The sequence below is a fragment of the Rhipicephalus sanguineus genome, chromosome 6 (genome assembly GCF_013339695.2).
Source record: "Rhipicephalus sanguineus isolate Rsan-2018 chromosome 6, BIME_Rsan_1.4, whole genome shotgun sequence".
Classification (NCBI taxonomy): Eukaryota; Metazoa; Arthropoda; class Arachnida; order Ixodida; family Ixodidae; genus Rhipicephalus; species Rhipicephalus sanguineus.
The window spans coordinates 170,453,371-170,525,459 of record NC_051181.1 but is presented as its reverse complement, the minus strand read 5'-3'; the positions used below and the strand labels follow the sequence as shown (position 1 = coordinate 170,525,459).

The following is a 72,089-nucleotide window of genomic DNA, read 5'->3' as shown; positions in this document are numbered from 1 at the left end:
TTAAATGACGGCATAGCATACTTTTATACTGACAAAAGTAGTATTCAAGAAGACTAAGCAGTTTCCCCGCGTCTGGAGCAGTCGTGAATATGGAGAAAACTAAGATTTTGTTAATGGGGAATAAAACCCTCTAGATCTGCTGGTATTAGTTGGAACAGTGCACCGCTCGGGCACCTTGTGCCTTTGCATCGAATACGGAAACTGCGCCACACTGCTCGTCAGCACTCACGCTTGTCAAGCGCGCCTCGCAATCATGGATGGGGTGAGGAGAACTTTCTGTGTTCGCCTGTGTGCAGGTATGCAATGTCTTCCTTGTTACAAAGGTTATTTATGTGTGTCAGGTACTAAACTGCTTGTGAGATAAAGATCAGACTATGCATAGATGCCACTTCCATGTTGGGGTATCAATGAGAACCAATGCGCAGGGATAATTTGTTTCTCCCTTTGGTATCTGCTGGGATAATGCATTTGTTTGTACACTAACTTCTGCCTTGGTTTGTAGTAGGCGCATTGCTTATTAATGTACCGTGCTTGTAATCAGCCAAGTCATTTTAAAAATACTGCCTTATTGTTAAATCAAGGCTCTGACTTACTAATGTTTGAAGTTTGAAAAACAGCACGTAAACGAAAACGTGCTCTATTTTTGGAAAAAGAAGCAATTCCATTCCCATTCCATGCAAAAGGTGCTTACTTCCATTCCCATTTGTCCAAGCGTTGTCCCCATTCCACTCACATTCCATTCCGGGGTCGCGAAAATGTGGAATGATTCCGGAGTCATTCCAGTTCTGGAGTGGCAGCTCCTCAACACTGTACGAGAGAGCTTCTGCTTATACTTGACTCTTAAATGAGATACCCTACGGTTTGTGTGGAGCACTTGTTCGGAATGTGCTTGGTAGCACACACTGCAGGTGTACTATTGAATACAGCTTTTTTTAGGAGGGAATCGAACAGCGCTGTAGATGAAATAGAGAGAAGGCAACAGAACATGTATTGTGTGCATCATTTTCTCCCAAGCTTGTCTTTATGGTGCTGTTCAATTTCTTTCTCATAAAGAAATGCATGGCTTAATCCAGCCCATGCAGATGCAGCCTACTAATTAAGACACCTGCTAAATGTGACCCAGCAAGCACAGCCCTAACTTGACGCAGGATATTTTGGCACTATTGTGTATCAGAAGATTGCTTAGCATAGACACATGCTAAAAAAAAATGAGCGGAGGATTTAGTCATAACAAAAGAAAATAATTATATTCAGGAGGGCGTAGATGCAATATTTTTTCTCACCTTGGTCTCTGGTATTTATCTGTTTCTCTGTTGACACAATCACATAACTCTGTTTAACATAGAAAAGAACCCTGTGAGCAATTTGTCACCTAATCCCTCCCCCCTACTGGGCTTGTTTGAATGAATCTTTACCATAAAGAAGAGTGTTTTTCTTTGCTGTGTTTCACGCAACATGGCTAGAGCAGTACAGGGACTATGCATGTGCCCCATGGCATCAACAAAGCCAGGGCCGTAACTAAGGGGGGGGGGGGATGAGGGGGTTCTGACAGCCCCGAAATTTTTTCATTCTTTAACTTTTCGGGTGATAGTCAAATATTTGCATGCCTTCACAGCGACCACATGTTGCCAAAGTTGGCCGTTCTACACACAAACACCCCCCAAAGAAAATCCCTGGGTACGGCCCTGAACAAAGCCACAGAGGAAGCAAGGGTATGAATATCATTTTATTTTAAAGCACACAAGACTGTCACATCCTATTTCGAAGCTCAAGGGTATGAGATAGAGGAAACCAACTTTTTTCGTACACACTGTGAATGAAATACAAAATTTATTGTTTTTACAAGCTCGTCCAGCAAGAAGGCAAGAATTAAGGTGTGTCAGTAATTTGGCAGCATGGTAAACATGATGGAATACAGCATGATGGAATAAGACATATAAGACAGTAGCCCTGTTAGAAGCCCCTTTGTGGGTGGTCTCCAGGCACACATGCTTAATTCCAGACAAGGCATCCAGCATCTAATGCTTTAAATGTTTGGGTGTAGAAAATGAAAAATAGGCAAATGAGTCCATTAATGTTAACGAAAAGTGTGATGTGGCAAAAGCAATGTGGTAATGGGTCGAGCACAACTTGTGGTCTTGATCTTGGTTTTTTTGAGCTGTAGAGGATGGGCACGTTTGGAAATGGCTCGACCTGATTGCACAGGTAATAGTAGCAATACTTCGAGAAATATTTTCAACAGGTGGCTCATTGAGCCCAGTGCTTTTTAAGGGCAGTGGGAACTCTTCATGGAGAGGACAACAATAAATTTATCTGTTAGAAGATACAGCATCTGCCATACATTAAATGACAATGCACCTTCTGCTGCTACCTGCAGTGATGTGAAGCACAATAAAATTCAAGCGCATCTTTGACTTGCAGGTCAATGCTTGTGTCTAGTGAGCCCAGAATTCAGTCGCTATAAGACACTGACTTCATATATCAACTCCTATATTGAAAAACAAAAAGTGATAAGTGGAAATGGACAGAGCATGTAGCAGTGAGGTTTTTCAGATACTCACCACAAGCCTGATGTGTGTGTTGTAAGCAGCCATGCAAGCAATGGCACCTGTGTTGTTCTAAAACCTAATGGGATATGAAGGGGGTGGGTCTTTTTTCAAATTTCTGTTGGTGTGGCAAGCTACCACTGAATAAACTGTCTTCTGCCTGTTGTCTTCTTCATATATAACGGAGGCAGTGAGGATGGTATAGTGACCAATGGCAGTTGTGTATGAGTAGAAGTTCAGTCACTATGTTGGGCACAGAGCCAAGTGCAAAAGCCAGCCAACTATGCATTGGACATATACCTCAGCTCTGTCCATCAAACAATAATCTGGAAGCCTATATTAAGTGCTTTGATGTGTTTGCTTGCATGAGCAGTTTCATTGATGAGCAAGAGTCTGGTATTTTTATCACAGTGCTTGGAAACAATGTCTCCACTATGATGCACAATGTGCTTTACCCATGTGATGGTTCTGTTTTGGTTTGGCCAGCTAAGGACGCCGAAGAGCTGAAGCGAAGGAGGAGAAAGATGATGAAGTTGTGCAGGGGCCTGCTGCCGAGTTCGATTGGGCCCTTGACTTTGGACCATGTGTGCTGGGCAGCCGCTTCATGCGGGTGCTACTGAGCCCACAACTACAATGCAATGGTCCCACACTGCTACCGACACCCTCCTACGCAGCTACCCGCATGCCACACGTGTGGCAACAAGTGCACAGTCAATTATACCCTTGCCTTTTGGTAAATTTAGACTGTGTATTCGCATGGATACACGAAGATAGATGGCAACAACAAAGGGCAAGTTCGATTTCACTCGCTCGCTTCATGGGTATGCTGAACTATGCTAACTGTACTGTGAGAGCAGACTTTTGGGAAAGTGAGACACAAGGGGCCATTTTTGTACGTTCTGTACCTGACATTATCACAACTAGCCATACTGGTATGTGAAGTCACCAGAATCAATACTGTAGCTCACCATTGTCTGAACGTGCACTACGTGAAAATGGACTTTAATGTCAAAATAGAAGATTGCCACATGTGCTTGTTTTATTATTTCCGTGTGACTGGGCTTCACTCACGAAAATGGTTACACGTGTTACCACTTGGTGCAGGCCACGCCAGAACGCGTGAGCACCTTCACAAGTATATTAGACAGTTCCAAGATGACATCATGCATAAAAGACAGAAGCAGAGTTTTGCATGGGTAGTGCATACAAAAGACGTATTGGAATTTGCTTAAAAATGAGTTGGTTTCAAGAAATGCTCCGAGAATGTGCCCGATCAACAACTGTGCTTGCCGCTATCATTGTACTGTGAGTGTACTTATTTTTCTCCACACAAGCTTAAAGAGTTTCATTTTTACCAGATTGAGTTTTGTTCACTTCACTGTCACACCCACGCAATAATACATTATGAGCATTGACCGAGCTTTACACGTGCTTACAGCCGTGTCTGTATACAGGAGATAACAAAGTGCAGTGCAAGGCACTGACGAGGTCAATAATTACGCAATGCATGTGACAACTGCTTGGCCAAAACAGCATCACCGCTGGGCCAAGGATCAGTTTTGTAGCATGGAGGACCAATCAACATGCTCAGTGCTACGTCAGGATCCCGGTGGGAAATATTATGCCACTTCGACCAAAAAGAACTGGTCAGGCAACGGAGGTGCGGGAATTATTTTCTGAAATAGAGCACATGCGCAGCTCTGTGATGGTTGTTAAATGTGATTGTCACAGCCTTCTGTATGAATGAGCAAGCAAGTTTAGGAGGTGTACAAAAAGAAGACTGGGCCTGTTTACCAGCGCAGCTCTATTAAGCAAGTCACGTCAAGTCCTCAGTTCCCACATTAAAACAGACTTCGCATGAAAAACGTGACAGTGGTGAACATATTCACAAGACCTGCCATGCTACAAAAGACAGACTTGAACAAAAGTACCCTAGCTGTCCAATGTATTCTTGAACAAGGAAATGCAGCAATTATGAAAATCTTTTGAAAGGTGTCAGACAAGCCTGCTGAAGTAAAAAAAAAGCAAGCAGTGCAACTGCTCAAGAGCCTTAATTCAGGAAAGCTGGTCAATGGGGTAAAGAAAGAGGCAGGCCACTCTCTAGAGGTCTTATTTTCCACTAAGACCCACAAGCCTAACATCCCTTTCTAAACCATCGTTTCTGAAACACTTGGCTTCAGGTGATGTCTTGGTACTTGCAGAAGAACTTGAAATCCCTTGTTGTTGCCGACTACTTCCTTGTGTCCAGTTCCAACATGGTTGTGGAATACCTTAGGCACAATTATTCGGGAAGGTTAAGGGCGTTTAGTCTTGACATTGATTGTTGCAGAATGCAAAGGACTGTATAAGCAATCAGGATGCCAAACATGCATTCACTACTCGCTCAGGTGTGTCTGTTGGTGGTCTCCTTGAGGTGCTACCTGGATTTGATGTTCATCATATGGAAAGGGAAAGTTTTTGCACAGCAATCTGGTGTGTGCATTGGTTCTTGCGTGGCACCCATTCTAAGCAGCGAGTATGACTGCTTTAGCGACGGTAGATAGGGCCACTCAGAGCAACCTTTTTGGCCTAGCAGACAAGATTATTCATTTTGTTGACGACTACTTGTTCTTCACTGACAGGTGAGATTTCAATTGAAAAATGGTTGACGTAATGAAGGTGTTCAGGGAACAAGGGCAGGGACTCATGTCCACTTCAGAAACCCTCAAGAACGATAGATTGCAGTATCAAGACATTAGTGTCTCTACCACGACCTACTGTACTCCTGACCTGCCCAGATCTTCCCTCTCCAGCGCCCACGTTCTAGTTTATGCCTCCTGCCGCTAGGGAAGTAACCTACGAGCGTTGTGGCGCTAGTCAGCACCTGTTCGCTGACATCAGCTTTAACGCTCGTGGTGATGTTTCGCCAGCATAGAGCGCTCGTATCGTGTAATTAGTATGCATAAATGCACAATACTTTTAAAATAAAAATACGGAAAGTGAATTAGAACGTTCTTTGCATTTAAAAGGACACAGCCGTCCTACACTATGCAAGTCTACGGCTTCTCACGTTAGTCAACCAGTGCGCAGTAAATACTTAACCGCACTGAATAGCTTACTTGACCCTTGGTCTAATTTTGCAGAAACAGTCACATAATGCCGGCAGTTCGTCACATAATACGGGCGCTTTTACTCCAGCGCCGTCTAAACGGTTGCAGAGTAGCAGACGAACAGATTATAGGAAGCAGCCACCTAGGGCTAGCGTTTGAACGAGAGCGGGGACGCGCGCTCCCATAGGAACCTCACTATCTGGGCAGGTCAGGAGTACAGTAGGTCGTGGTCTCTATGACTCGACTGCTCTAGTCATAGACCACCCAAAAGTAAAACAAAGCCAGTGATTAGAAAAAAACAAGCTTATTTATCTGACACATCAAGAAAAAGGAAAGTCCACGCAGCTCGAAAGGTTCACTGGTGACTGACATTTCTTGTAGTTCGCTGAGCTCTCCTCCTTGCATAACAAACACTCTCCCACAAAAACAGCTATTGACAGTGGTGCATGTGTCCCCCATTTTATAGCCCAGTTCGGAGGGGATTACAGTAACAGTTTTAGTCAGGCGCGCTTTGAATGCTCAAAGGCCAAGAGGCACGGGGGCTGTATGCTCGATGCGTGGAACTTTCAAGAACTCAAAGAGCCAAAAAAAGAAAAAAGAAACACCTGTCCACAACATCCACCCTGATTTGGTTTTTTGCCCTGATGAGATACGCTGGCAGTATAAGCCAAGATTGCAAAAGGGTTTGCACAGCTATCAGTCTGGCCACTCTACACTTGTAGAAAACGGCATTGCTAATTCATTTATCCAGACTGCCATTTCAAAATTTTGCCTGCACCCATAGGCGTGCGCAGGGGGGGGGGGGGGCAGGGAGGCGGCCGGCCCCCTGGTCACCTAAGAGGGGGGGATGCAAAGTCTGCCCCATACATTGACTTAATAGGGAGGGGGGGGAGGGCACTGTGATGAACCTTCGCACCCCCTGAAGGGGAACCCTGCGCACACCTATGCCTGCACCTGATGATAAGAGACGGGTTACCCTGGTGCAGTAATAGTGGCTACAAGTGATAGTGGCAAGTTGGTGCCGCCAGAAAGAAGTGAAGAAAGTAGGCCACTTTGAGTGATGCCCTATGTTCATGGTGTGTCCCATCACTACGAGTGGTGACTGCTATAATGTGAATGTGATTTTTTCCACCAAGAATAAGCTAAAGGGGATTTGTGCAAGACTTCAGTATTGACAAAAAAGAAAAGCAAGAGGGGAATGCACCGTGAAACACGGCCTTTGATTTGTGCCGTGCGTTAAGGGGGTAGTATAACTGATTCGCTTTTCATGTGAAAAAGTTTACGTAGGCCAGACTGGCCACTGTATGAAAATTCGTCTGGCAAACACTGCACCTCTTTGAAACGTGCTCCGACATCAAATTTGACCTTGCAGTGCAGTTACTGTGGATGCAAGCCGCTGTTTGAACTAGCCTCTGTTTTATTCGATCACAGGGTACAAGTAACTCAACAAATAACTGAGGCTTGCATTATCCAGAGGCAAGGCTCCGTCTGTCTGTAGACCTCTTTGATAAATAATTGTCATTCCTTAACATACCTGCCTAATGTTGCACTTTGTAATTGCAATGCGTGCATGGTTTCATTTTGATGGTTTTCTTTATGACAGAGTTATTGTTGTGTATTTTTCGATACTGCATCTTTGGGTATCATTGCAGGCGACGCATGCGGGGTTCCTTACTTGGTAGGGTCAGTTTCTTCCTTGATAGAGTAAAGGGTTTTTTAGAACTGTCATTTATAAGCGCGATGCGTGAGATCTTCGTGATTAGAGTTAGTATATATTCATGTATCTTCCCAAATAAACATGGGTTGAAGTTCAGCGCTTGTTCTGTCTACGTCTTCTTTGCCTCCGTTGTTTATGCGCTACTCATTCCGAAGTCATGCATCTTTACAAACCTGCCAAACTTGCCGCACTTTCGATCGGATGGAATTTCGTGACCGCAATGGACTCCCTTCCGCATAAGGCAATCGCGATTAAGGAACTCGCGCTCAATCGCGATCGAAATGTATTCCTCAATCGAGACGGAAAAGCAGCTTCGCTGAGCCGACACAATCGCGCAGTTTGCCGAACGCTTTGTATGGTCATGCAAGTGAAAAACGTACTTTCCTTGAAACGCGCACAGTATAACTGGTACAATCAGTACAACGAACGGATGGCCACAAATCGACCACCGCACACGCACCACACAAAGGCACCACACAAAAGCCATACCGAGCACAAATTACGTAAGTGTGCAGTCGATAACACACGCATTCAAAGACCAACGATCCCATTATTCACTCCTCAACAAGCACACGAGTGTATGGGTGTTCCCTGAGCACACGGGCAACGATAAATAGCCGCACACGAACATCGACGTAAGTGTGCAGTCGATAACACACACACAAAAAATAAAAAATAAAACATGCCTATTGTAGGTTGCCTGAATCGTCGTCGTAAAGTTTAGGCAAAAAGCCACAATCTTTCACAGATCCAAGCCAAGTTGCGTGAAAATAGCGTTTGCTTATTCTGACCCGCGTCAGAATAACGAAGCGCTATTTTCACGAGGGTCGGAATAGTCACTGCCATTCTTTTATCCGAAAGAAAACCAAAACATAGCAATAAACAAAGCCACAAGTGCGTTCGAAGCCCACAAGCACGAAGACTAGGCAAATCCGTGTACTACCCATCATTACAGTGTTCTAGAAGTTTATAGTGCGCTCACTGAGCGGCGGAGCGTGACGCACTTCATGTCGCCGCCGACAGGCGGCGCGACTCACAGCGTCACCTGAAACTTTCCGGCGGGCTGCAGGGCGCGGATAGCGCGCGTTGTTGTTTTGCGCGCAAGAAAAGTCAATCTTACGGTGCGCAACTCACGGAAGTTCTTTTGATGCAAGTTTTCTGTGTGTTGTGAAATAAGTTACTGTTGTTGTGACTGATTTACGGAGGGCGAGCGATGTTTTAAGCGGCTATTGCATAAATGAATGCTCCTCCACACAGCCGCTGCAACAAGGGTGTGCAGTTGGGGGCGTTCGTTTTTCTTTTCTTTTTTTCTGTCGTGCTGATCGATACGATTTTCAATGCACTTTCGCCACTGTAGCTATCATAGCGACTTCACTCCCGCCTTTCGAGCCCCACTATGCCGAATATAAACAACGCCTCATTTAAAAAAATTTTTCGTGTATATATGATCTAGCTGGTCTGTGTAACTAACCCACCTAATGCTCTTTTTTTTTCGCGAATCAATAATGGGCGGAATCACACGGCTTCGTAATAAATGCATCCGCACCGTACGCTTAAAAAATTTTTATTTACAGACGTAGATCGTACAAGGTTACCAAAACTGCAGTTGGACTCGTATACCCAATAAAAAAAAAATATTTATACATAGTTAATATGAGTACATAACAAGTACCATGTATCACGTGCGTACACATTTTTATTGCACCTTGGAATTGCACCAGCACAGATAAAACAGGACACGAAGAAATACTCGACAGTGTCACGCACTGACATACTGATTTTATGTACACAAAACCCTGCCTATGTATGCGCAAATGTTTGCCGTATCACAATATGAATTATCAATGCCGAAAATGTCACTCGTGGTCAAACAATAAACAGATGCAACAAACGTGTATGAACATCTGCTAGTCGACTACGAAAATGAAAAATAAAGGACAGCAAGAAACGCCGGCGATGTTTGCAGTCGACAGCCGACGATAACGTCGATCTACCACTGGGGCATCCCAAAGAGAGCCCAATCCCTTTGGACCTCCCCCGCTTCCTAATGAGAGCTATTTCAGCCCCCCTCTACATCTCCTTTTTCTGTACGTCACTATCCAGCCCGTTTCATCCGTCAGTATAGTTATGTGCTTAGGACTTCGATAGCGAAACAAGCAGCGACGTACCAGCGTTCTTTATTATTTTTTTAAAAGTACCCCTAACCCCCCCCCCCCCCTTTTTTTTTTACTAAAGCACGAGTATGGTTTTGTTGTCACCACCCTTGCGCGTTTTCTTGCTTTTATTGCTGTCACACTTGACTCTGCGGTCACTCCTATAGCTTCGTTGGGTCCAGCTGTTTTTTGTTGTCAAACGCAGCCCCAGAAATTCCTCTGCACGTACGCTGCATGCTCTATGTGCACGACCGCCTGAGGCTGTAAAAAAGGGCGTCCCTCCCGTCCAGATGCAGCGGCGGGCCGTCTTTGAGACAGTTGCGATTTGCGGATAGACACAGATGCCGATCCTTCAGAAAAACAAGCATATATAAGTGCAGTAAAGCGGCACGCGGGGTGCCGACAAAGGTCCTTGAAACGAATGAACGGCGTGAACATGCGCTGCAGGGCACACACAAATGGAAAACCAGTAGCTTCAACTACTTGGGTCAGTTTAAAAAAAAAAGAATAAAATGCTCGACTTTCTCCCCTCCTCATTTTTTTTTTTGTGATCTCTTTTTGTATCATTGTGGTGGCCCTCTCCCCGCCACCAACCCCGCGTTTGCTGATACTAGTTGATACCCCCGCAACTACAGCGTAACCAGCCTAACCCCCACCGACCAAGGGGACGCGCTCCACACCCCGCAAGAGTTTTCAGGAGAAACTGGCGGCAGCGCCCCTGGCGGGCGCTCAAGCTGTCGACGCGGAGAGGGCCGCGGCGGCGCGGCGCAGGGATACGGCAGTGAGCCCACTGCCCCATTCTAGTACACTGTACCATCATTCCCATGGTGGCTGAACGATCGCAGCGCCAGAGTTCCATATGAGAGTTCCCTCTAGGTCATTTTAGGAAACTCTATGGCTACAAGGAGAGGTGCATGGAGGAATGGAGAGGTGTCAGCATCGGCGCGCCGGAAAGGGAGCGAGAATTCATCCAGATGCGGCGGCGCTGCTGTCGGCTCAGAGATGCATGCGCTCGCGCCCGCGCACGCGTAGCAGCCGCTTTTCGTTGCAACTATTTCACGTTACCATGCGGATTATAACAAAAGCTAGCTGGCACATTTCTGGCGGCTCGCTGCAAAGCGTGTATTGGCACTGAAAACTAATGTTTGCAATTTACTTCCTTGTATATCAGATCACGTTTGCCACTCGCACCTCGAAGCGCTCGAAGATAGGGAATCAAATGAATGACTTGCCGTGAGCTTGACACAAAAACAACGTCCGTGCAGTTTTCACTTTGATACCACGGAGTTTTCCGTGACGTCTCAATGCAGGTAAAGGTAAAGCAACCATACTTGAGTGCGTTATTTTAGTAGGGGTGTGCGAATAGTGAAATTTCATCTCGAATCGAATTCGAATCGAATAGTACGTATATTTACATGTAAGTGGTACCGCCATTTGCTGCAAGACAAAGGAAAATTCAGGGACGCTACGGGTTGGTGGCAGCTTCATTACGCGCTTGTTCGGAAGAGTATTTTTATTCTGCTTTTCTGGGCGCGCAGGCATGTTGATAGAAGAACCGTCACTCCAGTTAGCAGGGGCCCTCTCAACGGCTAAAAAAAAGGGGGTACGGTAGCTAGTTTTTTTCCCTACGGTCGCGGAATACGGCTTCAATTGTGCTCCATCTGTGGTCGCGCAATACTGCTTTATCTCGATGCACACTCGGGGCTCAACAATCTTCGGGCGCTCGTTCACAGCAATGTTTCAACTACGCGCCGAAGCGCTGGGAGTTCTTGAACGAGTGGTGCGGTGCGGCAGTGACGACTGCACAGCGGGAACAAATTTTCATATAAGAATCCAATCACCGAGGGTTTCGCGGGCCGAAGTCGTCGCCTGCGGCATACGCGACCGAACTAGGCAAGGAAAGTGCATGCCTTCGTTTGAGAGGCGAAGTTGTGAAGAGCTTGACAGTTTTCTCATGTTTCTTTTTTTTTTTTACGTGTGCAAATACATGATCGCCTTTGAAATAAACATGCGCTCGCTTTTGTACCAGGATATCGGTGAAAGTTTTAACGAAAGGCCTACTGTACCGATGTTAGCGTTAGTTTTATCCACTCCACCCTAGCCAAGTTGCACCTTTGTCGCGTTTTAGATATTCGTCCTGTCGAATTATTCGAGACTTTGAATACCAGCTATTCGAAAGTCGAATCGAATTATTCGGTTAGGTATTATTCGATTGGAATTCGAAACTCGAATATTCGCACACCCCTAACTTTTATGACTTGCGCATCGAAAACGAAGGTCTATTTGTACAAGCAAGACATTTATTTTGACACACTCTTACAATGCATCCAGGTGCAAAGCAGTGTCTTTGCTGTTTACACACCACTGTCGTCACTGTGGCATGGTCAGATCGGTACGTACCGATACCGAACAAGTTCAAATTGGCACACCGTAGACCAGGGGCGTAGCCAGAAACTTTTTCGGGGGGGTTCAACCATACATATGTTCGTGCGTGCGTTTTATGTGTGCGTGTATATATACACATGCAAAATTGAAAAACTTCGGGGGAGGGGTTGAACCCCCCCTTGGCTACGCCCCTGCCGCAGACGTTGCGAGAACACGTGCAAGCGAGGAAACGTGCGGCTTCGGCGGTTGGCGGGTGTTCTCGACAGATCTCAGTACTGACGTGCGCGCCGCCCCGCGGCGGCATGAAATACCAGCACGCCTCCTTTCACGGCGCGGCCGAGACGATGCTGACACCTCTCCTTGTAGCCACCATAACAAGGTGGCGCTGGGCCTCGTCTACCTGTGGACTGGAAAAAATGGTTATGACAAGAATGTGGAAATTTTGGCATGCATGGAAAATGACATCCTCAACATTAATCTGCCAATACTGCTTGTCGGCGACTTCAACGCGCATACTGAGGAGCTCGATAGGGCCACAGACAGAACTGGAAAACTCCTTTTAGACTGGGTAGAGAAAATGGAGCTCGTCATTGTAAACACCACCAAAAAATGCAAGGGCACAATAACCTGGGCTGCAAGGACCAATTCATCATGCATCGACTATTGCCTAATCTCGCCAGGCCTCCTCCCGCAGCTAACCGACATGCACGTGGACGAGAATGGAGAGGAAAGCATAGGCAGTGACCATCACAGTATCAAATTGCGATTCGGAGCACAGGCCTATACCCCACCCGGCTCCCTGGTGCCCAGACTGGCTGTCGGTCACTCACGGATGCCGAAATAGAGGAAGTGGCAGGGTGGATGGAAGAGGAGGCATCCAGAAAGACATGGAAACTTTTGATGATTTCCAGACCTGGATAAAAGACATAGGGAAAGACCCCAATGGACAATGAATATCCTGACGACGTCCGAAGAAGAGCCTAACGTCCGCGTCCCAGAACGGCGGTTCACGGGGCGTGCAGCGGACGTCGCGTTTTGGATGTCCAAAAAAGGTCTTCCGACAGACGTCCAAGAATATATAGCACGTGGACGTTTTCAATAATCCAGGCGTGGATATCAAGAGGACGTCGACAGGAGATGGCCGTGCGGACATTTCAAAGCTGTTTGGATGCAAACCGCTACACGCTAGTTCATCTGACAGTGCGTGAAACTGATTTTGCAACATATGGAAACCGCCGCTAATTTTTATCTTTCGGAAAATATGTGATTGAGGAAATAATGCATGGATAATTGCGCGAGCATGTATGCATTGCATTCGTGGCATTTCTCGCGATTATTTACGTGCTTAGGAGAAAGGTGAATGGGTGACGCACATACGGAAACGTGACTGCAGTTTCTTCCCACGAAACACAAAACCTCTAAAAAACGTCTTAGTTTACGAGAAGACCAAAAATATATGCATTTTTTAAATATAGCATTAATTCGCCCCTCAAATGTGCTTGCATACTCTTTATTAGCATTTTCAACAGCTACGGCATACCCAGAGTCTATTTCGCCAAAGAAGTTCATAACGCCTAGTTCGAGACATTTTTCAGACATTTTGTCTGAAAGTACGAGTGCACAACGACTATCTCAATGATTCTTCGAATGTTTTCTCGAGAAGGGCCAATATACAAAAACGGCATGTCAAAAGAGCGGTTACCGTCGGTTTTACTCAAATAAATGACGCAGACAACCATACCCGCACGCTCGCACAGCAGCGACTGACAACGGTAGTAAAACCGGCAAAACGCAGGCACGCACGCAGCGCACCCGGCGCACCATGCGGCGCACCGTGCAATCAGCTTCGGCGGCACCAAGGAGGTTAAAAAGAATTGCTGGAGTGGCGATTATTTCGCAAATGTGAAGCCGTGCCCACCAAAAGATGGCGGCTGCGCCCGCCATCTTAGTAGGGGCATGATAAATCATCGGCGTTTGGCGAAGGAAAGCGAGCGTTTTCCTCGAACGCCACACGAGTTTAATATGGCAACTTTTACGGGTCAGATACTGCTCCAAGTGTGTCTTTGTATTACTAGTTTTGGTGAATAATCCTCAAAATCAGGGCAAATTTTATTGGAGATCAATCGCCAATACTCCCCTCGACGGGTTACTTTTGTCGGCAACAACGTTCTTTTATTTTATAATTACGTAGTATTTACTCTGACAGATCAAAGCCATTTCATCTCTAAGTAGGCACCACCAGAAAAGAGCATGTTTTCGAGCTCTTTGGTGGGCAAAAGCTGGCTTCACTTGTGCTGGCAAGGCGTTGCAAGAGCTTCCACTCCAGAATTTTTTTTAAACCTCCTTGGGCGGCACTCATGTTCCATGCTCATGTTGAAACGTGTCCTTCGCGATCGTGCTGTGCACCGGCGACTGCGGAGGCGCTGTTGGCGTCGTCGCGTCGTTTTGCGTTGGCAGCAGCTCGACTGTCATCGTTTCGCATTTTGTGTAGCGTGCCAGCTTTTCTGTACGGTTCACTGGCTGTTATCTGGCATGAAGTAACTGTGCTCATGCCATTTGCCGCATATTTTCCATCAGTGATTCGTGAAACAAGCTCTACTGTGTGTTTTCGCCGACGGTCCGTTACAACAATGGCCTGATCTGCTCGCCACCTTCGTTGCAGCTAGCAAGCAGCTATTCGGATAACCTACTTCTTTCGGTAAAGTGAAATTAAGTGTGCCTGACTTTTCGTCATTACTGCTAGAACTTTTGACAGTTCTTTGCTGGTGGTTGAATCTTGGTCGAACGCGAAACTATATACGGAGGACGCGCCATTGCGAATCGTAAGCCAGACTTACTCGCCCTATTCCAGGTCGGTCATCTTGTTCTTCTGCGGGTTACAGCTCGTGTGTGGGTGGGTGTATGCGTGCGAGCGAGTGTTTGCTTGCTTGCTTGCTTGCTTACAACCATGCCGGCCTGTCGCTGACAAATAGTGCAAGGATTCTACAACAGGTGCCTCGCTTTGTGAGTAGTTATGATTGTCGTTAATAAATACATGACAGCATTTGTGCACATCTGTAATTGGAAATCTGTCTTTAGAATGACTTGATGCTCAATTATTTGTTGTAAATTATACCTAGCTTACTTGCTTCTTCTTGTATGCAGCTTTTCTTCACCGCTGTTTGTACAAGACATGAGGCCCGAGACCACGCCAGCTTGTGTGAAAGCCAGCGCAGTTTCTTTGACGGGACCTGGAGTGCATTCATGCAGAACTTGAATTTATGTTGCTGCTGCGTCAATCAGCTTCACCTTGTGCGGTCACCTTCTTTCGTATTTTGTGCCACATTCGGTGCGCTTTATTCATTAATAAAGCCGCTTTTACAAGATCATTGGATAATTTATTGTTTCTGATAAGCATGATTATTTGTGCGCCATACACTAAACGTCATTTATGAAGTACGTGTTCATCCTCTGCATGTTCAGATTTATTTGTTCAGTAGTAAACCGATGTGAATTCTACATGGAAATTGGATATAAGTGGTGTGTAGAAGAAAAGTAAGGACACAAAGAAGCGCTTGTTTGTGTCCTTACTTTTATTGTCTGCGTCTCGATTTTTGAGCTGTGCAATGAGCCCATTGGTGCCCCGCTGGATATAGTGAGGCTTTTGGTCATTATCACGTCCAGAGCTGTACTTTCTGTGGATTTTTGGGCACCTTCAGGATATGATATCCTGAAGGTGCCAGAAATACACAGAAAGTCCAGCTCTGCACGTGATAATGACCAAAAGCCTCACTGTGTCCAGCATATGGGTCATTCCACGGACGTTTTCTGGACGTCGGGTAAGATTTTTACTGAATTTGCATACGTCCAAGCACGTACGAATATCCGGTTTTGACGCCCGGTGGGATTAACTCGGGATGTTCAATGCCTTTGCGCCATATAGTCCTGCGGACGTCCCGTTGAACGTCCCACGGTATTTGTCGTGCATCCGCCGGATGTACGTAATGTCCAGTAAAGTGGTCCGATAGACGTCCCAAAGTTATTGGTTGCCCATTGGGACAGGCCCTCGAGAGGCCCACCGAGACAGAAGAGGAAGGCTTGGTGGGACAACGACGTGGCAACGGCTCTAGCTACACGTAAGCAGCTCTGCCGACAGCATAGATTTGCGTTCCGGCTTGGTGCTGATGAGACGGAGGTCTAGGACCTGTGGGCTCGTTATTCAATTGAGGGCCAAGAAATGAATGTCTACCTTGGTCCAAGACCGCATGAGGACCATAAACCGCATACTAAAGGAAATAAAAGAGGCTGGTCGAGATGCAGGGAAGAAATTCTGGCGGCACATACAGGGTCAGAAGTCGACAGCCCAACCATGGACAGACAGCCTTCAGGATCCCGGAATGGGGCTGGAGTACAGAGGTGAGGCATGCCTCCACTTCATCGCAGAACATATGGCAGGAAAGCTCAGGTCGCAAGCTGGGCACAGTGTTGGCTTGGATGAGAGGCCTCAATCTCCTGACCTGGCACAGTGCGATGGTATCACTGAGCGAGAGCTTGACCGAGCCCTCAAGCGACTGTCTGGTGCATCAGCGGCTGGGCTGGATGGAATTCCACCTTTGCTACTGAAACGAATTGGGAAGAAGACTCGAGAGCACTTGCGAGACGCCCTCAACTATGTCCTCCAGTCTGGCAACATACCGAGGGAATGGAGGTACGCCCGCATAAGGCTCATCCTTAAGAAAGGGGCTGACACGTCTCTCCCTGACAGCTATCGACCCATCACAATAACTTCGGCCATGTACAGACTGTTTGCCCATATCGTTCGAGCAAGGCTACAACGGTGGGCCGAGGCTGAGGTCCTAGGGGAACTACAAAACCGTTTCCGGCCTGGCAGATGCCTGGAGAACAATCTTTTCGTTGTCACACAGGCAATGGAAGTCGCTCTAAAGGAATCCCGTACGGTCTTTCTGGCTTTTCTGGACATCTCACAGGCATACGATGCCGTAGAGCAGACTAATTTGTGGTCGACACTGTCACAACTAGGTGCGGCAGAGGAACTGGTGGCACTGCTTAAGGCACTCTACACCGACACTCAGGCAGTTGTACAGTGGCGTCAGAAGAATTCGCAACCCATCAAAGTGACCAGGGGCCTGCGACACGGCTGCCCCATGTCACCGCTGCTTTTCATGCTCTATGTTGCAAGTTCAGAGCAGCGTCTGACAGAAAGTTGGCTTGGCTTTGACCTGAGCTACATGGAGGAGGGTATCACTAACATACGACGCATCCCGGCACTGTTGTACGCCGACGATATTGTCTTCCTGGCGAACAGCCCTGATGAGCTGCAGGATCTCCTGAACATATATGCGGCGAAGAGGGCACAAAACTCGGCTTCACTTTCAGTGTCAGAAAGTCAGCGGTGATGACCTATGGACCATCGGCCCCCCTTAAGACCCCAGAACTCTCCATCCAAGGAAAACCCCTGGCTTGGACCAATGAGTACAAGTATCTAGGGATATCAATCACATCTGCTCCTAACTACCTGCAGAGCTATGAGATAGACCTAGCAGCCAAGGCGAAGACCCGACGATCCTTTCTCGGCTCTAGGGCACTGTGGTCGTTCAACCGTTTCGAGGTGTGCAGAGCGCTATTCAGAAAGGAGTGGCAGTGCCAGGCCTCACGTTCGGAAATGCGGTGCTGTGCCTGTCGTCCGGCACAAGACAGGCTCTGGAGACCCGACAGAGGGAGGTCGGCCGCATGGCTCTCGGCACACAGAGATGCATGCCAAATGAAGCCGTACAGGGCGATGTTGGCTGGTCCTCCTTTGAAGCGCGAGAGGCCGTGGCAAAAATCTCCTACGAGCGGAGATTAAGCGGGATGTCCGATGACCGGTGGGTCCGGCAGATGTACAAGTACATCTACCTACGGTCCTATAACACCAAGTGGGCAACTCGAACAAAATTAAATCCTTACCGAACGGTTTGGCGTCGAAACCACCCAGCTCACGACCACCCCACAAGCTGGTCAAAGGCACAAAGTGAGGGAGCGCGTCAGAGCCGCTGAACTGGAAAGATGGAGGACTTCGGCTCAGACAAAGTCGGCGCTGTCAGTATGCCGAACAAACAAACAAGCCATTGAACCAGAACGGTTCTTCGACAATTCCAGGGGAAGCAGTCTCCTCTCGGAGGCCCGTGGGGGTGTCCTTCGAACTCGCTCCCTGCAGGCCAAATACACACCGAGCACGTCGACGACCTGCCACCGCTGCAGCGCGGCCGAGGAAACCATTAAGCACGTTGTGCCCGAATGCACTGGCCTGCAGCCCGGGCCTCCGCTCGAGCAGACGAACCCCAGTTGCCCCAATGCCTTGGCGACGGCGCTGGGATTCCACGAACAGGGTGCGCCCCCTAACTGGAAAGAGGTGGAATTAACGAAGCGACGGCTGGAGCACTGGTGGCGCACCAGAAACCCGCCAGTTCCCCCCGAAAGTGCAGACAAATAGAACTTTTTCCTTTTAAAGGTAAGATCCGGGCTGTATATGCTCGTTGATCGCCCGTTACAAAGGGCAAGGCCACAGTTATCATCATCATCAGGGAGACTATTTCGGCAGCGCATTAAAAAAGTCACGTGGACGAAGCCAGTAGTGTAGTCGACGTCGAGGCGCAGAGAATGTCCCGGGATCACGGGAGGTGGGAACCGCGACGAAGGTTGTCGTAGGAGCCGCAGATGGCGATGGGGACGGGTTGTCATTGGAAGCCATGGCGGGAAGCTGGATGATGCGGCCACTGCGGAGCTGCGTGGTGAGGACGGGGAACGTTCCACCTCCACCAAATATGTTACGCGAGTGACGAGTCGCTTGCACGCGGTAGGCTGTCCAGAAGATATATTTTCAAGAGCAGCTGCAGCGCTGACCAGTCCGGCTCCGAGCTCGAGCTTGTTTGTTTGTTTTCCCTTCTGTTCTATGGCACGTACCCACTCTGGGGAATGGGCCAAGAATATGCAGTTGAAGCTTAAAATCTTATTCGAAGAATGTAAAATTGTGAAAAAAAATTAAGAGTAGAAATGGTAATAATAAATAAGACATCAAATTAAAACTTCAAAAATTATGCTATTGAGCTCGTATTCCAGACAGCCGTATATTAACCTGATAAGAACAGTTTGGTGAGATTAGATATATTGAACCGCATTTTAATAAAGAGCGTTTTTGAAGGCAAGATTAAAATGGTACACGCTTAGTGGTTTGCATGAAATTACACATGGCATTGAAGCCACCCCTATGGCAGTATCCCAACCCTGAGGCCCCGAAGCTTAGTACAATTTTTTCAGTTAAGTTTAAGCCTATTTTTAACAGCGGAGTAATGAGCAGTCGTGATCTAATAATTGAGTATCTGCGGCATGACAAAAAGAAATGTGCAATATTTTCTAATTCTCCGCAGAATTGACATAGGGGCGATATCGTCAGACCAGCTCTGTGTAAGTATAGATTTAATGGGAGCAGCAAGCGACCTTCGTCCTCTTCGTCGGGCGCACACGCGCGTCGACAGTATGCACTCCGGCAGCCTACATGTAGCAATAGAATATGTCAAAAGCAAAGCAATGAAAAAAAATATTTCATAAAGAACAGCTAGGCAGAGTTCATATAAGTCCGTATACAACAGAAAAAGTTATTCAAAATGGTGCTTCATATATCTACTTGACACCGCACGCATGCGATGGGAGCCATATGTATGCATATGCGACATATACCAGTTGAGGATGGTCTAGATCCATCACCACGATGTGTTCGGTAGGCACCGGGAACTCCACTGATCTGTTGAGAAAATAAGCAATCTGCATCGCTGCGCCTCCTAGTACACACATGCTGTGCTCCAAAGGGCCGGCTACGGCGTGACGCTCGTTCGCGTGGTGGCATCGATCGCCACAAGCATTTGCTTAAAACAAGCAATAATATTGATTATTCGGTGACTATCACGGAATATTGAAGCTAAACGTTTTTCTAAGGTACCTTTTGGGAAAAGCTGGCTTTTCTGGAACTACAAAACAAGGCCCAAACAGCAGCTCATATGAATACCCCCTCCTTGCGAACTGCTTGCCCCTTATTCAAAAATTGGCCCTTCCCAAAGAAAGCAGCAAGTATACACCTTTATTCGTGCGTCCATTAAATCAAGCCACCTGCATTTCGTAGGGCTTTTACAAAGGGGGTGGTCATCCTTGACAGTTGGCCAGGGACATTTCGTTATCTTGCCCCTGTACGGACAGCGGGGAGTCGTTTTCGATATATGGTATCTTCGTCTTTTCACCTAATACAGAAAGCATCTCCGCAATCCGGAAAGTCCGTGTACCTGCTGACCCTAGCTAGGCTGGGATAGGACCCAGTCTGCAGCATACGAAAGGTGGAAGACTGAGGCCTGGAGAGCTCGGTGTGCGGCGGAGGATATACCCTCCTGCCGAGCTTATAGTGCTTCGTGACATCGTTGAACGTGTGGAGCGAGTCCTTGTGGAGCCCCGCGTCCGCACCCGTGAGCAGCGTTTCCCCGGCGCGGTGGGTGAGTTCGCGCGCACGGGCGTGGGCCAGCTCGTTGGCGTTGGGAACGACGGGGGAGACCTGAGGCCCCATGTGGGCCGGGAACCAAGTGATGACGTGGGGGACGACGCTTCTGCCGCAGAGCAGGGAGGCCGCCTCCCTCGAGACCGAACCCGACGCGAAGGTCCTGGCCGCCGCCTGGGAATCCGTGTAGACCTGCGGCCTGCTCCCGTCCCGGAGGGCGAGAGCTACCGCCACCTGTTCTGCCAGTGCCGGGGACGAGCCCCACAACGATGCGGCGGTTGCCCCTGTAATCTACCACGACCGCCACGAACCGGTCGGACGAACCGTACTGAGCGGCGTCGACGAACGCGACCGATCGCGGATCGCCGGCGACGGATTTGAGAAGCGCGGCCGCCCTGGCCCTTCGCCTGCCTGCATTGTGTTGTGGGTGCACGTTGCGCGGGATCGGCGAGACCATGATGGCCTCCCGCGTTTGCGCGTTGAGCGCGCACCGCCTCTCCCTGGTGGCAGTGGGATTGCAGCCGAGCGCCTCCAGGACCCGCCTCCCCGCAGGCGAGGAAGAGAGCCTGGAGACCTGGGCCGTCTGCTGTGCCTCGACAACCTCGTCGAGGGTGTTGTGGACTCCCAGCTGCATAAGCTTCTCCGTGCTGGCTCCCATGGGGATGCCGAGCACCTTCTTGATGCTCATACGCATCAGCGCCTCGAGCTTTGACCTCTCGCATCCGTGCCAGCGATGCGCGGCGGCCACGTACGTGATATGACTCATTAGGAAGGCGTGGTGCAACCTGAGGAGGTTTTCTTCCTCCAGCCCTCCGCGGCTGTTGGAGACCCTGGTGATGAGCCTGACCATGTTGTCCGTTTTGGTGGCGATACGAGCGATCGTTTGTCCGTTACAACCGTTTGCCTCGATCAGCATACCGAGTACGCGGATGACCTCAACTCTTGGGATGACCTGTCCGATGGCTGTGTGAATGGAGATGTCGACCTTCCCCAGAGGAACCTGCCCCCTGGTGATGCGCCCCCCCCCCCCTCGTCGGGCGATACAAAACAAGTTCGGACTTGGACGGGGAGAGCCGGAGCCCCGTGCCCTTCAAGAATTCCTCCGTGCAGCTCAGGGCTGCCTGTAGGGATTCCTCGACTCTACCTTCTCTGCCGCCGTCGCACCACACCGTGATGTCATCGGCGTAAAGAGCGTGATTAACTCTGTCCACTTTAGAGAGGCGGGCAGAGAGGCCGCGCATGGCGACGTTGAAGAGAAGAGGTGAGATTACCGACCCCTGAGGTGTGCCCCTCGCCCCCAGCTCGAAGGGATGAGACGTTACCTCGCCCACCTTGAGGGTGGCGCGCCAGCCCCGAAGGAACGAAGTGACGAACCCGTGAAACTTGCACCCAAGTCCCATATCCGAAATGGAATCCAGGACGTGCTTATGCAAAACGTTATCGAAGGCCTTTTCGAGATCCAGCGCCAGGATACCCCTGACGTCTCTGGTGTCCCTATCAATGATCTGGTGCTTAAGGAGCTTCATGACATCCTGAGTGGACATGGATGGGCGAAATCCCATGATCTTGTAGGGGAAGGGTTCGTTCCTCGATATACCTGGATATCCGGTTGTGAATGATGTGTTCTGTGACTTTTCCCACGCACGAAGTGAGCGAGATCGGTCGCAGGTTGTTTAGGCCGGCGGTTCGACCTGGCTTTGAAATAAGAATTACTGACGCTAGCTTCCAATCGTCCGGGACGTCACCCGTATCCCACACGCGATTGATCTCTTCTGTCAAGGCGACGATAGCCTTTTCGTCCAGATTGCGAAGTAGCCTGTTCGAAATGCCGTCCGGCCCCGCGGCCGATCGGCCATTAAGGTTGAAAAGCGCTTCACCGACCTCGTTTTTAGAGAAGGGAGCGTCGAGGTCCTCCCTCTGGAGGCCCCGGTAGTGGGGGTAGTCCGCGTCGCCCGAGGGTCCCATCGGTAGGTATATGTCGGCCAATGACTGGAGAATGTCCGCCATGGGGGCCTCCTGTTTGGCTTCGTGTGAAACCCTATCCATGGCTAGTCTCTGATTTGACTTGGAGGCCGACTCCTCAAGGAGCTGCTTCAAGAGGTTCCACTTGCCTCCCGTGCGCATTTGCCCGTCGACCGAGTTGCAAAGCTCGTCCCACTGCTGCTTAGCAAGCGCGCGACAGTGTTCCTCAGTCAGGGGCGTAGCCAAGGGGGGGGGGGGGGTTGGGGGTTCAAACCCCCCCGAAATTTTTCAGTTTTGCTTGCGTATATATACACGCACACATACAAACGCACGCACGAACATACATAAAGTATGGTTGAACCCCCCCTCCCCCCCCCCCCCGAAAAAAATTTCTGGCTACGCCCCTGTCCTCAATGGTGCGATTGAGTTTGGCTATCCTCTTACGGAGTCTACTATTGAGCTTGAGGAGGGTGTCGACTTGGGCTTGTTGGTTTGTCATGTGTGTGTTGGCTTGTTGGTTTGTCTACGTCTTTCCGCGCAACAGTTTACGATTATGACTACTATTGAGCCGCTGCCCCTTCCGCCTGGCTAGGAGAGCGGCCTTTGCCTGGAGGAGGTGAGCGAGACGACTGTCCATCCTGTCCACCTTGTGGTCCGTGCGTACTGTCTTGGTGGCGGACTCGACGCCCCTTTTCAATTGCGACAACCAGTCTTTAAAGTCTGAAAGTTTATTGCACGCGTGAAAAAAAGCATGTATACAAAAATGGGAGTGCGTCGCGCGTGTCATAAATTGGCACAACAAGTCAAACAACCAAGGCGCGCGTGCTTACAGTAGATTATTAAACCTGAATTCCTTGTCTTGTAACAACTGAGAAGGTTGACTGACACAAAGTGTGGCGTTATTTGTGACATGATATGCCTCCGAAATTTCTCGCGTTGTCCAATTAGGTTAATGGTACAAAGTTACTGTGCTTTCGAAGATGGGATTACATTTTCATGACCGACATAGCGATGCGAGATGAGACGGCTCCATTCAATGAATTTCGATGCTCGCTGAGGCGCGTATTAATACATCGACCAGTCTGGCCGACGTACATGTGGACACAAGAAAGAGAAATTTGCAGTTAACTCCTACACAATCTACAAAACAATTGGCAGGCTTCTGACCGCATTTTTCTTTGCCCATCGCAGACCCCTGCGACCTTAATGCGACTAAGCTTATTTGGGGCGGCAAACACAACCTTCCCCCCCCCCCCCCCCATCGCTTCCCTACGTTCTTCAGGCTATGCGACTTCTTGTACATATGTGGAATAACTGCAATATTTCTAGTTTCTTCATTATTTACGGATGGAGGACGTCCGTGTTAATCTTTCTTTGCCATGCAAACAGATTTTCGCAAACCGATACTGCGATACGCAGGATATCCCGCCTCTTTGACCACTGTGCAGCTGGAAACTACTGATCATCTTATGTGCGCAAGTTTTTTCCCAATGCTGTGTGTATATAATGATGACATCACAATCCCTCGTTGTGGAGATAGGTTTAGCACAAAGCTTACCCTACGAGGCGACCGTGAAGGGACGCGACGTTCTCCACTGCCGCAGCGAACAAAGACGCTACGGCCGGGTTCGTCGACTCCGGCACGGCGCAGAAAAGGCACTCGAGGCAGGATGTCAACAAACAACACGGGTTTATTAACCCAAGATGCAGCACAGTACGACAGTCACGGGCTTGCAGGCCGTATACGGGGAACTCCGCAAGACCGATCGAGTACGCTTGCCAGCGGCGCTACGACTATCACACAAAGGGCAGCAGTCGAGCACACGAACGAGAAGCCGCCTGCTAAAGCAGCGCGTCAACCTCTCGTGCTAGCCTGAGAGCATCTCACGCGGGCAAGCCCGCGCCAGACAGAAGCGAGCTCAAGGGGGAAGGGGGTTGTCACTGGCGGCCAATGAGAACAGGCGTTGCGCAGTGACGTAAGCTAGCTTGGTGGCGTGAGCATGTGAGCATGTCGAGGCATGCCCGGACGCGTGCTCGCGCGCCGGGAAGCCGACGCATGGCTCGCACCATACAAAGAGGCCTGGCGCTGCCGCCGTGGTCGCCATACTGCCAATTAACGGCGGTCCCCGGCGCTCGAGCCGCGCGAGCCCAACACACGCGCTAGCTGGGGAACGAGGCGCCAAAGGGGTGGGCGCGCTCGATTCCCACATTCCCCCCTCCTAAAGACCGAGGCCAGCCTGTGAAAGAGGCTGTCCGAGGCCAAGTGGCAAGGTCAGCTCAGCCGCAAGGGGGCTGGCCAACGGGGGCAAAGTCCAACAGGGGGGTGTCGTCTTCCCGGAGGTACAAGTCCATAAGTCGGCCATGGTCACACGAAACGTCCCACCAAAAGTTCCACCACCGGGGAGAGCCCACTGCAGGGAGAAGGTCCGCAGCCCAGGAGGAACGGGGAAGACGGCACGAGGGCGGGCAGCTAGCCCGCTTGAAGTTCACCGGGCTGGAGAGGTTGGCAGCCGGGAACGTACGAGGCCTGGCTGCAAGTTGCGTGCGGCAGCCAACCGCCGGAAGTCGCTGGGACGGGGGCCACCCAGGAACGGCAAGCCGGAACAGCAGGCAGCCAGGAACGGAGGCCGGAGCGACCACGCTCGGACCTGGGCCAAAGCTTGAGTGGGCGGACCAGCCGCTGAAGCTGCCAGGTGGGTTAGGCAGGGTGGAGGTGGCTGCAGGGCAGAAGGCAGGAAGCAGGCCACAGCTGGGACGACCAGGGAACAGCAGGCCAGCTAGTCAGGAACAGGCTGGTGGCACGGTAGAGCCAGGCGCAGGGAGACGACTGGGCGACGCAGGAGTGGACAGGAGTGCCCCCGGCATAGCCGGCTTGCCCAAAAGGGTGCCTGCCTGACAGCGCTGCCCAACAAAAGGGGGCGCTTGCCAGGGTATGGCTTGGACAACACGTGAGAGGGTATTTTCGGCCAAGAGGGCCTTCTACCACTTCCAGACGTATGCCGCCGCACCTTAGCGGTTATCTCCATTCACTGTCAAGGTATGGAATAAAGTCCAGCTACCTGTTAGTGGGAGAAAGGTTGCTTAAGTGCGTTTCCACAGGTTCTACCGGTGGCGTGACTTTGGGCCAGCCTTACGGTTTTCCTGCGGTTGTGTGACCGCCTCCCCCCCCTCCCAAGTCGCTGCAGCGGGCAACGAAAGGGTTTGAGGGCGGCTGCATGAGCCCGGGGGTCTTGCCCGCACGAGACTGCACGCATTGTCACACGAGGAGTGAAGAGCGTCACGTTTATGCCTGGCCAGGTAGCAGAGCGGCACAACTTTTGAAAGTCTTACAGCCACTCGCATGTGCGGCCAACCGCGAGTCGTGGAAATAGCCGAGGGTGACTTTCCTTAGACTGTGGGGTACCCCCACCTTAAAAGACTCCTGGGGAGCTTCCTCTGGTGGGATGTGGAGCGCAGGAGAACTCCGCCGGCGACAAACAGATGCGAATCCAACGTGCCCGCAGCAATACCAGACTGCGTAAACGGCACACGGCGCCGACAGCAATACCAGACTGTCAATACGCGCCCGCTCCTTGGGAGCACGGCTCTTGGAGCCCGAAACGGATCGCACTGCTGTGCCTTTGGTATCTCTTCTGTGCTTAACAGGATACCGGCTGAAGTGACGTGCTCACCCGAGGCGATCGACTCAAAAGTCAATTCGCCGTCGGGGTTCGCTCCTTTCGACCCATTGGAGCCAGAGGCCCCGGAGTCTACTCGATGCGATTGCTCTCGGGAGTGGCGAACACAAGTGTCACACCGAAACGGGGGCACGCGGCAAGGCGTGAGCCACGACGTTTGAACTCCCTTTCCGGTAGCGCACAACGAGGTTGTACCGCTGCAAAGTCAACGCCCAGCGCGCGAGGCGGCCCGAGGGCTCGCGCAAGCGCTTAAGCCAGACTAGCATAGGCGGAGAGTTTTCATTTTACCGGAGGGGGCGGGGGCCCGACTTGCACTTCCACATTTCTCTCTCTCTCCCTATATATATATATATATATATATATATATATATATATATATATATATATATATATATATATATATATATATATATATATATATGTATATGTATATATATATATATATATATGTATATATATATATATATATATATATATATATATATATATATATATATATATATATATATATAGAGAGAGAGAGAGAGAGAGAGAGAGAGAGAGAGGAGTCCAACTTCCAAATTAAAGAATTTATTCTAACTTTAGTCTCTTAGGTGCCCGCGATGTCATAATGAAGATCTGTATGTGGAAGACCCTAGATTTATTTTTCAATTTACACAAAGACATCGATCCACCTCGTAACTCTTGGCTCGAAGCGAAAGAGGTCGCGTAGGCGACCTTTTACGTTGACTCGTTGTCTGCGTCGAGTAAAATCGATTCACATGCGCCACACAGGAGACAGTAGGCTAACGCTATCACGGGAAGCTTTAATTATATGCCAGTGAGTTCAATTCAAGATGGCCGAAAGTAATTCTGAGATGGTAGCAAATACCACTTGCTACCACTACACCTTGTGCAAAGCTGTGGTTATGAATCTGGGCGAGTAATGGAGTTGCTCATTGGTGGCCGAACTTTTAGTAAAACCCTTTACTGATAAATCAAAACTGCGTACAATCTTGGGTACCAATATGTAGGCAACCAAGAAATTACCCGTTTTTTTATTGGCGAGTAAGCTTGTGCGAAAGCATTCACTGACTGACTGTGTCGGGATTGCTTTGTATTCTCAGTATCATTTTTGTGTTCGGACCGGCTTGGTGATGGCGATATCAGCGGCAGCTGATAAAGAATGCGGCTTGTTATGAGCGCAGCGTTCAATTTAAGCATGGACATAGGATTGTTGCCCCAACGTACCCCTGGCATGGGACAAAGAGCGTTGATCCTTTGCACTGATGCAGTGACTATACCATCAACCGCACGTTGCCATAGTAGCTTGTTGTCGAGAGGCAGTGCACAGAAAGGGTCTCCGCTTGGCGATGAGAGCTCCTCAGGCGGTTTCAAACAAGAAGGTCACCAATGAAGCCGAGTCTCTTTTACGCTCCGCTTTTTGGCGTCTCAGGCCTTATTGACGCAGCTGTCAAGACTGGGAGAGCCCTACGCAGGCACGGCGCTTCTCCGGCGGCTAAGAGCAAGAACTGGCTCACATTTCAACGCGGCGCTGAACACATTTCGATATTTAGGCTTGAAATTGCCTAAACGGCGCCTTATGGACCCGCCATGGTCTTTTGTGGATGTTTCCTGTAACTTCAGCGTACCCAAGCTACCAGCGAAACGCACTATTCCAGCTGCGGAAGCAAAGTTTCTTGTGCTGGACCACTTGAGTACCATGTACCACGGCCACCTACAAGTGTACACAGACGGATCAGTGTGCACACAAACGGATAGCTGCGCAGCGGCTTTCTGCATACCCTGCCTTGGCGTGTCATGTTCAGGCCGCCTGGATCGCGTGGTTTCGTCCACAACGGTAGAAAGCGCTGCAATCACCGCGGCTTTGCGAAAATTGCGACCCTTTTCTGCACGAGATGTTGTAGTGCTGACGGACTCCAAGTCGGCGCTACAAAGACTGCATCGTGGTCTACCTCAAGAAAAATTCACCAGGCAATCTCTGGCGCTCATTAAACACCTTATCGGCAAGAGCTTTAATATAAAGTTTCAGTGGATCCCATCCCACGTTGGCATTGAAGGCAATGAAAAGGCTGATGCCCTTGCATGCGAAGCGCGGACATCTGTTTCAAAAGTAAGAACTCCTAAAACTTACCAGAACAAAGATGCGATACGCAATCATTTCAAGGCGATCTACAAGTTTCCACACCAAGCGTATGTAATCCATGGACTTTCTCGTGAACAAGCGAAGCTGTTGTACCGCATAAGAACCAGCTCTGCATACACCCCGGCTTGGTCATTCAAGGCTGGGCGATACGCTTCCCCGTTTTGTGCCTTCTGCGGTGACATCGGGGGCATTGAACATTTATTTGGCTTTGCCCACAGTTTGATGTGGAAAGAGCAGCGATGGTGCGCACCTTGCAAAAAGGTTGTCATAGGCACCGGACATTTGAAGACGTCATTTTTCCTGAAGGGCCTGCGGCAACGAGGAGGAGCGTGCAACGAATTTTGTTGGTTCTCCTGCGAGACACTGGGCTCTTCAACACTTGGTGACATACCCCTACAATTCAGGAGATGCTCAGGCGGAAGAACTGCCGGCCATGCAGGCCAGGTTAACCCCGCCTGCCGCAACATCACCACCTCCGCCACCACCACCCCCTATCATTTTTGTGTCCTGAAAACCATTCACTACGAGGTTCAAGACAATTATAGCGCAGCTCTTAGGCGTCCGTTCCTGCGTTGAGCGGCATCGCCGTTGGCGTCGGCGGCGTAACCGATAGCGCGAACCAGGACGAAAGAGAGCGAACGCGGAGTCTGTCGATATCACGAGATACTGGCCTCTAACCCCGCCTTCTTCCTCTGTCGCGCGCGCTGGTCCCTCGGTCGGAGCTCGTGCGCATGCAGGGCTGGCACGTGCACTGCGGCTGGCTTCGCTTGTCGTAACGGGGCTGTGGGCGTTTCACTTAATTGGTTCGCGACAGCTGCAATGCACAGAGTATATAGTGTGCGTAGCACTCAAGCGCTGACAGTTTCTGTGGCAATATGTAACGAATGTTACATTGCTACAACTGCGGATAGTCAAAACTTCAAACAAAGCTGGCGTTGCCCGAACACGAGGCTGCGCTCAGCGAATTAGGCAGTATCGTAACCGCCGGTGAATTTTTTAATTTGTCATAGCTTAAGTCGTCGCTTCTGTTGTTCATCAGCACAACATATTCTGGACGTAAAAATCCGTTTGAGGGGCACTTTTCTATTGAATGTTTGACTTGTCACTGGCCCATGTGCCGAACTTTAAATGGCTGAAATGAAAAAGAAGCGGGCATAAACAGCATCCTGTGAAATAGCTGCCAGACAGGACGACCCGGGGACCTAAGCCAAGCTCCTAAAAAATACCCTCGGCCGGCGCCAGGGGGGGCTCTGCCCCCCCATGAGGCAGTCCGGGGGGGGCCCAAGCCCCCCCCCCCCCCCGTACTCTCCGCCTATGCAGACTAGCGCCATGGGGTTCGTTTCCTCCACCAATGGCACTCCATCGACACTGCAGACAAGCTTCCGGCGAGCGAAATCTCGAGTGGCGTCCCGAACTTAAAAGGCAGCGGTAGCCACTACGAGGGTTGCAAGTGGTTGTAGGGCGCCGAAAGGGACGACCCCGTAGCCACCGCTTGGGAAGTCATTCACGATACCCGTGCGCGCGAGAAAGACGCGACCGAGAATCACGGGCAGCGAAAGACCAGGGAGATGCACAAAGCGCTGTCGGCGCGCGCGATTCTCCCAACGCACAACCAACCGCGAAGCACCGCACGAAACAACGGTGCTCCTCGCGAGATGGAAGGCAATGTTTTACCCGGAGCCGCGCCGCAGTTGTGTGCAGCAGCTCCGAGGCAGGCGCCGCCGTTGGAGGGTCGCGCGCCTGTTCTCCGCCATGCACGCCAGACCCAAAGGGGCCAATAAACGGCACGGAGAAGAGTAGGGTTTCCGCACCGACGCAACCGACGGAAGCATGATGCCTCATGCGACGGGCAAACGAATTGACAACGGAGCACGGTGGCTCACATTTGCCGAAAGCGTCGCCAAGGCGCGCATGAGGAAAATGATCGTCGGAAAACGCGGCGACGGTGCCGCCTATGCGAGCTGGCTCGCGGACGACATGGTCAACCCTTTACGCTCGTGACAACGATGGGCCAGCGAGCGTGTGAATGCCAGCACCATGTGTCCCAGGTAGGGACGCTCTGGTGCGGCGGGTTAATCACTCGGCTGTGCTGCTAACAAAGAAAGGCCAGCGAGCGGAGACGACGCATTGGAGGGGCCCGAAAGCACGTACTCCGCGTGTGTCTCGAGCAGCTGAGAAAACCCGAAACTGGCGAGGCTAGGACTGTAGTCCACATTCGAGCGGTCATCACCAAAGGAGGCCCCAAAGACGGGATCTCTCCCGGTGGCCGAAAGCCGAGGGCCGCTAAGGCGAGCTTACCTCGTGCTGCCGGCGTCGTCCGCATCAAACGAGATCAAGTCCGTCGCCACGGGATCGAGCAGGAACGAGCGCCTCGAGAGGGACTGCTCCGCTGCCATGCCGAAACCAAGTTGGGCGCCAGTTATGTGGAGATAGGTTTAGCACAAAGCTTACCCTACGAGGCGACCGTGAAGGGACGCGACGTTCTCCACTGCCACAGCGAACAAAGACGCTACGGCCGGGTTCGTCGACTCCGGCACGGCGCAGAAAAAGGCACTCGAGGCAGGATGTCAACAAACAACACGGGTTTATTAACCCAAGATGCAGCACAGTACGACAGTAACGGGCTTGCAGGCCGTAAGCGGAACTCCGCAAGACCGATCGAGTACGCTTGCCAGCGGCGCTACGACTATCACACAAAGGGCAGCAGTCGAGCACACGAACGAGAAGCCGCCTGCTAAAGCAGCGCGTCAACCTCTCGTGCTAGCCTGAGAGCATCTCACGCGGGCAAGCCCGCGCCAGACAGAAGTGAGCTCAAGGGGGAAGGGGGTTGTCACTGGCGGCCAATGAGAACAGGCGTTGCGCAGTGACGTAAGCTAGCTTGGTGGCGTGAGCATGTGAGCATGTCGAGGCATGCCCGGACGCGTGCTCACGCGCCGGGAAGCCGACGCATGGCTCGCACCAGACAAAGAGGCCTCCTGGCGCTGCCGCCGTGGTCGCCATACTGCCAATTAACGGCGGTCCCCGGCGCTCGAGCCGCGCGAGCCCAACACACGCGCCAGCTGGGGAACGAGGCGCCAAGTCCCAATAACATCCCACACGCATGCAGTTTTGGAACATCCCAAAAAGGTCTTTTTTTGTATCACTTGGGATGTTTTTCCACCTTGTGTGGGACGTCTTTTGGATGTCCCGAACTCCCAAAAGGGATGTCATTTGGATGTCCCTAGGATGCCTTTGCGTTGTCTGGGGAATTAAGCTGCATGTTTGCACTGAGCGTTTATATTGGCCTTGCATGCGACACGCCGTGATTGCTTAGCAGGCTGAAGTGTTGCGCTGCTAAGATCGTGGTCATGGGTTCGATTCACGCATACGGCAGCTGCATTTCGATGGGAGCGAAATGCAGTAACACCGGCGTACTTAGATTTACGTACACGTTAAAGAATCCCAGGTGGCCGCCGCTTTGGAAACGAGCTGAAAAAAGAACCAAGGCGGCAATTAAATTTTCGATGGCTTCGCGAATTCAGATGCGCTTATCATCGGGCACAAATGTCGGCATAATCATCAACATGCGCGATCCCAGTGGGTATATTGTGTAGTATCAGGGGCGTAGCCAGAAACTTTTTTTCGGGGCGGGGGGGGGGGGGGGGTCCAACCATACTTTATGTATGTTCGTGCGTGCGTTTGTATGTGTGCGTGTACATATACACAAGCAAAATTGAAAATTTTCGGGGAGAGTTTGAACCCCCCCACCCCCACCCCCCCTCCTTGGCTACGCCCCTGTATAGTATGATGCTGACCAAGCGAACTGTCGAAACAACCAAAGCGACATTCAAATAAGCGAACACGATGCGTGATCAGGCGTTGATAATATTCAAAATGAAACACGCCTCCGCAAGAAACATGCATGGTCGAAGTGGGCATGATTTTTTTTGCACGTTTCATTATGCTGTCAATGGGAGCTCTAAATAAAGCCAAGGTGACATTAAACTTGCGATACGAGGTTGTTATCATTCGATGCAAACCTCGGCAAAAAGTGAAACTCCCACGAAACTGAACACTGCGCATTGCGATGCAGCCAGTGACTCAACAGGGCAGATGTAAATTTACACTCTTCACACTGAGCTCATAATAAATTTAAAGCCGCGCGACAAACTTGGCATCCAAGCAATCGAAAACGCGAAAGCGTGGTGGATGTTTGCTGACAGCTCCGAGTAGAAACGACTGCCGCAACGAATGTGTGTTTTACCGGTAACATAATCACAGAACTCGCGCAGTCACCTCCCTATTCATGTCAAAGAAATGTGCCCGTTCAGCATCGGCACGCGCGTAGCGCTCGCACAAACAGCATCGTTTTTGACGACCTGCTCGGTCCCGAAAAGGTGGTCGATCAACCGTCCTCCTCTGGCGAGATTCCAACCGTGAAAACGTTTTTTCCATCTCTGGGATCTTTCTAAACCTTCAGAGCAAGCGACACGTGAAGCTGCACGTGCACGGCGAGCAGAAAACAGCGCGTGCAGGGTGCGGGAGCGTGCTGAGGCAGCGCAGTCAAAAGCCAGGCGCGGGGAGAGAAGCGACCGGTTTTTGCAAGAAAGGCGGCGAAACGCGTGCGACGCAGCGCCCCCTGGCCGAGCTTGGGAGGCCTATAGTTGTTCTCTGTATGTACCTTGACCGCTGTTGGGTGCTGAACAAGAACAGTAGACCCCGGCCGCCCCGGCATTGGGCCATTGGCCAGCTAAAGTACTTTCTCTTATGCTTTCCTTTAGTGAATAAGGCCGTTGTGTAATGCGTGAATAAAGGTTTTTGTTTCTTTTCGCAGTCGCGTTTTCCTAAACGCACAGTTCCTTATCTCTGCATGCCTCGGTGAAATCGCCATCATTACTTCTGCTTCGTTTCCTTGATGTAATGGTTTGTAGCTGCCAGAGTAACCTTGATAAGCTTAGTTTAGCATGTCCTTTGTGGTACTGTGCATTTGTTAGCTTTGTTTGTCGTGGTATGTCGCAGCTGTAGTTCTGGTTTTATTTGTTTAGTTGTGTGCGTTTGCTTGTTGTCTCTTTCTCAGCATGCCAAAGCTGAGTTGGAGTAAGCGCCATGCTCGCAACAGAGCTCGTCTTGAAGTCGCGGCAATTTTCGGCCGACCGTCAAGCTCAAGTGTAATAGCAGAGCATTCGGCCGATATTTCACTCGAAACAGCTTCAGCTCCGGACTCCACTCGTGGATATACGCCTGTCAGCAGCTCGAATTTACCCAGCAGGACCGAGCCCGCTTCTGAAAGCCGAGGCGTTATAGAAACTAGTGACGATGAACATGAGCTACGGGACAGTGTGTGGTGCTCCACCAATCCACTACGTGACGATCAGCTGCCAGACTCTCTGGAAGAGACAGAGTGCAATTCTCATAGTGCAAGCTCTACTGTTATTGACCATTTCCCCTCAGAGTTGGTCAGATGGGCTGTTGAGAATAACATTACCCAGCGAGCCCTCACGTCACTGTTGACTGTTCTGAAAGCCCACAGCTGTTTTGCAGCGCTTCCAAAGGACGCTAGAACCTTGCTCCAAACACCACGTGCAACTGTTGCTGCTGCTGGTGTAACTTCACTTCCCCCTGGGCAGTACTGCCATTTTGGACTAGCAAAAGGTTTAAGCGGCTTACTTAGTAATCTACCCAGCGCTCAAAAAGTCAGCCTATCGTTCAACATCGATGGGTTGCCTCTGTCAAAGAGCTCACGTGAACAACTTGGCCAATTCAGTGTTTGGCATATATTGATTGTATTGGACATAAACATGCCATGAGTCCATTCATTGTGGGCGCATTTGTTGGCCCATCAAAGCCTGGTTGTGCCAACGCTTTCTTGAAGCCTTTTGTTGATGAGCTCAAGCACCTGCTTTCAAATGGGATTTCAGTTGAAGAGAAATATCTTCAAATTGAGGTAAGGAATTTCATATGTGATGCCCCAGCTCGAGCGTTTGTATTTAAAACTAAAGGACACAGTGGTTATTCAGGCTGCCCAAAGTGGGCCGTGGAAGGCAGCTATAACGAAAAGTTCTTTTTTCCTGCTGCAACAGCTACATTGCGAACGGATCAGTCATTCCGAAGTCAAACAGACTTTGAGCACCACCAAGGTGTATCATTGTTAATGGAACTGCCTATTGACTCGATCAGTAGTGTGCTCTTAGATCCCATGCATTTAGTATACCTGGGAGTTGTCAGAAAGTTGGTGAACGCATGGCTGTCAGGGCCTTTAACAGTTAGACTAGGTCCAACAGATCGTAAAGAAATTGGTGCAAGAAACGTTGCATTGGAAAAGCGTGTGCCTTGTGAGTTTGCCAGGAAACAAAGGACGTTCGAGGACAAAGATCGCTGGAAAGCGACCGAATTTAGGGTTCTTCTTCACTACAGTGGACCCGTGATCCTAAAAAGTGTGCTTTCAGAGGCACTCTACTCAAACTTTATGACACTTCATGTAGCAGTTACTATTTTGAGTACACGATCACTTTGTCAGGGTCAGGCATCTTATGCAGAAACTCTCCTCAAGCACTTCGTGAAGGGATTTGCACGGCTCTATGGGGAAGAGGAGGTGTCTTATAATGTACACTGCTTGTTGCACCTTGCGAATGATGCACGTTTGTATGGCACCTTGGATGCATTTTCTTCCTTCCCATTTGAAAGCACCATGCAGTCTATCAAAAGACTTTTGCGCAAACCTGGCTGTCCTCTCAGCCAGCTTTATAACCGCTTGGAAGAAAATCATATGCACAAGCATCAGACAAATGTTTGCGTTGGTAAACCAAGCCAGTTCACTCTCTTGGGAGAAAGTACAGAAGGGAATCTCCCAAGTGGTGGTCAATATCCTAAATATGATGTGGTGAAGTTTGAGTCCTTCATATTAAGCCTCAAATCATCTGACAATTGCTGCCAGATTGAGGACGATGTCGTCGTTGTGGAAGCCTTTGCTCACAGAGTGTCGGACAGGCAATTGTGTGTATTTGGCAGGTTGTTCTGCCAGTCTGAACCATTGTACAGCTACCCAGTGGACTCTACAAGACTGGGGATTGCTGTTGTCAGCAAACTTTCTTCTGTCAAGTGTTGGCCAGTTCAGAATGTAAAAAGGAAACTTGTCAGACTGCCGTACAATGATAAATTTGTAGTTCTGCCGCTGTTGCATACAGCCTAGTTTTTTTCTTCAAATTTTTGTTTGATCTGAATTGTTTCCATTGCTCTGAAAGAGTGCTGTGCCTTCCATGTGAAAGCATTTTTGTATCACGTGCTTTTCTTGATTTGATGTTTGTGCACAATCTGCGTAGCTATTTGTTCACTATCTAGCTTCCTAAATGCGTCCAGAGTTTTTTCGTTGTACTGATATTTGTTATTTCTTACGAGTTTGTACTCGAGAATTATGGTTGCATGGCTACAGGGATGTTCTGTTCAGGTCTTGAGGGTTACACCAGACGAGTGTGTCTGTTTTTTGGTTCGTTCTCACTACTATAAAGGGAAGTGGACCCTGTGGCTACCTATATGTATTTAATATCAAACAGTGCACAAGACAAAAGTACGGAGCACCTATTGAGCATTGCTACAGGATCATTCCATTTAGTTGACTTATTTTTTTAGCTATGGAGTCTTGCAGGTGGCTTGTATTTGATTGTAGTAGGTACAAGCAGCACTGTGTTTTGCTTTGCTTTATATGACCTCCGCACCAGCCTTGCGCTTGAAACCACAGCAATTTTCAGATGAAGTACCACATCGTGGAATTTTTGGATGAGAAGACTTGTGAGCTCGTGCCTGCAACGTGGGTTGTTGGCAAACTCTGTTTTTGGCCTCCTGGTCCTGGGTCCCAGACAGCAATAAGAAACTACCATCAGCCAAGGAAAAATTGGAAGAAAATATCCGGCTGTAATCAAGAGAACCTTCAGTAAGCTAAACTAAATGTCTCTTATTTGAATGTAAAAAATGAAAAAAGAATACATAATTTGCCGTTAATTAATCTGCAGACAACTACGAAGACGGCCGCAGAAATGTCCCACTGGCAGAGTACTCGTCCGATTTCAACCTAGAGCAAGGACTCAAGAAGAGGAAAATCCAAAAGCCAGCTCGTTACGTTGACGAAGAACTATGTGATGCACCAAGGCCACCATCTGATTTTCCAGGGACTGCAAAAAGCCAAGGTGACCTTGTTTACAGTATTTCGCTGCTTTGAGGAATGTTATTTTTTCTCATACGTGGACGGAATAATAATCATGAATTATGTTTAAGGGCATGCGAAATTTCCGCATTGTTCAGTTTTTTTCTACTTGTTGCATATCCAGAATAATCAATTTTAATGATCATTTCATTCATCGTGCAAATTAGAGAGCTGTATCATTGTCATCAATAAACAGAGTTTCCATGTGGCATTGTTGTGGTATCCTCATTAAGCCAGTGGGGGCCTTGGCTCAGAAATATCTTGAGGTCAGATAACTTTGTTTGATAACAAAACCTGACTGTTTTTCTTTACAGAGGGTCACGAAGACGACATTCAAGCAGGTGCAGCCTCACACTTATATCTTAAGTAGCATGTAGTGGCCTTGTTTTAGACAGTTAAGTAAGTTCTTTCTCTTCTCTTGCACAGGAGGTGATATCTCGGAGGACTCCTCAGGTATGTGTCGCGGCTTTTTTTAGATGCGAAGTATCTTAAGGCGGAGCTCAATCCGGTGGTGGTGGTGGTGGTGGTGGTGGTGTGCGGCGTGACCACCCTTACTGCGCATGCGCATACCTTCTCCACACACCTCCTCTCCACTCACCCTCTCCACTTTCCCTCTCCTCTCCCCCTCTCCACTTTCCCCCCTTTCCCTCTCCCCTTTCCCTCTCCCCTTCCCCTCTCCACTTCCCCTCTCCCCTCCCCCTCTCCCATACCCCTCTCCACTCTTCCTCTGAAACGCGGGCTAGACATGCCGAAATTCTCTCCTGCGCAACACCGCGATGAGCTCGAGCGCATGCGCGTCTCCTCCCCTTCTCTCTCCTCTCCTACGCTGCTTCTCTCTCGCCCGCCTGTCGACCGCGTTCCCCGCTCGCCCTGTGAGAATTAACGGCCAGGCTAGATGGAAGATACGACGCGCGTAGCGTCCCTCTTCGTGTTCCACGACGCGAGGTCGGTAGCATGCCCAACGAACGCCAACGGAACGCGATCGTGCAAGTGCTGCGGCTTCGCATCGCCTCATGGTCCCCTTTAGCGGGAGATGGTGTAATTTTTTTGTCTTTGGAGCTGGATAGCACATTGAAGTATAAAAAAATTAATGTTCAGAGTGTGTTGCAATGCTTGTCATAGATGGCAAAACATGTAACCTAGCAAAGACAGCATCAGAGGCAAATAGAATGCAGGCTACATTGCGGTCTAAACCAGGTTTCTGTATGGTCTGCCAACAAGCACACACTTTTTCGCATGCTTAGTGTAAGCTATGTTCAGCTTTTTGCAGATTTGAGCATGACGGAAGTTAGAAAATGACATCTTTGTTTTCTTTCATCTTCTCTTGTGGATGCAAGGTGCTATCACATCATGCATACACCATGTGGCATACACCATACGCATTACACGGTTCTAAAGATAGGGGCTTGCTGCTGTCTTCTAAGCTGTCACTGTAGACCTGATGCTGACCAGAAATGGAACGATACCTTGTTAGCACTATACTAAGGAATGCATACTTGTGCAAAGAATAATAATAATAATAATATCTGGGGTTTAACGTCTCAAAACCACGATATGATTATGAGAGACGCCGTAGTGGAGGGCTCCGGAAATTTCGACCACCTGGGGTTCTTTAACGTGCACCTAAATCTAAGCACACGGGCCTCAAACATTTTCGCCTCCACCGAAAATGCAGCCGCCGCGGCCGGGATTCGATCCCGCGACCTTTGGGTCAGCAGTCGAGCGCCATATTGTGCAAAGAATAAATGGACTCAAAAGAAAGGGAGTAGGAAGCAAGGCAATGGTACCCATTTTCTTCCTTTCTTCATTCCTATGTTCTCGTTTCAAAACAGTGCAACTCATGGTCTTCAAGTAACTCTCCCACTGAAGTACAGCACCGAGTCGGGCAAGTTGGTTAAGATTCATTTTGAGGACTAATAGTGCTCCAAAAAAACAGGACAAAGACGAGGAAGTCCTGTTTGCGCAAATCCTGTTTTTCTAGTCTTTGTCCTGTTTTTTCAGCGCAGTTTTAGTCCTCAAATTGACTCTCCCAACAACAAATATTACTATGCTAGCAGCAGCATGTACACCCAATGTACTTGCAAAACTGTGAAATATGTAACTGTTCATGTTATTATAGCACTGGTGCATGAAGAACAGCAATCTTGTGTCTGCACTTAGGTGAACCCTTGAGATAAGTTTTGTTGATTGTGTGGTAACTTGCCTACGTGTATTGCAAAACGTTCACACTAGTTTACGAACCTGCACCTAACAGGTGACTAAAACGAAAACCCAATGAGCTGTTATACGAACCATGGAGTATGTTGATGTGTAACAGTTCATAAATTGATATCTAGTACATGTGCTGATGATGAGTGTTCCAGAGAGCTTTATGGCAGCATGACTTTTGTTGGCACTTGTCTAATAATAATATCTGGGGTTTAACGTCTCACAACCATGCTATGATTATGAGGGACGTTATAGCGGAGGGTTCGGGAAATTGCAACCACCTGGGATTCTTGTAACGTGCACCTAAAACTAAGTACACGGGGGCACTTGTCTAATGTCATGTAGAATTGAGGCACCTATATAGTATGGAGCTCCTGCAGATATTGATGTATGGCAAATCTGCAGAATGCATAAACTCAATATATATCTTGTGCAGCATATTGCTGTTGGAAAATGGGTACAATTGTAGTTTTGGAATAGTAGCAACAAATCTATTAAATTGATTGAGAGCTCAGCTTGTTAGACACGTTCAGATACTGGTAAAAACTTCAAAATTTTACGGTGCTATGAGCACTTCTCAAAAGCATGGCGCTGTTAAACACGAGTTGATAGTTTGATTTCCTGGTAATTACATTCTGGTGAAGCCAGAATGTGACAATCTTTTTTGTTGCTTGTGCATTAGCTTCATGCTCAGCAATCAGCGCCTAGAATCAAAACAATGCCTGCAGTTGCAGCATTACTCAAGGTCTGTGTGCTTTTCTGTGATATAAACCCCCGTAACCAATAATAATTTTTTTCTCACACCAGCGAACGAGGATTCAAGTTCTGAGGTTAACACACAAGAGGCTGCTTGTGGACATGCGACTGCAAAGGAACAAGGTGCTTATTTACCATATCGATTCTCACTTGAGTAGACTTCTAGTTATTAACAGTGGAGCTGGATAAATCGAGCGTAAGGTGTAATTCGTTGACTGAAAAACTTCACCTAGCGATGATGTTACTGCACGGCACAATAGAAGCTGAAAGAGTATGCACCACTAAAAAAAATTCTTGGGTTCAACTAGGAATTGAACCCAGGCTATCTGCGTGGCAAGCAGGTGTTCTACCACGAAGGCAAGCAAGTGCTTGATGTTGCTTTGGGAAAAGCCCCTGTGCATGATGGGTATGCACCACGGAAAAAAAAATTGTGGGTAGAAGGAATTAAGTCCAGGTCGTTTGCATGGCAGCCAGGTGTTTTACCAAAAAGCTATGCCAGTTCTTCACACTGCTTCAGAAAAAATAACTTATACATGAGTGACGTAGTGCGAGGAGTCCCGTAATAGCACTTATAATGTGGCTGAATATAGTATAGCAAGTGAGTGGGAGGAAAAGGAAATGAAGGGAGAGGGGAAAGAGAAGTGAGAATGAGAAAGAGGGTAAGGTCACCAGCTTCACTCCTTGAGTCGCTCCACAAGTGCATAGCGGCCCAAATTTTGTTAACTACACCAAGTGTCTTAAAGTTGATATAGTTGGTAAATATCCTGTAAAGTTATATTTGCTTGCCACTTTAAATTGAACATGTGTAAAATGTTGGCTTTAGAACATTTCGCTTTCATTTTCTACTATTGGATTTCCACAAACTGCAGTATGACGTTTGCTGCAGGCTGGCACTGCATGTTTGTAACTTGAGTACCACTTTTCCCCCAGTGTCTCGTTCTCGTGCAAGTGGGCCTAGGTCACACTCTGGGAAGCTTCTACCTGAAGAAGGTAGGTGATGTGCACAACAGAACATTGTGGGGTGCGCAATTTCGTTTCAATGAAAAATTTTCAAATAGCTTGTTCTTGTGATATTTTAATTTGAAGTGAACTCAGAAAGGTGATTACTTCAAAATATCACTGTCCTGCCACTAGGCCATGTGAAGAGTATAAAGGCATCTTTGCTTACAATAGCACACAATAATTGTTTTTGTAAATTACGTTCATGGGTCTTTTTAAGCGTGGTAAAAAAAAGTCCAATCGACTTATGCAATGAACCAGTTTGAATTATATAGTAATTGTTAAGGATAGACATGCCAAAACCATGATGGGATTATAAGGGACGTCGTAGTGGAGGGTTCCGGAAATTTTGACCTCCTGGGGCTTTTTCATGTGCACCTAAGTCTAAGTACACAGGCCTCAAGCATTTTCGCCGCCGTGGTTAAGATTTGATCTAGCGACCCTAACTCCAGTAAAGTAAAGCGCCGTAACTCCACTAGACCACTGTGGCGGGTCCAGTTTGATTTGAGTGGTTTTAGAATATGTTTCATATTTGTTGAAACCAAAGATTTCATATTTGCTGGAATTTGCGAAAAAGCTTGATTTATTAAGAGTACACTGCACTGTTCATTACACTGAAGGTATGTGCAAAAAAATGTGACATCACTTTTCGATGTGACATGGTCCACAGGTCAGCAGATGCGTCGGTAAGTTTTGGGTGTGATTATGTGGGTGACAAAAAATTAAATTTTGTTGACAGAGTTCAGGAATGCCATCATCATGCGAATAAATATGGTATTTGCAGTGCATAACTTAGAATTTCTTTATGTGCAGAATTTCAGCATGAGGTGCTGACACGACTGTCAGTACTCCGGATTGTTCAGCAGCAGCACGGCGAGTTGTTAGCAGCAATGACAACACGGCACACTACGAAAGACACTGACAAGGGTCCTGCAGTAATAGTGGGCCGGTTTGACAACCATGATGAACTCGGGAAATTCGACCAAACTCTGACTGGATCAATCAGGGAGGCTGTGGTAATCTATTGCTCTGCTTCCGGAGTACCTGTATTCTAGCCTAACCTTCTGTATGCTCTTGCATGTAAAATACTTCAGTGGTTACCAGCACTGTCTTGTTCCACAGGAAACTTAAAAATCATTATAAGGCAGGCACTGCTTTGAAATTAAAAGGCTTTATATAAAGGCTTTGCACCGATGAGTATGTTATTTCAAAGGCTGCCACAATGGCGCAGTGGTTATGGTTCTTGGCTAGCCCGTAGACATTGGTACAGTCTGTAGCTGTGGAGGTCACATTTCGATGGCAGCGAAATGCCAGGTGCCCGTGTGAATTTACCAAGATGCGCACTTTAAAGGAGCACTAACACAAAAGTTTTGAATGTTTTCTTTTTCTATTGCAATAAGTAGTTAACGGCCCACTTATCACGGCTACAAAGCTCGTTAGCTCGAGCACGTGACAGTTGTGTATTTGGAGACTGCTTTATAGTGCCCAGTTGCAGTTTCGGTTTCAAAGAGCAAGCGGTTTCTGCGTAAATATAGCTGGCTACATGAGCAGCTTTGCTGTGACGCATATGCGTAATGTGATGAAGCATACTGAAAATCAGAAGGGTCCACTGCCAATCGGATGTTGACTATTTGTTTTCTGGAAGTTCAATTACTGCGATTAGTAAAATTCTGGTGCGAATCGAATAGCAATCGCGATTCGAAAATTATTCGAAAGTTCGAATATTCACACACCTCTACCAGTTTCTCTTGTGCACATGAACTTTAAGACACAGCTTCTGAAACTGTTTCCTACATTTGATATATTTAGTAACCTTTACTTGCAGGTTCAACAACTGGCAAGCATTGGAGGGCCCAACCCCGAATCATCTGCACGGAGGGTGTTGAGAACTGTGCTTTCTGACAAACTGGCAGCAACATTCTCATAGAACGGGCGAAAAGGAAAGAACGCCTTCGAAGGTCTTAATCTTTCTAAATGCATTGTAGGTAAGATGTGTGATCGTCTATAACAACTATACTCGTTAGTGTGCAGGACTTTTTAATAGCTGCCTTTGCAAAATTTTCATTTCAGTCTCCTGAAAAATACATTTTCCAATGCAGAGAGGACAAGATTCTTAGGCTAGATGTTTTGCACGTGCTTTATAATTACAGATGCAGTAACATCACTTCATAAGTGTAACAACTTTGTTGTTGAGAGTGCCATTAAGGACTGGCTTCATCACGCGCCTGCAAGATGGGGATCGGAAAAGGTAAATAAGAGTATTTTTCCTATTTCGTTGTTGAGTGTCAACATGTTACAGAGTTTTCCAATTATCTTTATGGAGTATTTGCAGCAGCTCAGCTGCAACCATCAGCACATGAAAGGTTCAGTTAGATAAATAGAAAATAATAACTAGAGCTGTGGTACTGAAGTATTGCTTTTTATTACAGAGATATCCACTCTCGCTCTAAATGCTTTGGAAATTGGTGAAAATTCATAAGCGACTGTTTCATGGTGATGCTCTTACATTCATACACCAGCTTCCATGACATCACGAAACTTGAGATGTTTGCTTGTGCCTAAACAGTTTTTATCACTGAAGATATACGACATTGTATGGAAAATAAAACTCAAGATCACATTTAGGAAGCGCATAAAGTCTCACCACAACACAGTGCCACGAATATCAGTAATGTTTTGATATACGGGACGGCACATTGACGTACTAAGAGATGTTTTGGTGTTAAACCTAATCAAATGAACTTGGAATAATGAAATTAAGTATAAAAAGTAGTTTGTCGGCTAAACTGATTGCAGTAGAACCTTGATTATACGTCCCTCAGGTATGTGGTGACCTCCATTTTATTATGAATCGATTTGGAACTCAGCAAAACTGCCATAGAAATGATGTTTTAACCTTGATTGTGCAGTGCAACTTTACGCTTACGCCGGTTTGTACTATAGTTCTTTCTGTAAATACAGCATGCAGACAATATTCACGTGCTCAAAATGAAAAGTACCCTTAAAGGGGCTCTGAAAGACTTTTGCAAGTAGCGATGTAATGGCTTCATTCAAGCAGCTTATTGCCTCACGAATCGACCGGCGCAAAAATTTGACGCACGCTGTGATTGTTTTCTCTCTTCTCTCGCCCTGACGAATGCGATGGAAGCTAAGCAGGGGGGGAAGGAGATGCCTCGTCAACATGAGCACTTTTTTTTTTTCAAACGCGCGGCTTTTCACTGCACACGTGGTGGCCTTTTGCGGCGCCCACAGTTACAAAAAAAGTGCACCATGCTCAAATCAGCCAAAGGTAGAACTGTGGACAAACACGCTATGATTTGTGGACTAACACATCATTTGTCGAGAGAAGAGGGAGCAATTTTTAGGTGGCTTTGAGAATTTATTGTATAGTCCAGGCCACGTGCTGCACTAAAATATTTGGCTTTCATGTTCTCGGGAGCCTCGACTACCGATTGGCAGCGCTTTCTGACCATGCTCAAAAAGTGTTGCAGGGCCCTATAAGGTAGTGATACCGGCTAGGTGAAACTGATGAGCTCCTATATTGACAATTAGAAAAGGGGAGAAGTACAGTTTGCCTTCATAGAATCGGGAAGTTCTATTGCAGTTCATTGCAATCAGTGATCCAGTTTTCATGGCCTTAATTCGCTCCTGAATACTCCTTGATGGCATGCTTATTCAAAGGCTGTTACCTAAACAATCTACATGGACCTCATCGTGGTTGTGTGCAAGCTAGTATTTGGAGGTCTGGATATATATATATATATAATGCATCATTTGTAGCCGTCTTTAGCGCATATATACCTTTCCTTTCACGTGTTAGCCTTTGTAATAAAAGCAACACGTCATTGTTTGCACCTGATTGGGAACAAATACATCACACACGAGTCTTAGTCGTGCCCAATGTGAATGTTCTCAAGCTTGCAAGCAATGTTCTCCGTCACCATTTAATGATGATGATACCGTACTTGACACCCTTGGTAGGAGGCCGTTTGTAGCAGGTTTCAGTTTCATACTTGACTCTTCACTGCAGCTAATGCCCTGACGCATTTTATCGGGGAGAAAATAGATGTTAAGACTATACGTTGTTGGGCTAGTTGGTTCATAATCTTCAAAATTGGCTAGCGCGAAAATCGACAGGGACTAGGAAGGAACACTGAAGTACAGGACAGGCGCTACTCGCAACTAAGCTTTATTCAGAAACGTCTTCCTACATATATACACAGCCGAGTGGCGTGCGCAGGCGCAATGCACATGACAGTCGACAATGCTAAACAGGATCGGGATAACAAAACATATTCGCATTATAACCAAGTGTCTAAGAACAGTCTTTCCTTACTGCGCAGGACAACAGAAGTGTCACTGATACATTCACGGTCTTTCTTTTTAATGTGATAAGCCTCCATTAGTTCCCTCGCCAGCGCATTCCCACTTCTGCCCAGAATTCGAATGCTAGACAGCACTGGCTCACAGGCACAGGTCCTACAATGCGTAGGCAGATGAAAAGTCAAATTATTCTTAACAGAGCGCTCGTGTTCCCGTGCTCGATCGTTGACGCAACGACCAGTTTGTCCGATATAAACCTTGCCACAAGTGAGTGGGATTTCGTACACGACGCCTACGGCGCATGTGACGTAGGGCCGGACGTGCTTTTTTCCGCACGTCGGTTTTTTAAGTGGTCCCGAAATGCGAGGGCATAGCCCAGCCAGTTTATGCGGCGCTGAAAAAACTATAGGTACATTGTACCTATTTGCCACATTTTTTAAATTGTGTGCCACTTTGTGCACATACGGCACCACTTCCGGCCTTTTTTCTGCACGAGCAGAACCAGGCCTCTTCTTCCCCTTCAGTTTCTGAAGGAGGGTTTCGGACACAGCAGTCAAGTTCGAGCAGGGGAACCCAGCCGCCTGTAGGCGCTCAATCTGGCTATTAAAACTATCCTGAGCCAAGTGAACGCAGGACTTTGCCAGCACCGATTCAAGGCATTGTGAGGCAATAGCTCGTTTTACAACCTTACTATGAGCAGAATTAAAGGGTAAAAGCTGCTTTTGGGCTCGCGGAGAGTACTTCCAGCAAATATGCTGCCCCCTTAAAAGCATGTTAAGATCTAAAAATTGCAAGGTGTCATTGTTAGGAAGTTCATGGGTGAAGGTTAAACCCTTTCCATGTCGTCTAAACAGGTTTAAACAGGTTTAACGGGTGGGCGCGCTCGATTCCCACATTGAGGACGTCCGTGTTAATCTTTCTTTGCCATGCGAAGAGATTTTCGCAAACCGATACTGCGATACGCAGGATATCCCGCCTCTTTGACCACTTTGCAGCTGGAAACTACTGCTCATTTTATGTGCGCAAGTTTTTTCCCAATGCTGTGTGTATACAGGGTGTCCCAGCTATCTTTAGCCAAGGGTTAAAAAATACAATATTAGAGGCAGGCGAGTGAAATGACTTGCAAATTGCTGACAGCCACCTTGCGCACTACAGACAATTTTTTGTTTTGTAATTAACTAATTTGTTAATTAGGACGATTTAACTAAATTGCTAAATATTGACTTTAGGCAAGAATTGCTGCTTGCAAAGTTCGAGAGCGTCCTCGAAAACCCCAACTGCATTATTTGCGATAAAGAAAGTCTCACGTATACCATTTTTTCCAAGCTGCAAAGAAAGCCCGCGAAATACAAAAAGAACCACGTGACTAGCGCGCTCGCGCGCCGCGAGGATGCTGCCCTCAGCCATGGTTTGGGCGAACGAAATCAGCTGCGGCCGCGACTCAGCGTCTCCATTGCAGCGGTAGGCCGATAAGTTAAAGGTGGTTTCTTGGCCCGCGCTCGCTACAACTTGCACCGTCACGCGCGCAGCTGGCTGGCAACGGGCCAAGAAACCACCGCCCACTTATAGGCCTACCGCTGCAACGGAGCCAGCGAGTCTCGGCCGCAGGTGATTTCGTTCGCTCAAACCTCGGCTGAGGGCAGCATTCTCGCGGCGCGCGAGCGCGCTAGTCACGTGGTTCTTTTTGTATTTCGCGGGCTTTCTTTGCAGCTTGGAAAAAATGGTATACGTGAGACTTTCTTTATCGCAAATAATGCAGTTGGGGTTTTCGAGGACGCTCTCGAACTTTGCAAGCAGCAATTCTTGCCTAAAGTCAATATTTAGCAATTTAGTTAAATCGTCCTAATTAACAAATTAGTTAATTACAAAACAAAAAATTGTCTGTAGCGCGCAACGTGGCTGTCAGCAATTTGCAACTGATTTTACTCGCCTGCCTCTAATATTGTATTTTTTAACCCTTGGCTAAAGATAGCTGGGACACCCGGTATAATGATGACATCACAATTCCTCGTTTAACAATATTCGAATGCGCCGACGCGAAATTAAACACATATTTCGCTGAACGCGGGCTGTACTGCCCGCAAACATGCTCCGCAGTGAAACTTTAAAGCATGTATCAAGAAACAGCGAATTATGAGAGCAAGGCATCTCGCAAGTGAATTCTAGTCCCATCCCTTTTTCTTTAAACACGTTTAGAATGTACTCACTTCTTTGTACAGCGAGTGACTTGTCAATTAAAATCAAATAATCACCTGGATACCTGAACACTGTAACACCTCTGCAAGCACTCGTAGACGCGGGAAATGGACAAATGAAAAGTTTTATTTTTGAGTTTCGCGCCGAAGCCGCGTCGATGTTACGTCACTGATTATAACCTTGTTTTTTCCTTCATTTTCTAGTCACACTGATTCACTTCAAGTCTGACAATGAAGACCACCCATATTTTATTCTCTGGCTTCTTCTACAATATAACTCATTTGTACCAATTAATAAGCAATTATGTGGGTCTTAGCAGACCCCTTCAATATCTCTGACGTCACCGAAAGTTGGCACGGGAACTTGAAGCCGCATTAATTGCAGTCTTGGGCAGTAACTAGTTATTAGAAACGCGTTACCGGTAGCTAGTTACTTTTTTCAGTGACTTGTAACTGTAACTAGTTACTTTTAACTTAGAGGAACTTGTAACTGTAACACTGTTACTTTTTACACATTAACTGTAACGGGAAATAGCGTTACAGTTACTTTCCCATTTCCTCTCCACCTTTCGCCTTTCCACAACACCGCTCCCCTCGCAGTTTGGGAGGGAAAGTCGCTAAGACTAAGTTCACGTCCATTTTTTTTTTTTTTTGAAATATAGATCCTTTTGGTCACTTGAGCTGCTAACTCTGCTCTCGGTGAACCGGTCAATCATTAGGACGCCAAGTTTCAAGTCTCCTTCGTTCGAGGCTCCGAGCTAATCGTGTTTGAGAGGCGGCTAGAAAGCAGCAGAGCGCAAAAGGTTGAGAGCCAGAAATACCGTGAATACAATCTTTTTACAAAACCTTTCTGGAACTGATTGTAAGAGGTTAACTCCGACTCGCAGTTTTCTGTCGCCCCCTAACTTCGTTCGCGAGCAAGCGTCATCGCATTGTTTAGGTCAAAGCTATGTCCACTTGTCCAGCAGCGTTCAACAAGCTCCGTCTTAGAACGCGTTGCGTGAGTTGCTTTAGCAATAGACAGTTTTAGTTTAGCGTTAGCGTGATAGCGGGGGTTAAGGGAATAGCGTTACCGTGCCGCAAACGTTGGTTGCGGAAAGCGTGTTTTAGTTTAGCGGGATAGCGTTTACGTGCCCAAGCCGGGACGGTGGCGCCACCTAGCGAAGGGTGAATGCGTTAAAAAAAGTGAAAAGAACAAAACCGAGAATGCTTGCCTGTATCCCCGCACACAGCAATATTACTCCTTTTTTTAGTGAAAATAAAAGTAAATAAATATGAACTAAGCACCAAAAGCGAAAATTTTCATGTTACAGACTTGTTTACACCGATCTTCTAGATAGGCCTAGGGACGTTCGAAATGGGAAGCGATCTCAAAAACTACGCTAAGTTATCCGTAATACCGTGTCGTCGAAGCTACCTGAAGGCAAGCGAAGCAATTTCGCACAGTCGTTTGCTACGAAAGAAGTGGATCCGTCCACATCAACGCTAAATTCAGTTCGAAGCGGGCGTCGAAAACCGCCGCCATGTTTTACGTACACTACGTTAACCACGCAAACACGCTAACGCTAAATCTGAAAAATAGCGTGCGTACGGTAAACGCTACGGGTCACGTACGGTACTGCGCATGCGCATTTCGGTCCCGTTATTCCGGTAAGCCCGCTATTCCGTTAAGCCCGCTAAACTATAACTGTCTAATATCCCGTTTGTCGATCCTTTCCTACCCGTCCGCCGCGGTGGTATAGCCCAGTGCTGGGCAGTATCGAAGATACATGTATCTTAGATACTATCTTAGATACTCTGGGTATCTTGTATCTGTATCGCGATACGTCTCGCAAAACGAGTATCTGTATTTCCGATACATTCAGCAATGTATCGTGTATCTTAAGATACAAGATACTACTATAAAAGCACCACCATGCGAAACAATAAACGTCGACCGGAATTTCGGTTCTCAAGCTGATATTGCTGCCACTAACACTAAGCCACCTCAATAAAACTAACGACAGTTACATTCTTGTATATTTCCGCCAGAGCGCTCCAGCGAGCACAGGTGATGAGGTTTAGGCGTCCCTATTAATGGAGAAGAGTCACGTGATGGCGCTCGAGCCATCTCGACAAAAACAAGCCTGCGAACGTCTACGCGCAGCCTACCCTTTTTTTCCTAGATGTTTTCTTTCTTTTTAGTTGTGGTGATGTCATGACACTTGTTCATAGCCACTGCACTCCGCTGCGTACTCCAATGCGTGCGGCGTCTTTCGCACAAATTCTGATGCCGCTATACTGTCGCTATCGAGTTTGTCTTGCGTGGTGTTTCTTTGCAAAGTCTCAAAAATGCAAGAATGGGGCTGCTTTGCGTCTCGCAGCTTTCACACATCAGCGATTTGAAAGATCTCGTGGATGTAAGCTTGACTTGCGTAAGTACGATGAGATTGACTTACATGCAAAGGATATTCTAACAACCGTCCCTCTATCGGTGCCGACGTTAGATGCAATAGAACAAGCATTTACGTAAGAGGGAATGTTTTGACGTACTGCGTCTTTGTTCTCCTTGTTAAATTGTTAGAGGAGTTCTTTTAATAATAATTTGATTGTTAGCACAAGTGCTTTCTTTGCTTTCCTCCGTTTGCATCCCACCTAGTCCTCTGCATAGTTTTAACAGCGAAGCTGTTTTGCAAATCCTTCCTTCTCCGACGAACCAAAAGACTATCACCATCATAAACGGGTATGTGCCACAGAAATTGAGTACATTCCCCTACTCACCACTGGTCCCCTAAAAATGAAGAAGGCAACAGTTGCCCAACAAATGGCTGCGAAGCGACGAGTACGTACAACGAGAGAATACTATAGGTAACGGGAAAGGCAACGGCGGCTTCGAGAAGACCCCGAAGCGATGGAAGGCCTACGCCAACGACGATGGAAGCTTGCGCCCGATGCCGTCTGCTAGTCTACTCGAAAGACGAAGACTGGTCCTAGCCATAAGCTGATCGGTCTCATGCGCCGTAACAGCAACGTTCATCCCCGCTACAGCCAAGTTCGAGCAACAGTTCAAGCCAAGTTAAAGCAAAAGTTCAGCAACGTTACAGCCAAGTTCAAGACAAGTTCAACCTCGCTAAAGCTATAGTTCAAGTCAAGTTCAAGCCTCGCTACTGCCAGTTCTGCCTATAGGTACAGAATAAATAAGCATGAGACCGATCAGCTTCGCTGTGTATCGAGCTTTGCACCGCTTAGTGCAAGCTTTGAGCCATCTTTTTCTCCCGTCTGTTTATTGTAATATGTCTTTTGTAACCTGCTGCTAAAATACGTTCTCTGCTTTATTCTTATTTTTTAACTGTCTGCGAACGTAGTTTTATTTCATATTTCGCGGGCTTTCTTTAAAAGCCCGAAAATATTCACCACGCAGCATGTACGCTGTCAAAAAAAAAAAAAAATAAATGGATCGGTCGTTTTTAAATGCGCTCTACGATGTGTCGAAGCGCAGTTGGCCCTAAAGTGGATATTAAAGATGTCGCATAATTGACTTTATTTAATTAACCAGTTAAGCTTATGACAAAGCATGGCATAACGAGCACCACATGACGGTACACCAAATACCTTTGGTTTCATTCAGCGGCAGTTAACCACTTGTTTTTTTTTCATATTTCGTTCAACTTACGTGAAACGCCCTGTATACTTATTCACTTTGATTGTTTAATATGGAACCACCTTGCTATTTGACTTAAATATATTGATTTTCCTTTGTTTAGGTCACCTTAAAGTATTCTTATTGTTACAGATCTGGAGGTAAGCAGAGCGAGAAGTGGCAATAGTGTGAATAGCAGTGATAACCTGTGGCGCTTTGTGCCTCTAGAACACGTCTGAGACGTTTCCTGGCGGCTCAGGTTCTCTCGAAGAAGAAATGGTAAAATATTGCACGTTAGTGAATATATTCCCAGCGAACGCTTTACGCCAGCAGATAAGTAAAATATGAAAAATCACAGCAGTTTTATGTCCTCAATCAATTGTGCGATTATATAGTTCATCGTCTTCACACGATGCGTCACAAACAATATCGCTACCAGCGTTGTTGCTGCTCTACACCTGTTGGTGGATGCGGTATTACGAAAGCAAAAATACGCTTGCGGACATAGGCGGAGAGTTTTCATTTTACCGGAGGGGGCGGGGGCCCGACTTGCTCTTCCACAATTCTCTCTCACTCTCCATATATATATATATATATATATATATATATATATAGAGAGAGAGAGAGAGAGAGAGAGAGAGAGAGAGGAGTCCAACTTCCGAATTAAAGAATTTAGTGTAACTTTAGTCTCTTAGGTGCCCGCGATATCATAATGAAGATCTGTAAGTGGAAGACCCTAGATTTATTTTTCAATTTACACAAAGACATCGATCCACCTCGTAACTTGGCTCGAAGCGAAAAAGGTCGCGTAGGCGACCTTTTTCGTTGACTCGTTGATTGCGTCGCGTAAAATCGATTCAAGCAATGCGTGGGGTTAGGCTTTACTTTGTTAAAACATGCGCCACACAGGAGACAGTAGGCTAACGCTATCACGGCAAGCTTTAATTATATGCCAGTGAGTTCAATTTAAGATGGTCGAAAGTAATTCTGAGATGGTAGCAAATACCATTTGCTACCACTACACCTTGTGCGAAGCTGCGCTTATGAATCTGGACGAGTAATGGAGTTGCTCATTGGTGGTCGAACTTTTAGTAAAACCCTTTACTGATAAATCAAAACTGCGTACAATCTTTTCTCGGCACTTTTATAAGCAGGCATGTCGAAGGGTACCAATATGTAGGCAACCAAGAAATTACCCGTTTTTTTATTGGGGATTAAGTTTGTGCGAAAGCGTTCACTGACTGACTGTGTCGGGATTGCTTTGTATTCTCAGTATCATTTTTGTGTTCTCAAGACCATTCACTACGGGGTTCAAGACAATTAGAGCGCAGCTCTTAGGCGTCCGTTCCTGCGTTGAGCGGCATCGCCATTGGCGTCGGCGGCGTAACCGATAGCGCGAACGAGGACGAAAGAGAGCGAACGCGGAGTCTGTCGATATCACGAGATACTGGCCTCTAACCTCACTTTCTTCCTCTGTCGCTCGTGCGCATGCAGGGCTGGCACGTGCACTGCGGCTGGCTTCACTCGTCGTAACCGGGCTGTGGGCGTTTCACTTGGTTCGCGACAGCTGCAATGCACAGAGTATATAGTGTGCGTAGCACTCGAGCGCTGGCAGTTTCTGTGGCAATATGTAACGAATGTTACATTGCTACAACTGCGGATAGTCAAAACTTCAAACATAGTTGGCGTTGCCCGAACACGAGGCTGCGCTCAGCGAATTAGGCAGTATCGTAATCGCCGGTGAATTTTAGGGGCGAAGCTCCTTATGCCGTGGGTCTGTCAATCCTCCGTTTGTAGCGTTGTAGTATAGCCACCTCTAGCTCGTGAGAAGCGCGCGTTCTGGTATGCAGTAGAAGAAGAAGACGACGTTGACGAGTGAGACTCTCGTGCGTGTTCGCTTGTGTGGCATTCTTTCTTCTTTGCTGCGCGCGTTCTGGTATGCAGTAGAAGAAGAAGACGACGTTTCAGAAGTAACGCGCCATGAGGCTCCCTCTTGGCACGCTTTCTCTTTATCTCGGAGTCGCCAGATGGAAGACAAGGCTGCGGAACGGAGGGCACGGAAGGCGGCGGCAGCGCGCGCTCGCAGACAGAATCCTGAGGTGAGAGCCCGCGAGGCCGAAGCTGCACGTCGACGCCGCGAAGCAGATTCCGCCGTTCGAGCCCGCGAAGCCGAAGCTGCTCGACAAGCTGCACGGCTGTGGCGAGAAGACCCCGCCGTTCGAGCCCGCGAGGCCGAAGCTGCTCGGCAAGCTGCAGGGCTGCGGCGAGAAGACCCCGCCGTTCGAGCCTGCGAGGCCGAAGCTGCTCGACAAGCTGCATGGCTGCGGCGCGAATCGGATCTTCAAAATGTGAAGGACCGTGAAGCGGCGAGAAAGCGCGCGTACCGGCAGGCAGAGCCCGAGGCTATGCGAGCACGTGAAGTGGCTGCAAAACGCATCAGGCGGGCTCTGCCCGAAGGCGCCGACGCGCGCTTCCAGCGAGACTTCCTTGATAACAGTTTCAGCCATAGTTGCGGTGTGTGCAACAGATTGTGGTTCTCAAACAATCTAATCACAATATCTTCCATCAAGAAGGACCACGCTCGCGCCAATGCCATCGCCGTGCTGCAGCGCGTGTTCGCTTCGCCCCACTCATCACCATTCACCACGTGGATATGCTGTGATTTTTTTTAATTTGTCATAGCTTAAGTCGTCGCTTCAGTTGTTCATCAGCACAACATATTCTGCACGCAAAAATCCGTTTGTGAGATAAAGAGACGTCTTGCCGACGCCGCGCTTACCCGCAACCGGGAGTTCCGCAGTGCGTCATGGTCGACGCATCGAACGTAGCTGTGGGTGCCGCACTTCAACAACTCATCAAAGGAGTATGGCGACCAATCGCTTTCTTTTCCCGGAAACTGACATCCACCGAACAGCGGTATAGCACCTTCGGGCGCGAACTGCTGGCCGTCTACGCGACAATCCGGCGCTTCCGGCATTACTTAGAAGGTACCGAATTCTTTGTCTTGACGGACCACAAGCCTCTCATGTATGCCTTGCGGTCACTGAATGCTGAGGGGGGCGCCCATACAGCCCGTGAACTGCGGCAGATGTCATACATATCTGAATTTACCACGGACATCCGCCACATCAAAGGAGTCGACAACGCTGTCGCCGATGCCCTTTCGCGCAACCCGATCAGCGCCATAACCTGTCCCACAGGAATAGATCTCAACAAAATGGCGGCTGCTCAACGGGATGACGACGAATTGCGCCGCCTACAACAAACGTCGACGTCACTAAACCTGCAGTGGTTACCCTTGCCAGGTACAGAAGGGCTTTGCTGCGACACGTCTACAAGCAAGCCACGACCATTTGTGCCCGCGCACTTCCGTCGCGAGGTATTCGCATCGCTACACGAGATGTCACACCCGGGAATCGGGACTACGCAGAAGCTCCTCACGGCACGTTTCGTATGGCCCGGCATCAACCGCGATTCCCGACAATGGACTCGTGAGTGTCTCGCATGCCAGCGCTCCAAGGTACAGCGTCACACCGTGACACCGTTGGAGACGTTTCCCGGGCCAGATGCTCGATTCGACCACATACACGTGGACATCGTCGGGCCGTTGCCACCCTGTCAGGGCCAAATGTACTTGCTAACTTGCGTTGACCGTTTCACGCGTTGGGCAGAGGCTATTCCGATGCCAGACATCACAGCCGAAACTGTTGCCCGCGCTTTCGTCAGTCACTGGCTCTGTCGCTTTGGCGTGCCATCATCGATTACAACCGACAGAGGAAACCAGTTCGAGTCCGCATTATTCGCCAGTGTGACAAAGCTCATCGGTACTTCGCGCATCAGAACGAATGGGAGAGGGCATCTTGAGATGCGTACAAACATTAATTACGGCAGTAATTATAGAAATTAAGAAAATTAACTTTTTAACCAGTGGAAATAAGTGGTCGAGTCAAATGGGTGAACGGAAGCCCTTCCTGAGAATAGCCCAGAGCCGCTTTGAAATTTCTGAAAGGCGGCTACTGGTAATCACCGCGGAGCGATGAAATCTGGCTAATTTCGCTGGCGATACCGAAACCTACGCACCAAAAAGCGCGTCTGCCATTCACTGCGGAAACGCCCTCCGGGACGACACTGTTTCCCTCGCACGGGGGGGGGGGGGGTGGATAAGCGAGCGCCGTTATCCGTTGATCTAGATACTTCGTTTCGTGGCAACGCTTATCCCCCTGTCCCCGTGCGAGGGAAACAGTGTCGTCACTGAGGGCGTTCCCGCAGTGAATGGCAGACGCGCTTTTTGGTGCGTAGGTTTCGGTATCGCCAGCGAAATTAGCCAGATTTCATCGCTCCGCAGTGATTACCAGTGGCCGCCTTTCAAAAATTTCAAAGCGGCTATGGGCTATTCTCAGGAAGGGGTTCCATTCGCCCATTTGACTCGACCACTTATTTCCGCTGGTTAAAAAGTTATTTTTCTTAATTTCTATAATTACTGCCGTAATTAATGTTTGTACGCACCTCAAAATGCCCTCTCCCACAGTAAAGGTAACGCCACAGGTAGCACGCAGATACCACCTTTCTGTGATTTTTAAAGAATACTGGACACATTTCTTGAGACACCCTGTATAAATCAATCTAACGGTGTCGAGCAGTGCACCTGGTCCCGTGTGGTGCGTCAGCAAGGGACTTGATAATTAAGCTCTCATATGTGTAGAAACGTACGGTACGCTCACGTTGCGCAGCCTCTACAGTCAGCCACACACATCCTCAACGGCACGTGAAGCGTCTACTATTAGCAATGTAATTTTATTACTTTTTTCGTTTTGCATGCGAGGCACCGACGACAGCAGATTACCGCGGGGCACTATAGCTATGCATTTGTCTAACGCGTCTTGAAATATAAAGATACAGCGTCCATAGAATCATTGAAATATAAAGCTACAGCGTCCAGTTTTAAGCACGTGTTGCTCCCATTGATAATTATCATTCTGTGAAATAACGGAACTAGTAAACATTTTATTAACATTGATCCAAGAGAACAGCAGTGCGCGTTGCGCGTTACCCGCCGCAAATGCTCCAATATGCGATTCCTTTATACGTATGAGTCAGCAGATTAGACAAATCCGCGGAATGTTTCTCATGCATTTCCATGCATCATATTCGCTTGCTTATGTTTTTGTTTAGTATTTTCAAGACGTATAAAATGATCACAATGCGGACTGGCATTATTCCGTATCTTGAGGCAGTGCATCGTTAGGATATCCTAATTGTGCAGTATTTTAACTTCTTTACAATAAATTTTTTAGGCTCATCAATTCAAATCTGGTCACGCAGTTCACAACGATTCATTCTTTTATCCGAAAGAAAACCAAAACACAACAATAAACAAAGCCACAAGTGCGTTCGAAGCCCGCAAGCACGAAGATTAGGTAAATCCGTGTACTACCCATCATTCCCATGGTGGCTGAACGATCGTAGCGCCGGAGTCCCCTCTAGTTAATTTTAGGAAACTCTATGCCAAAAAGGGCCACTTTGTCGTGCGCGTCTCGACGCTAGCTTTAAAATTGAACGAAAATTAGGAGCGTTACATGATAGAAAACATGCTCAAGCTCCTCCGAGATTTGCTAGCCACCAACGGTAAATGGTGTATATAAATAGCTCGCCGTTAATTCGCCGGCGTGGTTGTGTTGTGTACCAAAGCTAGGTAATAAAGAAAAAAAAAATGGGGCATGGTTCAGTTGTCTCATGCAGCAGGCTGGGGAGCAAGGGGTCGATGGTTCGAATCCCCGGTCGGGTGCTTCGCATTTTTTCTTCTGCTTTATTTTTCTTTGTGCTTTCTTTATATATATACATATATATACATATCCGGGGCATGACGGCGACAGCGGCGGTAAAAATCAGCCGAGAGTGTAAATATAATATCTATCGCAATAATAGTGAAGTTATATTTCTTCTACATCGGGCTGTTTATTAGGGTGTTTTATCAGCGCCGGTGCACCGTGCGGAAATGCCGTACACGCGTCGTGGTCAGCACTGGCAAACTGGCACTGTTAAAGCACTCTCTGATGCGTTTGCTCGGTTTCCGAGTACGCTCTGTAAGGTTATTCGGTCGCCACCTTATAATGGCATAGGCAGTTGTGACTTAGCTGACCTGGAAGGAACTTCTCTATAGGACGCCGAACTAAGGAAGCGTCGCCTGGGCTGCTCGCTTCCTGAGTGCGGCCAGCCCAGGCGCAGAGATCTTCCATCTCGGTAAATAGGAATCTTAGAAGAACTTCTTGCTGGGCGATTTGGGGCATGTCTTATTGTAGGATATGTTGCGCAAAGAAGGAACAAGCACAGGGAAAAAAACTATGTATGCAGAAAGAGCGCTCTTTCTGCCTACATAATTTTTTCCTGTGTTTGTCCGTTCTTTGCGCAACATATCCTACATTAAGGCTGTCAATAGGAGCTGTCACCGCACCACTTGTCCGGCTGTACATTGCCTAGCCTTGCATTGCATTGGCTTGTCTGGCTGTATCAAAATATTACGCGGTGATCACTTGATGAGTGTACTTCACTACCTCCTCAAAGCGCGGATCAGTGCACTCTACCGATGGCCATACACAGGCTAACTCTCACCACATTAAGCATGATGAAGCACTTGCTCTTTCGCAAGGCCTTATCCTCGTTGTCGGGAATACGTCACACATGTCGTTTTAGTAAACTCTATACCACGTCCACATCTCTGCGATTCCATTTCAGTGCTACATACCGTTGCTAGCTGCGAAAGAATCCTCGGAAGCAGCTCACATACGAGGCGTGTTCAAAAAGTATCCACCCTTTGCTCAGCAGAAATACATTCATTGATAAACCCTGATTGCCGTCAAGGTCAGCTCCCCCGCCATTGTTGGAATCACTTCTGCAACGTATCCTTAGATATGGTGATCAGCCGGGCCTTGCTCGTGATGTCCTGACTCAAATGGGGTAACTTTCAGCGCCATTTTTAGCTTGGGAAACAGCCACACGGAGCCAGGGGAGTAGTAAGTAGCCTGGCAATGCTCACCAAACTTCTGTTACATTGTTAACAGTGTTGGTACGAATTTTGGGGACGCAAGCCCACATCCTCGAACAAAATTGGATATACATGTCCGATCTCGTTCGCAAGTTCTCGGCCTGTGCTGCGACTGCCCTGTTTAACCGATGTCCGCGCTTGCTGAATGGTATTCCTCATTCAGGTTCTGCCTCCATCTCCGCCGAAGGAAGCATTCGCACGTCATTGGTTTACGTACGAAAGGTTCGATACTTTTTCAACACACCTTATTCGGTCACCCCAGAGTTTACGGCCGCGTGTACAAACAACAGATGCCAGCAACCGCAGAGACAAACGATCGAGGGGCGGCCACCATCGATCGCCTCCTATCATTCACAGGGAGCGCCAAACAGATGGTGCGGCCACGTAGATCGAATCGGTTTATTTCCACCAAAGGAACGAACCTTCCATGAAGACTGATTTATAGGCTGTATTTCCAAATCGAGTGAGGACAATCCAGCTGAAAGATGCCAGCAACACTGGCTGGCCAAAGCAGTGAAAGAGAGGTGACGTGCCTGTGGGAACTTGGACAGAAGACGCCAGAGTGATCAGCGCCGATCGCACATTGTGGTCGCAGGAGCTTGCTTCACCCTGATGCCTCTCGTTCAGCGGTGGCGATGCATTCTTTGGCAGCCAGTGATTACCTTGCGCGAGTTTTTTTCTTGCTTTTGGATTCCCGGCCGATGCCTCTTCGTGTCTCTTACGAGCAGGCCACGAAGGGATCGAGAAGTGCCTGCTGGCTGTCCATATGGGCTCTTGAAGATAACGTGCCATATTGTGAAAAAGAGAAGAAAAGCCACATATCGAATGTGAGCCACCGGGGGCGCATGCTCCCTATGGCTCGCGAAAAAAAAAAATCCGGCGTCCAACGGCGTGAGCACGAACGGTGCCGATAACCATGTAGAAAGCGTAAAGCGGGGCACAATAAGTGATGGCATAAGGTAAATCAAATGTGAACCATGGCGAATAAATTGTAATCAAACGTAAGGCGCTTTCTTAGCGCGCGTCGTCGCTATAGCGGTCGACTTGAGTGAATTAAAGTGCGCCAAGCGAATCTCAACGGCGTTGAGAGCTTCATCACCATTGCGGCCGTTCATCCAAGGAAAACCTCCAGGAAATTAAAGTAAAGCAAAAAGGAAGAGCAGCGAAGCGCAAGTTCACTCGAAGATATTAAAACGACGCGATGTAAAAACAACTGTATACAGTGCCCAGCATGGAAGGCTTTGCATCATTTATCGACTGGTGCAGAAGTCCACAGTAACGCGCACACAAAGGACGCGAAGCGCATGACGTCGAGGGATTTGAGGTTAAACCAGAAGGGATCCACAGGTTGCATCCTCGAGAGATCGATGGAGGTAGAGAGAATGATTTTCGGACTCGAATTATTCCGAGTTTAAAAGAGAAAAAATGTATTTGTTACCGGTAAGCTATCTCAGCATAGAATCGGTGTGCGAATGTACGCTAATACGCCGTCGTCTTTCGAGGGAAAATTAGCACACCAAAATAAGGTTGATCCCTCTGTGATATAGGAATAGGCAAAACACAAAAGTGAAACGTGTCTTCACAGAAAAGGCTGCTTGTGAATTGTATACGGTATAAGAATGAGAATTGTAACGGCGCAAAGTTTGCGCTGTCTGCTGGTACTTTGCCGGTGTGGCATCGTTTGGAAAGGCAGTTTCTTAGCGCTGGTGTAGACGAGGACACATAGGAAGAGACACTAGACACGTGGGCGCTAGTGTCTCTTCCTATGTGTCCTCGTCTACACCAGCGCTAAGAAACTGCCTTTCCGTTATGCACCAACAAGCCCACATCGCTACGCTCGTAGGCATCGTTTGGCGTAGTTGCTGACAGCCATCATCGATCCTTCGATTCGTCTTGATGGCTGGCGAGTCGAGCAACTCCAGAATGCCACAAGCGGAGTTAACCAAAGCAGCAGCAGCACGGGTGAGTGTTATGGGACAGTCTTATGGATGAGTGGTTTATCACCTTGTCTGGGTTTGGCCGACCTTCCACTAGCGCGTGAGGCCTCGGGGAAGAAAGAATCCGCGTGTGCAAAAAAAAAAAAAAAAAAATCCGTGTAGGAATACAACCGATGAGCGAAGCTCCTTAGAAATGGGACGCAAACGACTATGCGCCTGATCTCGCTGCTGGCTTTCATGAAGGCGGTAGGGTGGGGAGAGTGTCTGTTGTGCTCGGTGGCGGGAACGACTGGGCGAGCGAGTGTGCGGCGCGCGTAGCGCAGGGAGAGGGAGACAGGTGGGACAGGGGTGCGAGCGGTGATGCGGCGGGGGCGACGGCGGTGACGGAACGTCGCGTTCCGCGCATTAGCAGACGGGCTCCCCACCCGCCGGCGCCGGGTGGGGAGACCGTCTGCTAGCGCCCGTAGTGCGCTAGAATGATGGCTGTCATTTCACAATCCACGATAAAGGTGGTGAAAGTGAATACGACCATTATAACCAGTTGTGCACAGAGCTTATTTCTTTTAACATTGAATTGCTGGTGCGCTAGAACCAAACCACTCAAGGCCCAAACATTTCCTCTTAAATAACCGGCCACTGCAACCTAAAGCGATGCTTAAGAGAAGGGAGCTTCGACGGCGCGGAGAAGTGTGGGCCTAATGAGCTTCGCTCCTAAAAAAAAGACCACGCTGATGGTCGGGGCACGGTGCCAGAAAAATCACCATGTTAGGGACTTTTGTTACGGCGCCCAATTAGTACATTGCACCACACTATCGACAAAGCAAATCACACTGCTGGAATTCAACAAGGCGACGTGGTGCGGGCGTACAGCGGGCTACATATCACTGCCTCCTCCTCAGTGCATTTTTGAAGGGGTTGCGCACATATTCACATCACAGAGAGGATTAAGCGGCACCCGGGGAGCCTTCGTTGAAAGGCCGCAGTGATTTGTGCACGCTCTGTGCGAGTACCCTTCACGTTCGAAAAGTATAGATACCAAGCAATATCCTTGCAATTTACGGTTTGTAGACGACATCGTACTCCTCAGCAATGACGGCGATAGATTACAGAAGAAAAGTGATTCAAGGATTGAAAAGAGAAAGCGTAAAAGTGCCCCTGACAAACGGGCAAAAGTAAATGCACTTCGCAGTAAACCCCTTCAGTTGCTCTTGTCGAAGGACGCCTTGCAGAAGTTGCGTCGATGACAGATGGCACGTACCGCACTAAGGTTCTTCAGGTGGTTCGTAGCTCTCGAGATTAGCTCCGCGCTTCCTCAGGTGAACGCCAAAGAAATAAATGAAGGCGCTGCTCGTTAAATCAGCAGGACAGAAAGCATTTAAAAAAACCACGCTGTTCGTTGGGGCTTTTGTTGACGGCTCACATTGTGCAGAGCAAAGCTTCTAAAGGCGCCTGGCTTCCGTGACACTTGTACAGTCGACCAAATCTTTAAAGGCCCAACCGCATGCACGCGATTTTCGAGCGACGGCGACGAGCGATAGCGACGAGCGACAGCGACGAGCGACATGATTTGCTGTCGCTGAGGGCCATCCATTGCGACGCGACAAGCGTCGCAAGTTTCTGGAAAACCAGAAAAAAATCACTTGTCGCCCGGAAATGAGCATGACGATATCCGGCAACATGGCAGCATCCCTGACCCTCGCTTCGGTTGCAACTTGCTCTTGATCCCTCTGATCGGCGCGTACTTCAAGGAAAGCAAGTTATAGACTACCTTCTTTACAGCCCCATCTCACGCGGAGAGCGAGGCAGCGGCAGTATTTTGTGGTTAATTTTGATCGACGGTTCGCTTTGATGTTTCGGTGGTAGCTTGTTGCATTGTTGGTAGCTTGCTGCAATGTCAACATCGTCGTCGTGTGAGGTGGTCCTTCTCCTTGCGAGGCAGCGATGTGAGGCGCTGCTGCTTTTCTTAAACGTTGCACGACAGCAAGAGGAAACGTTGTAGAAATGCGCCTCGTGGACTAACCCTAACATAACGCAGTTTTTGCGAAGTGCGACGTATTAGCCTAGGTAGCGTACGCCTCTATGGCGTACGCTTCCGGGCGCCCCCTCGAAATCACAGCATATAATACTGTCGCGGTTAAACATAAGATTGCGAAAAAAGAGAGTCACGAAACGCTTTTATGCCTTCCTTATCTCACGCAAGACATCAATAAATTTGGCATGTTGTGATTCATCTACTTTGTAATTCTTTTTCGCAATTTACCTGCGTGCACGTAATAGTTTTCAATCGAGCAACCGTGGCACTTGGTCACGAACATGTGGGTGCTCCCATCGCGACGCGACAGCGCCACGGAACCCGTTTGTCGCTGTCGCTCGAAAATCGCGTGCATGCGGTTGGGCCTTAACTGCCGTGCGCGAGCGCCGACTTTTTTGTGCGTCAGCGCCGTACGACGGAGCCAAGTTGCAAGCAGGGCGAGAGTAAACGCATGCCTACGAAGCGCGCTCAGCTGGGCCCATCGTCTCCTTATCTGTTCCTTCGCGGGAACCGTCACCCTGCATGAACTCACTTCAGACGAACAGGCAGCGCGTCTTGCTCGTATCTCATATTCCGAAGATAAGCAAGCGACCGAGAAAATGAAATCCGCGAACGTCAAACGCCCGCGCGCATGACATAAGCTGACAAATGTGGATCGTTCATTTGTTATCTGGCCACGTGCGACTACCCAGTCCAGCCGTGATCTGGCGACGCAAATGCTGTTGTTTTTTAAATGCGAAGCATTTCTTAGCGAACTTCTGCGACTTTGAGCGTATCTATCTATCTATCTATCTATCTATCTATCTATCTATCTATCTATCTATCTATCTATCTATCTATCTATCTATCTATCTATCTATCTATCTATCTATCTATCTATCTAGCCGCCTACGACTTTGTGCTCTCCTGGTCGCTTGGTTCATCGAATGTGCACCAAAATTGGTATGGCGTAACATGACTGTATGACGAACATAAATGACAAGTCATAACATGAAAACCATGACACGCATGTCATGTACAGCATGATTTACATGCTACGCTCATGGTGCGCTGGCGGCCGTTTCGCTAGTTTGATATACACCAAAATTGGTATCTTGCGACGTGACTGTGTGACGAACATAAATAACACGAGTTAACATGAAAATCATGACACGCATGTCATGCACAGCATGACTTACGTGCCTCGCTCATGGTGCGCTGGCGGCCGTTTCGCTAGCTTGATCTACCCCGAAATTGGTATGGTGTGACGTGACTGTATGACGAACATAAAAACTCGAGTTAACATGAAAATCATGACACGCACGTCATGCACAGCATGACTTACGTGCCACGCTCATGGAGCGCTGGCGGCACTTTCGCTAGCTTGATCTACCACGAAATTGGTATCTTGTGACGTGACTGTGTAACGAACATAAATAACACGAGTTAACATGAAAATCATGACACGCATGTCATGTACAGCATGACTTACGTGCCACGCTCATGGAGCGCTGGCGGCCATTTCGCTAGCTTGCTCTACCCCGAAATTGGTATCTTGTGACGTGACTGTGTGGCGAACATAAAAACACGAGTTAACATGAAAATCATGACACGCATGTCACGTACAGCATGACTTACGTGCCACGCTCATGGGGCGCTGGAGGCCGTTTCGCTAGCTTGATGTACCCCGAAATTGGTATTGCGCGACGTGACTATGTGACGAACATAATACCACGAGTTAACATGAAAATAATGACACGCATGTCATGTACAGCATGACTTACGTGCCACGATCATGGCGCGCTGGCGGCCGTTTCGCTAGCTTGATCTACCCGGGAATTGGTATTGCGCGACGTGACTGTGTGACGAACATAAAAACACGAGTTAACATGAAAATCATGACACGCATGTCATGTACAGCATGACTTACGTGCCACGCTCATGGGGTGCTGGCGGCCGTTTCGCTAGCTTGATATACACCAAAATTGGTATCTTGCGACGTGACCGTGTGAGGAACATAAATAACACGAGTTAACATGAAAGTCATGACACGTATGTCATGTACAGCATGACTTGCGTGCCACGCTCATGGGGCGCTGGCGGCCGTTTCTCTAATTTGATCGACCCCGAAGTTGGTATTGCGCGACGTTACTGTGTGACGAACATAAATAATAGGAGTTAACATGAAAACCATGACACGCATTTTCCTCAATGACATACAAGACGATGTATGCAGCTCTTTGCTGGCTGCTTCGCATTACGATTCCCACAATGCGTGGGATCTGCCGGCTTTTTTTAAATGCGAAGCATTTCTTAGCGAACTTCTGCGACTTTGAGCGTATCTATCTATCTATCTATCTATCTATCTATCTATCTATCTATCTATCTATCTATCTATCTATCTATCTATCTATCTATCTATCTATCTATCTATCTATCTATCTATCTATCTATCTAGCCGCCTACGACTTTGTGCTCTCCTGGCCGTTTCGTTAATCGGATGTATACCAAAATTGGTGTCATAACATGGCCTTATTACGAACATAAATGGCAGGTCATATCATGAAAAACATGACACGCATGTCATGAACAGCATGATTTACATTCCACGGTCTTTGGGCTCCCTGGCCGTTCCGTTAATCGGATGTATACCAAAATTGGTGTGTCATAACATGGCCTTATCACGAACATAAATGACAGGTCATATCATGAAAATCATGACACGCAAGTCATGAACAGCATGATTTACATTGCACGGCCTTTGGGCTCTTGCGGCCGTTCCGTTAATTTCATATATACCAAAATTGGTACGGCGTGACAAGAGTTCATGACGAACATAATGACAGGTCCTAACATGCAAAGCATGACGCGCATGTCATGTGCAGCATGATTTACATTACGTGGTCTCGGGGCACTCGCGGCCGTTTAAATGAAGGGATACATACGAAAACTGGTATGACGAGACATTTCTGTGTGACGAACATAACTGACACGTGGTAACATGAAAATCATGATATGCATGTCATGTATGACATGATTTACATGCCACGCTCATGGCGCACTCGCGGCCGTTTTGGTAGATTGATATACACCAAAATTGGTATTGTGCGACGTGACTTTATGAAGAACATGAATAACAGGTGGTAGCACGAAAACCATGACATCTATGACATGTATGTCATGATTTACATGCCACGCTCATGGTGCATTCGCGTCCGTTTCGCTTGCGTGATATACACCAAAATTTGTGTTACGCGACACGACTGTATGACGAATCTAAGTGAGACGTGGTAACATGAAAATCATGACATGCAAGTCATGTACGACCTGATTTACATGCCACGCTCATGATGCGCTAGCGGCAGTTTCAGTAGATTGATATACACCAAAATTGGTATTGTGCGATGTGTCTGTATGAAGAATATGAATGACAGTTAGTAAGATGAAAACCATGACATGCATGTCATGTACGTCATGATTTACATGCCACGCTCATGGTGCATTTGCGTCCGTTTCGCTTGCGTGATATACACCAAAATTGGTGTTACGCGACACGACTGTATGACGAATGTAAGTGAGACGTGGTAACATGAAAATCATGACCTGCAAGTCATGTACGACTTGATTTACATGCCACGCTCATGATGCGCTAGCGGCAGTTTCAGTAGATTGATATACACCAAAATTGGTATTGCGCGATGTGACTGTATGAAGAACATGAATGACAGTTGGTAAGATGAAAACCATGACATGCATTTCATGTGTTATGATTTAATTACCACGCTCATGATGCATTTGCGGCCGCTTCGCTAGCTCGATGTACACCAAAATTGCTATTGCGCGAAGCGACTGTACGACGACGGTAAATGAGACGTGGTAACATGAAAATCATGACATGCATGACATGCACGACATGTTTACATGTCATGCTCATGACGCACTCGTGCCGTTTCGCTTGCTTGACACACCAAAATTGGTATTGCGCGACGCGACTGCATGACGAACGTAAATGAGAGGTGGTAACATGGAAATCATGATATGCAGGTTATGTATGTCATGATTTACATGCCGCGCTCATTTTGCATTCCCGGCCGTTTCGCTAGCTTGGTATACACCAAAATTGGTATTGCGCAACGCCACTGTACGACGAACGTAAATGAAAGGTGGTAACATGATAATCATGACATGCATGAAATGTACGTCATGATTTACATGCCATGCTCATGGCGCACTCGTGGCCGTTTCGCTAGATTGATATGCACCAAAATTGGTATTGCGCGATGTGACTGTATGAAGAACATGAATAACAGGTGGTAACATGAAAACTATGAAATGCATGCTATGTATGTCATGACTTACATGCCACGCTCATGGTGCATTCGCGGCCGTTTCGATAGCTTGATATACACCAAAACTGGTTTTGCGCGATGTGACTGTATGATGAACATTAGTGACAGGTGGTAACATGAAAAACCATAATATTCATGTCATGTATGGCATGATTTACATGCTCTACTCATGGTGCACTCGCGGCCATTTTGCTCCTTTGATATACACCAAAATTGGTATTGCGCGACGTGACTGTATGACGAACATAAATGAGAGGTCTTAACATGCGAATCATGTTATGCATGTCATGTACGGTGTGATTTACATACCACTGTCATGGTGCGCTTCCGGCCGTTTCGTTCACGTGATATATACAAAAATTGGTTTGGCATGAGACGAGTGCGTGATGAACATAAACGACAGGTCATGCATTTATATACCAGAATATGCGTTTCACTGGCATGGTGTACACTAGATTGTGCATGCATGCGTGCATGGCAAACATGCGATATATGGTGGACTAGATGCCATGGCATGAATGATTTAATTTGGCTCAAAGAAAAACAAGGCGATGTATGCAGCTCTTTGCTGGCTGCTTCGCATTACAACGATTCCCACAGTGCGTGGGATCTGCCAAATTTTTTTTCTGCGCTTACTCTCGCCCTGTTTACAACTTTACAAAGATTTGGCCGACTGTACGGTTTTAACAAACTGAAGAGAAACAATGAATCGGCCTAGATCGACAAATTGTGCTCTGAGAACTCTAATGGCGTTAATTAATAGAGGAGAAAGACAAGTTCAAATTTCCATTTTTAAATTTCCCGCCTAAATCTCCCCGCGTGACGTCACGGATTTCAAAGTGTATTTATCGTATTTTGGCGCCACTGGCTCAACAAAATTACCCCAAACTTGGTACGTTAACCATATTTAAACTTTTTTAGCGCGCACAAAAGACAAGGACAAGAAAGAGACACACGAGCGCTAACTCTAGTTGAGAGCTTGTGTGTCTCTTTCTTGCAGGGTGTCGGAACGAAATGTTTTTCGTTTCGGTTTTAGTTTCGTTCCGCCGAACCGGTTTTAGTTTCGTTCCGTTTCTGTTCCGGATCGGAAAAAAAAAAAATGTTGCGTAACGGTTCGTAACGGTTTTTTTTTTGTATGCAAAAATTTGAAGTAAAGGTAATCATAAAAAAACATTGGATTTGTGATGTAGTTACTTGCCCTCCACTTAAGAAAGTTGGACAAGGGTAAAAACACGTTCTTCAGAGGAGTGGAAGTAACTGTACCATGAGTTCCTGCCAACTAGCACAAACCAGTATTAATTTCAAAGTCATAGTATTTATTTTCTCAAAAGACAAATACGAATTTTTTAGTGGGCTCAATGCTTTGTGTCAAGGGAATGAGCACGATCTCAGAAGCGGCACGTCATTGAGTGTATTCTCTGGTGTGCGAGACCGCTGTTCTGATAGAAAGATAGCCAGCCTGTGCCGAATACGCAGCACAGTCACAGCGAAAGCTGGTAGAGCGGACTTTGTAGAGCCCATTTTAGAGTCTGTTGGGGCAACTAATACAAGTACACATGCAAGGTACCCACTGCGCGATAAATCATCGCAATTTTTCTGAAGTAGCGAAGTTCCCACTACGCCATTTTTCGTCATTCTTCGGAGAATCGTGGTACCCGCTACACATCTGTAAGGCATTATGTGCACTTTGTGCTGTGGCTGATGATGATGAACTATTATGACTGAGCACATTGCAGTGGGTGGGAAGCAGGGTTGCGGAATGGGCGCCTCCATCCGATTCCAATTGCATTCCGGGGAATTAGAACTTGTCGCAATTCTATTCCTTTCAATTCCTCGGACTGAAAAAAACTTAGCCCATTCGGACTCTGGGAATGGCCGGGCAGCTCAATTGCATTCCTGCAATTCTTCAACGCAGGAAAGGCATCTTGATAGTTTTATCGAGTTAAGAATGAACGCCCCATAAAGCTGATGTTATCAGATGCATTAAGAACGGTAAAAGTACGCAAAACACGTTACCAAGGTCGAGGGATAGTAGCTTAGTGACATATCTCGTGCAGTGCGACCACCCTACTAATTCCCATAGGGGCAGTTCTCCCGCTACCTATAGTATTTGCATAGTCAGCGTGTTTGAACGAATGATGGTGTTTTAATATTGTTTAAGCTTAAATGTGTTAATGCTAAAATGACGATATAGCGTATTTTTTTGCTGACAAAAGTGGTATTGGAAAAGACTAAGCAGTTTTGCCACGCGTCTCGAGCGGTTGGGAATATGAAGAAAACTAAGATTTGGTTAATGGGGAAGAAGACCCTCTAGATCTGCTGGCATTAGTTGGAACAGTGCACCGCTCGGGCACCTTGTGCCTTTGCATCGAATACGGAGCGCTGGGCCGCACTGCTCGCCAGCACTCACGCTTGTCAAGCGCGCCTCGCAAGCATGATGGGGTGAGGAGAACCTTCTGTGTTCGCCTGTGCACAGGTATGCAATGTCTTGTCGCAAAGGTTATTTACGTTCGTCAGGTACTAAACTGCTCGTGAGATAAAGATCAGGCTGTGCATAGAGTATTCGCCACTTTCGTGTGGGGGTATCAACGGGAACCAACGCGCAGAAATAATTTGTTTGCTCCCTTCATATCTGCTGGGATAATGCATTTGTTTCTACACTAGCTTATGCCTCGCTTTGTAGTAGGCGCGTTGCTTGAAAATGTACCGTGCTTGTAATTAGCCAAGCCATTTTAAAAATACTGCTTTATTGTTAATTTCGAGGTCTGACTTACTAATGTTTCAAATTTCATAAACAGGACGTAGACGAAAGCGTGCTCTATTTTCGGAAAAAGAAGTAATTAATTCCCATTCCATTCCGTGCAAAAGGCGCTTAATTCCATTCTCATTCATTTCCTCCAAGCGTTGTCCCCATTCTATTCCGGGGTCGGGAAATGTGGAATGATTCCGGAGTCATTCCAATTCTGGTGGGGCAACTCCGCAACGCTGGTGGGAAGCATTAAAGCACACACTCTTTGCGCTATTAGCACTGTTTCATGAATGGATGTTATTTTCGTCTTCTGCCACTCTATATCACATATGTTAACGCGATTCCTTGCCCGACATGACGCCTGTAAACAGTGTTTTTGTGAAGGAGTTACAAGCACCAGCGTGGCACTCTGGTGGAAGACCCGGCTGCCACATAGGGGGCGCGGGTTAAAATCCCATCCGATCCTAGATATTTCTTTCTCATTTAACTTTTCTTACATCACGCGATAGCGGTCACGGACACCGGCGGCGGCGGTCAACTATGGTGCTAAAGTCAGGTGTTGTGATCTCAGAACAGCTTTCGCTGTAACAAACTTCAGCGCCGACAATGCCCTCTCCGCATTGGCCTGCGTGACAGGCGCGCGAAAGTCCACTTGCGTTAATATAAGCATCTGTGGTTGCCACTATTTTCGTTTTTCGCATATCTTTGCTTTAGAATTCCTGCCTGAGGTAGCGCTAATGCTGTACCCCGAGATATGCATAACTGCTCACGTTGCATGAGCTCAGTTGTTCCGGATTGCGAAGTTTTCTCGTGAACCGAAAAAGGATTAAAAAAATTTCGGTTTCACTCCGGAACGAAATAATAGATAAAGTTTCGGTTACGTTTTCGTTCCGGTCAAAAATATCGTTTTTTTTCGTTTTTCGTTTTCCGTTTTCGTTCCGTTCCGACACCCAATTTCTTGTCCTTGTCTTTTGCGCACGCTAAACAAGTTTAAATATGGAAACGTACCAACTTGCCCAGTTATCAATCGTATTGCATTGATACGTTCAGTCTATGGCCCCCTTAGAGGACAATGTACTTCATATTTACCGACTAGGAACTACGTAGTCCCTATTAGGCGCCGTGAAAACATGTGACGTCTGTGCGAATGGTGCGGAACCTTCAAGGCGGCGTCGCTGCCCACATTTTGTTTTCGCACGTTGTCTCGCTTACTAAGCGTCTTCTCGCAGGAAGCGTGGAGTTTTTGGCATCGTGAAAGAGGCCTTGCGTGTTTCTCTTTAGTTTCCTCTTTCTTTCCTTCTCTGTTTCTTTTACATATCTGTTTCTTGTGCCTGTTGCTTGCCATTTCTTTCTCTTTCCGCTCTTTATTTCTCTTTCTGTCTCTCTTTGTTTCTGTCTTGCTTGCTGTTTTTGCTCTCTTTTCTTGTCTTCATCTACGTCCTTCTCTGTCTTTATATTTTTTTATATCTTTATTCCCTTTATTTCCATCTACTTTTCTCTTTCTTAATATCTCTTTATTCTCTCTCTATTTTTTTCGCGTGTTTCACGTGCTCCACATCGCCGAGCCGAGCTTCCGTTTAACGCTCGCACCTGCTGTACTCGGTAGTGGGGCTTGCCCAATTCCTGTGGCACATATATACCCATGCATAGGCGTGCGCACAGGGTGGGGGGGGCGGGGGGGCGCCCCCCCAATCACCTATGAGGGGGGGGGGCGCAAAATCTGCCCCTAGTCACCTAAGAGGGGGGGCGCAAAATCTGCCCCATGCATTGATTTAGTAGGGGGGGGGGGCGCTGCGATGAACCAGAGCCATATATACCCTTCGGGAGAGTTTGGCGATGCTTTCATCTCGCCGCTCTCCGCGCCCCGCCCCAGCGCCGCCCTCTTCTCGTGACGTAAACCCTCTCTCCTCGCCGGCGGCGGCAGCGCGGCGCGGAGTCTGGCAGAGCCGCGACGGCGAGGCGCCAGCGCGCCGCATTCGCACGATTGCTGAGGAGCGCGTGTAGGTTGCGAAGCGTGTGCGAAGTTCTTGCGCGAAGCCGCGTATGGTCTCGCGCGCGTATTCAAGTGTCAGTTTGTTGCGTGCGATGGGCTGCTGTTGCGCGGTTGGCTGCTCAAACAGCAGCGCGCAGGCTTTCCACTTTTTTAGGCTTCCCAAGGCAAAGAAGCGACGACGTCTTTGGATTAGAAACATCAGACGCAACAAATGGATCCCGACCGACTACTCCGTGTTATGCGAGTGACGTACTTAAAGGGGCCCTGCAACACTTTTTGAGCAGGGTCAAAAAGCGCTGCCAGTCGGTAGTCGAGGCTCCCGAGAACACGCGAGCCAAATATAATAGCGAAGCGAGCGGCCTAGAATTTACAGTAAATTCTCAAAGTCAGCTGAAAATCGCTTCCTCTTCTCTCGACAAATGATGTATTAGTCCGCAATATATGACGCGATTGTCGGCAGTTCCACTATTCCCAGGTAGCACACATGGTCTAGAAAACGTGTTTTCAGGGATAAATGGGATAAAACGGATTCTAAACCAATTTCGACGTTTTAAAAACGTCACAGAAAATCCGTATTATATCCGTTTTTGATAACGTCTAGAAAACGCATTTTTTAAGACCATTTTGGTCTGAAACGTATATTTCATGACGTTTTTTCGATTGTAAACCAATTTCGACGTTTTAAAAACGTCACAGAAAATCCGTATTATATCCGTTTTTGATAACGTCTTCAAAACGCATTTTTTAAGACCATTTTGGTCTGCAATGTATATTTCAAGACATTTGTTCGATTCTAAACCAATTTCGACGTTTTAAAAACGTCACAGAAAATCCGCATTATATCCGTTTTTGATAACGTCTAGAAAACTTATTTTTAAAGACCATTTTGGTCTGGAACGTATATTTCATGACGTTTTTTCGATTGTAAACCAATTTCAACGTTTTAAAAACGTCACAGAAAATCCGTATTATATTCGTTTTTGATAACGTCTTCAAAACGCATTTTTTAAGACCATTTTGGTCTACAATGTATATATCAAGACGTTTGTTTCATTCTAAACCAATTTCGACGTTTTAAAAACGTCAAAGAAAATCCGTATTATATCCGTTTTTGATAACGTCTAGAAAACGCATTTTTAAGACCATTTTGGTCTGAAACGTATATTTCATGACGTTTTTTCGATTGTAAACCAATTTCGACGTTTTAAAAACGTCACAGAAAATCCGTATTATATCCGTTTTTGATAACGTCTTCAAAACGCATTTTTAAGACCATTTTGGTCTGCAATGTATATTTCAAGACGTTTGTTCGATTCTAAACCAATTTCGACGTTTTAAAAACGTCACAGAAAATCTGTATTATATCCGTTTTTGATAACGTCTAGAAAACGCATTTTTTAAGACCATTTTGGTCTGAAACGTATATTTCATGACGTTTTTTCGATTGTAAACCAATTTCGATGTTTTAAAAACGTCACAGAAAATCCGTATTATATCCGTTTTTGATAACGTCTAGAAAAGACATTTTTTGAGACCATT

General features: G+C 47.7%; 1 long non-coding RNA gene across 1 annotated transcript; it reads left to right on the top strand.

Annotated features, from left to right (window-relative positions):
- Positions 1 to 36,681: 36,681 nt before the first annotated feature.
- LOC125758816 (uncharacterized) lies at positions 36,682 to 41,219 on the top strand. Its single transcript, XR_007416444.1, has 5 exons — positions 36,682 to 36,710; positions 36,796 to 36,822; positions 39,385 to 39,456; positions 40,264 to 40,323; positions 41,146 to 41,219. It is a non-coding gene; the product is annotated as an uncharacterized LOC125758816 (long non-coding RNA).
- Positions 41,220 to 72,089: the final 30,870 nt, after the last annotated feature.